The 70,655-nt window shown below is 45.6% G+C and overlaps 2 protein-coding genes and 1 pseudogene across 4 annotated transcripts; 1 reads left to right on the top strand and 2 right to left on the bottom strand.

Moving 5' to 3' along the window:
- Window positions 1–19,413: 19,413 nt before the first annotated feature.
- On the bottom strand, window positions 19,414–19,927 carry LOC111727485 (annotated as a pseudogene).
- A 3,223-nt stretch (window positions 19,928–23,150) lies between these two features.
- On the top strand, window positions 23,151–30,125 carry TMEM218 (transmembrane protein 218). 2 transcript variants are annotated; one of them, XR_002775038.1, is made up of 4 exons: window positions 23,151–23,868; window positions 24,696–24,798; window positions 28,311–28,662; window positions 28,726–30,125. XR_002775038.1 is itself a non-coding variant. In XM_003796884.3 (3 exons), exons 1-3 carry the CDS (start codon window positions 23,627–23,629, stop codon window positions 28,443–28,445), a joined length of 480 nt encoding a protein of 159 aa, XP_003796932.1. In that variant the 5' UTR covers window positions 23,151–23,626; the 3' UTR covers window positions 28,446–30,125. The 2 variants fall into 2 exon arrangements, 1 of the variants encoding a protein (XP_003796932.1); XM_003796884.3 differs by having other exon boundaries at window positions 28,311–30,125.
- Window positions 30,126–35,690: 5,565 nt separating this feature from the next.
- On the bottom strand, window positions 35,691–59,845 carry SLC37A2 (solute carrier family 37 member 2). Of its 2 annotated transcripts, none has more exons than XM_023517354.1 (18): window positions 59,522–59,812; window positions 45,906–45,987; window positions 45,352–45,445; window positions 45,140–45,218; window positions 44,541–44,676; window positions 44,037–44,113; window positions 43,167–43,333; window positions 42,546–42,583; window positions 42,121–42,273; window positions 41,715–41,805; window positions 40,742–40,804; window positions 40,336–40,421; window positions 39,858–39,906; window positions 39,623–39,696; window positions 39,291–39,369; window positions 39,067–39,164; window positions 38,787–38,851; window positions 35,691–36,813 (listed from the first exon to the last, which is right to left on the bottom strand). In XM_023517354.1, the coding sequence occupies exons 1-18, from the start codon at window positions 59,578–59,580 to the stop codon at window positions 36,798–36,800; spliced, it is 1,506 nt and encodes a 501-aa protein (XP_023373122.1). In that variant the 5' UTR covers window positions 59,581–59,812; the 3' UTR covers window positions 35,691–36,797. The 2 variants fall into 2 exon arrangements, with proteins under 2 accessions (XP_023373122.1, XP_023373123.1); XM_023517355.1 differs by lacking the exon at window positions 35,691–36,813 and adding an exon at window positions 38,516–38,582 and having other exon boundaries at window positions 59,522–59,845.
- Between the last annotated feature and the right edge of the window lie 10,810 nt (window positions 59,846–70,655).

Here is a 70,655-nt window from a genome sequence, read left to right as displayed (position 1 = left end):
AAAGCATGTGTAATCCATCCTCAGAAGCTGCTTGACTTTTGACCCAGCTCTGGCACATGAGGTCAGCCCTCCTGCCTGGGTAGCAGCTGGCTGAAGCAAAGATACTGGTGGCACCTGTGACTCAGTGAGCAGGGCACTGGCCCCACATACTGAGGGTCGTGGGTTCGAACCCGGCCCCAGCCAAACTGCAACCAAAAAATAGCTGGGTGTTGTGGTGGGCGCATGTAGTCCCAGCTACTCAGGAGACTGAGGCAGGAGAATAACCTAAGCCCAAGAGCTAGAGGTTGCTGTGAGCTGTGATGCCACATTACTCTACTGAGGGTGACAAGGTGAGACTCTGTCTCTAAAATAAATAAATAAAATGAAGCAAAGGTGCTAGAATGGGAAATAAAGAAGTAAACAGTTGTCTTAAAGGACACTAAGATGAGAAGGAGCTAGGACGGTGTCAAGGAACCAGGATTCCCTGCAGAGATCAGCATATTGGCTCTGATCTCATAATTCCTTCTCCTGCCTCTGGCAGCACTGCCTCTAAGGTCAAGGGGCTTTTGGAGGTCCCCAGGGCTTCCATCTGCCAGTCCCTCCTTTTTCTCCAGTTCTTTTCATAGCTCCCTTATCTGGCTTCTTCTTTCCCAGCTCTCCGGCAGCCTGTGCTATGCTCCATCCCACATGTCCTCAGCATCATTCAACCTGCATCCTGTGAGTCACCTGATTTCCTTGGACCCTCACTCCCAGAACATCTTTACTGATTACATTTTGACATATGAGAAGACAGGGACAAGAATGGAGAACATTTTCATATCTATTTTAACTATTAAATTATTTGGTTATATTTTTTGCTAATCTTGATTCTGGATATTTGCTTAAGTACTTCATTGGTAAAGCTTATTCTTCAAATCACTTTTTATTGTTCACCAACAATTCACAGATGGTAGTTCCCATCACTCTAGCTATAGCAAAATTGTCAGGGTTTTAAACACAGGAAACTTCAGGAGGGGTTTGAGGCCAGAGTGTGACGGGAGAAGTTACATATTTTCCAGGGCAAGTGGTCTCACTTACTGGTCTCACCTCTCTTATCCCCAGAAGAGCCTTGCTTTGTCTAACTGGAATTCACCATGCCATCAGGCTCCCCATTCCAGGAGGAATCCAGATGTTCACCAGAGCCCCCTCTTCAAAATAGTCTCTATCCCACTCTTCCCATGCTACAGTAAGGGAACCCGAGGAGGCAAGTAAAATTCATCTGTTCTTACAGATGACGTAAATAATGCCAAAAAAGGAAGGGGCTGTGTTAGAGTCAGGAACCTGAGAGAAAGGGCCAAGAACAGAGCCAGGCTGCTGTGATCCCCAAACCACCCTCTTCTGCTTGAATCACAGAGGGACTTCTGCTTCTAAGCCTCCATGTTGCCATTTTGGCCCCTGCCAAATGTCATTCCCTTTCTCCAATCTATGCCCTCCAGTATCTCTCTGATGAAGTTAGTGTTAGTTGAATAGCTTAGTTTCCATCTTTGATTCTAACTCCCTGCTATCAGACCGATCCAGGCCCCTCTCTTAACCAAGAGGTCTATTTTCATGCAGCATCTCATGTTGGCTGATTTCTGAGAAGGGTCTATTTGTTCTTGTTTGAAGTTGCCTTCATCCTGTCCGGATGATCAAAACTGATTTCTACCAGGAGGTAAAGAAGAATATTCCAGACAGGGCTCCTGTGGGGTGGAAGACAGAGTCCCCAAGGAGGCCACTGGACTCTTTTTTTAGATTATGTGTACTTTGAAACAAGTGATCTATTCAAACAGAGGCCCTTAGGCCAATTAGTGATGAGGGGTAGAGTGGCTGATGCAATTTGTTCCTTTTATGAGCTCTCCAAGGAAAAGAAAAATTAAGTAGGAGTCTGTGGGATCCATTGTTCCAGCCACCTGGAGAAGAGGTGCCATCTGCCAGGTCAGCCCCTCACCTGGCTGTCACGCTAGGTGTCTTGGAACACTTCTGACCCAAAGGAGGATCTGGAACAATGAATGCACATGGTAGATGCCCAATAAATACCTGTGAAATTAATTAAAGAGTTGTTTTAGTGCCCTACAACATCGCTGCTTTACTTAGAGAACCCTTGCTGTGGAGTAGATAGAGGCCGAAAGGAACAGAAAAGAAATGAAAATGAGTTTGGCAGGGACACAGAACAATGATGTGTCTGAACAAGGGAGAGAATTCGTGTCCTCTCTCAGCACCCCAGTTTCTCCATGTGTAATGACTCAGGAGCTAATGGTGGCAGAAAGAAGAGAATGAAAACTTAGTTCCAAGACCCCCAAATCTCCATGATCCAAGGAACACATAGGCCTATTTCTGACAAAGAAAAGAAAGAAGCAAAAATTCCTTCTCGGGAAACTCAAATTTTTGCAGAGCTGAAGAACTTGCTGTTTCATAGCTTGAGCTAAACTCTAGCTTGATTATCAAATATTAGAATTGGGAGAGACAAGCATTGAGGCAAGCAAAAGAATATGCTGCTGCTGATTTAAAGACAAGTGAATCGCTAAATATTTTTATTAGCAGCAAATTTGCTGCTTGCTGGAACTAATTTCACGCCCTGTAGATATGGTGCTTAAGTTGGAAATGGCGTTAAATTGCTGTCTCCTTGAGGCGGGTAAAGTTTCTTGTGACAACAGCCACTAGATGGCTAAGACAGGCAGGTTTTGGGCCAATGATAGGGTAGTCCAGAGGAAGTTCCGCCCTGAATTTCCCTTCTTTCTACTCAAGAAATATCCGTCCCAAATATCCAGAGCTTTCTGAAAGGGAGTTGCCTAAAAAGGAACATTTCTTTCTTGAATTTCCCAGTTCAATCCTTTCTCTAAACGCATATAACACTTTTAGTTAGCATATCCAATTTGTGCATCAATTATGTTACCAGACGAAGAGTGTCTGGCCCCCTTTCACTGTCAGCCAATACGCAGAGACACGGATCTTTCCACCAAACTTTGTTTTTCAGAAGGAGAGCAATTCGGGAGAAGGCTGAGAGCAGCCTCTCCAGGACTGTTTTGTTCCCCCATTTCCAAAACCACAGTTTTACGCATGAACATTCAAAGCAAAACCATGTTAACCCTTATCTTAAACAACAATAGTGACATAACCCGTGACTCATAATAAACAATAATCAGCATAACTCATGACCAAAAACAACATTCCACTTCAAAAGTTAATCTCCTAAATCAACTGCCCTAAACTACTTAAGATATACACTTTTAGGTTAAAAAGAATTTACAAAACAGCAGGAATGGGAGACACGAGGTGAAGCCCACATAGGATGTAAACTGGCCAGACGAGCTGCGTCATCTTAGCCCCAGCCTGCAGGACTCCATCTTATTCTCACTACCTGTGTTCTCAATTATTACATATCGTTCTTGTGTGTTAGCTCTATCTCTTCAACTGTGCTGTAGTTCTTGAAAGGAGACATGTTATTCTTTTTTTTTCTTTTTTTGAGACAGAGCCTCAAGCTGTCCCCCTGGGTAGAGTGCTGTGGCATCACAGCTCACAGCAACCTCCAACTCCTGGGCTCAAGCGAGTCTCCTGCCTCAGCCTCCCAAGTAGCTGGGACCACAGGTGCCCACCACAATGCCCGGCTATTTTTTGGTTGCAGCCATCATTGTTGTTTGGCAGGCCTGGGCTGGATTCAAACCCGCCACTTTAGGTGTATGTGGCTGGTGCCTTAGCTGCTTGAGCCACAAGCACCGAGCTGAGACATGTTATTCTATTGCCAGAATTGGAACCCTGGTGAGCAACCTTCACAACCTTCAGGTCAGGGAGTTAATATAGAAGAACTGAGGGAAAGACAGCAGCACAAAGGATGAAACCAGGTTAGATCAGAATGCAGAGGTCACAGAGGAGTTGAGCAACTGAAATCAGGTGAGAATTCCAGAGTCAAGTCCAGGACAGAGGGTCAGGGAGTTGCTGTAGCTCAGAATCCTATAAGCCTGAGTCAGAGGATACGTTAAATAGTAAAGGTAAGAGCAAACTGTGGATGAACAAATAAACCAACAGCACATGAATGCCCAGGAGAAAAAGAAAGGCAAGAGGCTGAAAGGTCAGAGCAAAAGTCCAGGAAAACACAGAAGCAGGGAAAACACACACACAAAGATTGGGGTATTCATTAAACGGATGCTTACTGGCCAGTTAATGCTAGGACCAAAATGGGTTCGTGAAGAATGAGTTTTGCTAAATTGAACTCACTGCCTTGTGCAATAGAGTTACACAGTTGATCTGGCTGATTATGTTATTTACTCTCTGGCTTAAAGACTTTTTTCTAGCTAACCCCTTTGCCTACAAGAAAAAGCCTGAATTCCTTAGCATTTGAGATACTTCAAATGTTCAGCTCTTCTTCCTGTATTATCTGTCATATTCTATGTTTCTGTCTATCTATGTCTATCTACCCCTCTAATGCAAATTGTAACTCTACATAGATTGATTTGGAGCTGATGTGAGTATGTCTGTCACCTCTGCTAAATGAGAGCTCCATCAGGCAAGGGGTAGTTTCTTGGTCATTTTTGTGTCCTTAGCATCTGGCACAGAACCTTTTGTTGACAGGAGGTCAACAATATATGTTTATTCATTTAAATAAGAGAAAATGCCAAATGTATCTTTATTTAAACAGAATATTTAAGAAATCTTGGCTCAGCGCCTGTGGCTCAAGTGGCTAAGGCACCAGCCACATACACCTAAGGTGGCGGGTTCGAATCCAGCCCGGGCCTGCCAAACAATGACGGCTGCAACCAAAAAATAGCCATGCATTGTGGTGGGCCCCTGTGGTCCCAGCTACTTGGAAGGTGGAGGCAGGAGACTTGCTTGAGCCTAGGAGTTGGAGGTTGCTGTGAGTTATGATGCCATAGTACTCTAGCCAGGGGGACAGCTTGAGGCTCTGTCTCAAAAAAGAAATCTCCAAGAATTTCAATAGAATGTTTAATAAATCTTCAACGTTATATTGTAAAATGGGTCATCAGGGGAAATTGAAGCTGTCTGAACACAAACCCAGACTGGAAGGAGGTCGCCACTAACTACAAAGTTCTATCCTATCCTATACGTTTTTATTAGTGAACTGGATGAAAACATACAAATGACTAATGTTTATAAAATTTAAAAGGAGACTTGCTAAGATCATAGGAAAGGAAAATCAAAACTTGTAAAATGGGTCTAATAGGCTGGGATATTGGGCTCAGGCTAACAAGGGATTAAAATTTAAACGTGTGAAGTTCTATAGTTAGATTTCAAAAATAAATTGTACATAATGAGTATGGCGGAGATTTGACTTGGCAACAATTAATGTGCAGAAGAGTTAGAAGCTTAGTTAATCAAAAATGTTAAAAGCAGGGAGCTGTGATCAGTAACAAATTAAGGACATTGGAATCCCTAATCGTCATCTGGCATAAGCTCAGAAGAAGCAGTCAGAACGCCACTGTACTCCATGCCTTTTAGAGGTTATTTGAAAGCATCATGAGGAATTCTAGCACCAGATTCTACAAGATGCCTCGATAAACCACAGTTCATCCAGATAACTGTAACCAGGATAGTAAAGGAATCTAGAAACAACAAAATAAACAAAGAAGGAGAAGAGTCCATGGAAACTTGGAAAATTTAACTAAGGGAAGGTTCAACAGGTATCTTTGTATTTTTTAAATGGCCTTTTATGTGTTGCCACAAATGGTAAAACTAGAAATAACAGTTGGAATGGTGAAGAGATAGTGTTTGGCCCCATGGGAAGAACTTTTTAAGATTTATATTCATCCAACACTGAGGTTGAGAGCTCCCCAACCCGAAAATACTCAAGCAGAAGCCAAATGACTAGATAAGATTTATGGAAGGCTTGGCGCCTGTGGCTCAAGTGGCCTAAGGTGGTGGGTTCGAATCCAGCCCGGGCCGCCAAACAACAGTGACAGCTGCAACCAAAAAATAGCCAGGTATTGTGGCGGGCACGTGTGGTCCCAGCTACTTGGAAGGCGGAGGCAGGAGACTCGCTTGAGCCCAGGAGTTGGAGGTTGCTGTGAGCTGTGATGCCACAGTACTCTACCCAGGCGGATAGCTTGAGGCTCTGTCTCAAAAAATAAAAAAGAGATTTATGGAAGAGGGTTTTTTTTTTTTTTTAATATATGAAGTATAAATACCTTCCTTTGTAAAATCTTTCAATGGCTCATCAGAATCTACTGGATATTGTCCAGATTCCTAATCATGTCACGCGTGCCCTTTGTGCTCCAGATCCAGACCACCTCCCTGCTGCCTGGTCTTTTGCCTTTGCCACACCCCTACCCCCACCTCCACCCCCACTTTCAGCCCCAACGCACCCGGCACCACACTCACTTGGAACCACTTGCCCCGCAGCTAGTTGGCCGAGCGCTTTCGTTTTACTAAATGCTGACAAGTCTGTTCCTCATGTCTAGAATCCCCTCATGCCTGCCCTCTGTGGCTAATCTGCAGTCACCTACAGAGGCTGTATTCAAGTGTCCCCTTGGAAGCCTTCTCTGACCCCTCTTGCTTCCTCCTAGATTTGCCTCTGAGGCCATCGCCTTTCTTGCCAGGTTGTTCTTGTTTATCTCATGTGGGGAATGTGAACAATGGGAAGAAAGGGACTGTGTCTTATCTCCCTGTCTCCCAGGTCTAGGACACTGCCTGCTGGACAGTAGAATGCTGGTTTTGAATTGCATCAGGCCTGTACTCCTTAGGCCAAACCACCATCAAAGAGTCAAGCAGATTCTGGGGGCTATCATGTGGGCATTCTTCAGAAACAAAAGGTTTGGGAATCTTGACCAACTCAATGCATGGCCGTCCCTCTCAACCAAGCACCACCTGATGGATTGCACACTGGGTTTACTTTTTCTTTAGGGAACTTGGCCCCATTCTTTTCATTTCCCAAGTTCCTTGCCCTTTGCGACTCCCTTCTTTTCTTCTCCCTGTCCCCTATTTACATGGGGACTGACTCCCCCTAACTGTCTCAACCTGGCTAAGCAATCAAAGTGATTCTATTTGTCATTATTTATTTATTAGATTAATAAATTAAATCACATATACTAAACTTTAGGACCTCTGAGTTTGTGTAGCAAACTCATGATTTAATTGTTTTTATTGAGAATAGTGCCTCAAAGGTTAGCAAAACAGGGTTCTGGGGCAGAAAGTTCCAGATCCAAAATCTTCAAGACTTCTCCTTCATATGGACCGTCACTCTCATCAAAAAAAAAAAAAAAGCGCTCAGCTCCTGTGGCTCAAGCAGCTAAGGCACCAGCCACATACACCAGAGCTGGTGGGTTCGAATCCAGCCCCATCCGCCAAACAACAATGACAGCTGCAACCAAAAAATAGCTGGGCGTTGTGGTAGGCGCCTATGGTCCCAGCTACTTGGGAGGCAGAGGCAGGAGAATCTCTTGAGACCAGCAGTTGGAGGTTGCTGTGAGCTATGACGCCACAGCACTCTACCCAGGATGACAGCTTGAGGCTCTGTCTCAAAAAAAAAAAAAAAGGAATATTTTGCAGTGAGACTGCAAAACTGAGCCGTCCCTAGGTATTTGTGTGCTTCTGAAAGAATTATATTATATTGGTAATCCTGACTCAGCTGTTAGATCTCCATTCTAAGTATTTGATCTTTCAATCCCAGAACACAGCATTGGTCAGGAAAAAAGCTTTCCAATTGGAGCAGGTGAGAGCTCAAAGATTTGTCCCATATTATAAAATTCCTCACTTCTGAGTCTGTCTGTCTCCGCTCACTCAGGGCTCAAGAACAGTGACTACACTACTGGTAGCTTCAGCTTGTCCTTATTCTGAAACACCCTGAGGCAACAGACAAAAGAGGTCATTGGTAGGACCCTAAATGGGAGCATTCTTGTCATCTTCTCACATTCTTCCAATCTTGTAAGAAAGTGAGGGGCTCAGCCTCGTCACAGGCTGTAGCAATGCCTCAAGACATCTGCTGACGCAGAAACCCCATGGTTCTCCCACAAAGTACAGTGAGTTTCCTAAGCCCCCTGCCAAATGTTCCTGTGCAGGCTCCAGCTGAGCTTGCCACATATGTATAGCCTCCTAGCTGTTGCCTGGCACTTTGCCTCTCAGGCTTTGGTCCTCTCCTCCTTCACAAGAGCTGAGGAAATCAGAACTCACCGAATCCTCCTCTGGCCAGCCAGTTGATATCAGGTCCCCAGAAAGGACGCCCAGATTGCAGACCCAGCAGCTGGCCAGGGCCAGCGGGGACAGAAAGATTCTTGCTGTTTGATGGCTTGACACCCTCCTTTTAACCTACAGGAGAACAAAGGAACATTAACCCCCAGCCTATCATCTTCCTTGGCACTCTCCAGGAGAAGACACCATCTTATAAATAACAAAGAAATCCTACGCACCCCACAGACGGATGAGGAGGAATGAAATGAACCTTCTCACTCTACAGACTGGGGAGGAACCACCAAAAGCTAGTTAGCGGCTTGGTGTTACTAGAATCAGGCCCCCTCTGACCACCATCTACACTAACCCATACTTGACATTCTCATTTTGCCTTTGGTTTTCGGTAAGTGAGATCAAGTCACTCTGCTCAAAATGCCCCCAACTTCCCATCTCACTCAGAAGAAAGCTTGGGCTCGCTCCCTCCATGGGGATCCTCCCCCCACCTTGCTATTCTTTTTTTTTTTTTTTCTTTTAATTTCAGGGTAATGTGAGGGTATAAACAACCTAATCACAATATTTGAATTTGTTAGGTAGAGTCTCTCTTGTAGCTATGTCCTACACCCAAAAGGTGTGTCATACACCCCACCTTGCTGTTCTTGGAATACATGGGCATTCTCCCGTCGGGGCTTCTTATGCTTGCTTGGCCCTTGAGTGTTCCCTAGACAGCTGCTCAGCTCACTTGCTTCCTTCAGGTTGCTGCTCTAATATCACCTCATTGAGAGGTCTTCCTTAACCACCTTGTATAAAGCAGGGCCCCTACCCTACATGCCCTTCATCACTTTTTATTCCTTCACGCCACTCTGCTTCCTCATAGCACTTAAAACCAACAGATATATAGTTATGTGTTGATTAACTGGCTTCTCCAACTAGAATTTAAGTTCTACGAGAGCAATGACTTATTGTTTATTCCTTATGAATAGAACAGTGCAAATAAGTATTTGTCAAATCAATGGACAAATGATGCATGAAGGGCCCTACTTTTAGGTATCGGTATCCGTACTACAATGTACATACTATTACTTCCCTTGCGCCTGGGCTAGAGACATGGTCTCCTGCCCTCCACGGATGCTGTGGGAAAATAGAGGGCTAGAAGCTGAGCCTATGATTCATATACAGCAGCTACTCCCCCACTTATCAGAACTCCAAGCTAATGCTGAACATAGAGTTCAACTAACTTCCTTCCTTCCCTCCTTCCTCACTGTTTCCCTGTGACATCATAGCTCACAGCAACCTCAAACTCCTGGGCTCAAGTGGTCCTCTTGCCTCATCCTCCCAAGAAGCTGGAACTACAGGCACCTGCCACAATGTCTAAATAGTTTTTCGCTTTTTAGTAGAGATGGGGTTTTGTTCTCCTCCTGAGCCAACGCAATCAATCTGCCTCAGCCTCCCAGAGTGCTAGGATTACAGGCATGAGCCACTGACCTGGCCTCTTTTCCTATTCTTTAGCTTAAGAGTTAGACCTTAGGACTCCTTTCCAATGTGACAGACCTTCCCAGCTACCCAAGAAGCCAAGTGAATCTAATCATCTGGGAGCTGAGTCCCCTAAAACATTTAATTTGGCACTTTATAACGTTAACGCAGATCAATCTGCTCCTTGTCTGGGCAACACAGCTCTTTTAGAGAATAGACAAAATGTCTAGTACCTGGTTATTTTCTCAGAAAAACATTCTGATGTGTAACAGCTGGCAAATAATTCCGAAATCCAAAGCATGTTACTTGTCTCATCCATCCCTGAGCCCCACTGAAGAGAGGATCCTCCCCCTTCTCCAACACCAGAGGGGAGCAAAGGCTTTTCAGAAAACACAAGGCAGCGCTAACACGGAAGGAGGCTGTCCAGGTCTGCTTTCCACTCCATTGTCTTATTCTGTCAGCTCCCACATCGCCCCACATCTAGGCTTAATAATTCACAGCGGAAAGGCATTTAATAAATAAGTGGCAAGATTGGAGCCATCAGCTCCACACAATGGATCATTTGCATCTTTCTGCGTGGCATCAGTGCCAGCTCTCCTGGCTTGCTCCAACTGAAACAATCCCATTTGCTATTTTCATAAAATTAGTTCCTCTGCAGTTTCTATTAATCAGAACATTCTTTGGAAAGAATTATACTGAGTTTTAATCACCATCTGAGTTCAACTGTTCTGTGAATCTGATGCATTCTTATCAACTCTCTGAGTGGTACACAAAGTAAGACGTGGGTGGGCTGACGGAAGGGGCAGGGAGTGCTCTCTTCAGATGGTCCTGGGAATCTAGATCTTTCGCCCCCAAACACATCTTTTACATCTATAATTCCAAATCTTTGGGGGTTCATAGATTCTTTTACAAAGAATTTCATGAGAGCTATGGTTACATCCTCAGAAAAGCCCACTTCTGCTCATACACACTACACCTTCCAATTTCAATACGTCTGTGGACACTCCCTCTGCTCTCCACAGCCCACCGATGGACTCCAGAGTAAAAACTTCCACTTTTATAATCATCCTTACCTCCCTATGAACTTTAGGCTGGAACAGAAACTCGGTCATCTCCCAGTTCTTTTGTTGAAGGCAACAAAGAAAGATTTCTTTTTGGGGGGTAGAGTGCTGTGGCCTCACAGCTCAAAGTAACCTCAAAGTCTTGGGCTCAAGGGATTCTTTTGCCTCAGCCTCCCAAGTAGCTGGGACTACAGGTGCCCACCACAAGGGGCACCTGGCTATTTTTTGTTGCAGTTGTTATTGTTGTTTAACGAGGGGCACCTAGCTATTTTTTGTTGCAGTTGTCATTGTTGTTTAGCTGGCCCGGGTCGGGTTCCAACTTGCCACCCTTATGTTATGTGGCCAGCACCCTACCCACTGAGCTACGGGCGCTGCCCAGAAAGAGATATTTTTAAAGAGAGAAAAAGAGCATAAGAATGAGAATGTTTTTCATGATGGCTATGCACTTTTAATAGTTTTTTTTACTTTCTTGTGGAGACAAAGTCTCACTATGTTGCCCAAGGTGGTCTCAAACTATCCTTCCACCTTGGTCTCCCAAAGCACTGGGATTATAGGTGTGAGCCACCCTACCTACTGATATACTTTTTGAGAAGTAAGAAAAATGGAAAATAGAAGGCAACTCAAATTAGCTGAAAAAGAATAATGAAAGTCCATGTATTCATAAATTGGTGCATATTGCAATGTATCTGTGTGAATGAGACACAAGATCAAAATATGGAAATTTTTTGATGACTTCTCCTTACCTCCAGACTATATAAAACCTATCCCACCCTAAGTAAAGTAAGCTCTCCCAGAGGAAAAGAGCATGGACAAAAAAAGGCTTGGACCAATGGATTCTAGAACTACCCCTGTCCATTGACTATGTGATTCTAAGCAAGAGGTAATTTATCCCTATTGGTGTGAGATTTTTAAATTGACACTGCATGATTTCCAGAGTCTGTTTCAATTCCAATAATACATTAGACACCATTCATTAAAGACCTCTAAAGTACTAAGAATAAAAAATTTTTCTTAAAAGACTCAATAGTAAATCTTTCAGGATGTGGGCCATATAGTCTCTGTGGTGACTATTCAACTCTGCTGTTATACAGTGAAAGGAGCCAGAGATGGTATATAAATTAATGAACATGCCTGTGTTCCAGTAAAACTTTACTTACAGACACTAATGTTTTAATTTCATATAATCTTCATATATCACAAAGCATTTTTTTCTTTTGCATTTTTCTAACTATTTAAAAATGCAAAAAACATTATTAGCTTATAAATGGTATAAGCTGAAGTTAGGACAAGGGGACACAGTTTGCTGACCTCTGCTTTATAATGTCCAATAATGTGACATGGAAAATAATGGTGGTAATGGGTAGTCTAGGAAGGCCAGTAATCAGAAAAATAATACCCCTTCCTAGTTAAGGGCTAAGGTGGGGGGGTACTTGGAAGGAGGGTCCTTTTTTTTTTTCTTTTAAGAGACAGAGTCTCACTTTATCATCCACAGTAGAGTACCGTGGCATCACAGCTCACAGCAACCTCCAACTCTTGGGCCTAGGCGATTCTCTTGCCTCAGCCTCCTGAGTAGCTGGGACTACAGGCACTCACCACAACATCGGGCTATTTTTGTTGTTGTTGTTGCAGTTCGGTTGGGGTCCGGTTTGAACCCACCCCCCTCGGTATATGGGTCTGGTGCCCTACTCACTGAGCCACAGGTGCCGCCCAGGAGGGTCCATTCTCAAGAGAGAGTAAATCTAATATTACTATATCCATTCAGGAAGATATAAAATTTTGGAGTGCTTCCTCATTTATGCCTAGTCTTAATTTATTATTTAACTGAAGCCAGTTTGATGATTAGTGTAAGGAGGCTAACTTTTCCAATCTCAAACTTTTGACCACTTTCCCCCCAAAATATTAAGGGCTCAGAGCCATTGGTCTATACATTATTTTCCATTATTTGTCTCCGCATTATTCTCCAGATACTCAGTGCTCATTCTCGTCTCAGCCTCTTTGTTCAAATTATTTTCTCTCCCTTTATTCCCTTCCATCTCTCTTTTCCTGTTCCTACCCATAGGCCAGGACCCAGCATTAGTTCTACCATGAAGATGTCCACATTAACTTCAGCCAAAACAAAATATCCAGTAAATAAAAGTAAAGAAGTGCTCTGATAACTACAAAATGCTTCCGCAAATATTATTATCTTTTGGAGTAATTAACTACAAGTTAGGTTTGCTTGTTGTTATAACTTGCTTGAAAATGTGACCAAACCATCACAAAACACAGGCTGGTAAAACAGGAGTCAGGTTGCATCTCTTGTCTATTCACAGTCCCTAACAGGGCACACCTACAGGTAACACTCAATTCCAGTGAAATTTATTTATCAGAACAATGGCTTTATAACCACATAGCTCCTCACTGGGCCAAGTAAGGCTAAGTTGCTAAATACATAAGAAATAGTAGATTAATTTACATGACTGCAAATGAAGCCTTGAAAGTAGAATAAATTTGAGATGTACAGTTAGTAAAATTCAACCATCTTCTTCTATTTGGTCCATAAATCATATATCATACATGATTCAGGAGCTGAATTCCCTAAATCAGGATTGACTAGCTTGCTTCATGTTTCCAAATTTTAAGGTTAAAGGTTCAAACACCGCAGCTCTCAAATTTGATATTGCTTTCTGCATGGAGCATGCAGCCTCTGTCCTATTCCTTTAGTTGTCCTGACTGATGGGTCTTTTGGACGGTCAGGCCACAGCCTGGGGTTAAAGTCACGGTAAGTTCCAGCTGGCAGTTGGGTAAGAGCGGTCAGCAAAAGCGTGGACCAGCCCCTGTCCAGCAGCCGGGAGAAGCAGCTACAGAGGACTGATACGACTGACTTTTGGCCTCTATTTCCCATAAGTAGAATTATCCTTGCCTGTCTGCTTTGTAAGGATAGCGGAAGAATAATGCTAAATAAAATAAGGGGAGATAAGGATAAATAAAAACTGACGGCGTTAAAACTGGTGCCTCAGATTCGGTTCCTTCCAGAAGGACCTTTAATGACTGAGCCTGAGCTGACGTGTCTCCTAAATCCTGCGCCCCACCTAGTGGGTCGGGGAGTCAGATGTTCATTAGACCCAGAAACTAGCATTAATATCTGGACTGAGATACAGCTCACCAGCCTGTGAGAAGAGGCTGCCAGACTGTGCAATCTCCATGGCGACAGCAAAGGAGACCTGAGAGAAGCCGCTCTCTTCCGCTCAACAACCCGCCCTCAGGCGAGACTGGCCAATGGTTCAGTGAGTTACCAAGAAGGATGGTGTGATTGACAGGGGAGTGGGCCCGGGGGCGAGGAGATGGGACCGGACAGGAACGACCAATCGGGGGCCGTTACGGAGGGAGACGTGCACGCCCACCATGTTCGGCGCGGCTCGGAGGGGCTACAGGCGTAAGCTAATGAGGGGGAAGGTGGGCGTTGAAAGAGTGGTGCTGATTAGCGAATCCAAAATCACCTGAATGAAAGCCCACTTGTGATTCGCCCTAAGTAGACCAAAGCCGCGGTAGGCTGGAACGGGCCGGACAGAGAGGTGTGAGGAGGGCCCAGAACGTGGGCGCAGGTGAGGGGGGCAGAGGTTAGGGGATCGGGCGGCTGTGGGTAGGGGAGAAAGGTGTGGGCTCGGATGGAGGTGGCTGGAAGAAGGCGGCGTGGGCGGATGGCCGTGCACGGACCTCACAGACCACCCTGACCGCCGACCTCGACTCAAGGCCCGGCGGCTAATAAATAACTACAAGGGCAGAGCGAGGAGGGCTGTTTTTCGTTTCCTGCTCTTGAGAAAGTAAAATGCCAGTGCCTGATTCAAATACCTTATGACCAAGACCTTAATCCCTTTCCAACTACTGGGAGGTAGCCAGTGAACATTCTGAAGATACAAGACGCAGGGGGAGTGTTTTCCTGTCGCCAGTTGGAGTCAGCTACAGGCTGGGCAGAGAAGCTAGGAACTTCCCGGTGTTCCCGGGCTGCGGCCCTGGGAGCCGCTGGGGGATGCCCTAGACCCAGCCGCGGCAGCTCCTGCAAATCACAGCACTGCCGGGGGAAGGCGTGTGAGGACGGGATCGGAATCATTGATCCCCCTCATCTATCAGAATGGACCCAGTTAGGTATCTTGGGAACTGAATTTACCCAGACGTGCATTTGACCGGATTACAAAGGTAGAGGCGTTATCCTACTATTTTAAAATTCAAGCGATAGTGAAGTGTTTATAATAGAAACATAAAAGTGAAAGTACCCCTCAATTATTTTGAAGGTTTGAAGCAGCTGTAAGGAAGTCGTCCAGAAGAGCAGTTCGCTCCTGTAACCCAGTTTTCTGTTGCTTTCAAGGGCTTGAGTCATTCTGAAGATATAGGTGAGATGTCTCCCACCACCAGTAGCGGTTAGGCCACATTTGTCTTAGTAAGTCATTTTATAATGGTCATTAGTATGTTCACTCATGATGGCCAGCCTGTGAGCTGGGGTGAGCACTGTCTTTTTAATCCTATAGGTTACACGTGCAGGCGTCAATCACTTCAATGTATTTCCCTTTATCAGTTTTTTCTCTGAGAGCTGGGAAGGGATGTGTAGAACCAACTGTACCCTTAACATCAAAAATGTTTTGGATGAACTTTCCAAAGGAAGACCTTACACTCAGCATTCAGCACAGAGGGAAAAGAATTGGCCCTGTAATTGCTCCTGTTGTCATCACCTAAATGGTGTTCAAGTTTAGATTATTTTTTTCCAACTGCAGTCTACCTGCTTTAAATAACACAGATATCAAGTAAAAAGACTTAAGTATGGAAATCAGGTTGGCTAAGCCATCAAATCTCAGAGAAGTTTTGCAAAAAGTATAAGCAGTAAAAAATCACTGCTGTTTTTATTTTTTATATGTAACTCAATAACTTAGCTATTCCAGTATGGGAAATGATCACTAGTTATTATTCTTACGTTGAACTAACAAAGGAAGATGACTGACTATTCACCAGCACTCTATACTATGCCCAAAGCTTTCTTTCCATAGTCAGTAAGAAAATTTATGGATAGTTTATATAAAGCAATGAACCCCATTCTTAAAAGAGCTTGGGGATATTTATCTCATTACTTTAAAGCCATTATCATATGTGGAACCCAATGTCTTATGAACTTTTAAGCTTCATCAGGGCTTTAAAATTGAAGGGCTATGTTTCTAGTAGTACCAGCTTCAACTACCAGTTGCTCTGTATTCTGGGTATTAGAGCTAACAGGTTAATTGTGTAATATCCAAACTGGAACATATTAGTTTTTTCTGACCGTCAGCTTGGTCAGCCAAGCTAGAAACCTGATTCATTTCTAGCATCTACCTTGACCCCTCTCGACTTCTACAGCTAAGACTGGAATTCAGACCCTCATCACTTATCTGAAGAATTAGGCTAGTCTCCTAATTGGTCACCCATCGCTGGTCTGTGATCCCAATTCATATGCATCCTGCCACCTGTTACCTTTTTTAAAAATTAAGAATTTTCACAAAAATTTAAAAAATAGAAAAAAATTACAGTGGTGAGTATAACAAAAACCTATGCTTCACCAACCAGATTAATAAATATTAACATTTCGCCAAATCTGCTTAAGTCTTTTTTAAAGAAATAAAACATTACAGATTCAGTTCAGATCCCTTTTGCTTCAGTTTCCAGCTCTATTTCCCTTCCTCCCTAGCGGCACTCTCCTGAAATTGACGTGCATCATTCACGCCCATGTGTTTATGTTCTCAATGTATATATGTCATAACAATAAGTATTATTATTTAGGTTTTTTTAATTTTAAAAATACAGGTTGTATACTATAGGTTTTATTTGGCACTTAGCTTTTGTCACTCAACATTGTTTTTGAGTATATTCACATCCGTACTTACAGATCAAGTTCATTGTCAGGGTTCATTATGAGTCTATAATAGCGAATCCATCCCCTTACTGATGGACTTTTAGGACTTTTTCTGATATTTTGCTCTCACGAACAAAGCTGCAGAGAACATCCTTGCACGCATCTCTTTATGCAAGACTTTTTTAGAACAGTGGTTCTCCAAGAAGGTAATACTGCCCTTTGGGAGTGTTTTGGAATTTGTGAGGGTTTATTTGGGTACTGCAGTGACTGGAGGCTCAGCTGGTGCTTACAGAGCAGGGCTGGGGCTGCCAGATATTCTGCAGTGCTTGGGACAGTCCTCACAATGAATTGTCCTGTATCCTGTACAACTGCTGAATGTCCCACAGGATATTTATTTATAATTCTCTGGGCCTAGAGCCTAACTTCATTTTTTTGTATAAACATGACTTATTTCTTTGGCATAGTTTAATATAGTAAAAATTTTCAGGAATGCCACTCCAATGTAAATTAAAGGAAAATTATACTTATTTGTGGTTTGGAACTTTAACAAGAGTGGTTCATCACTCTAGAAAATCACATAAGTGAAGGCAGCACAGCTCGTGGTATTTGAGCTGCCAGTACAACACACCTGCATAGTCTGCGTTTCAGCTTTTGCATTCACGGTGATTCTAAGTTTAGGTGCGAGCATCTGACTACTGTACTTCATTATGTATTCTAGTGTAGTCAGCCTGAACATTTGTATATTTAAACATATGCTATTTCATTATGAATTACTTTCCATTTAAAATCAGCTTCAGTATATGACATACAGATCTAGTGTTATTATTTTGCTCACAGGATAATCATTTGTCCCCAGTAGCCTCTACGAAATCCTTTACCCACTGAATCATAAAGTCAGCTGTGTCCGTGGGATGTTCTAACAAATGCACAGATCTGTTTCTGGGTTCTCAATTTTATACCACTGGGCCATGTGTCTTTGTGCCACTATCACACTGTTTTAATTACTTTGGTTTTTTTAATGTGTCTTGCGGCAGTTGGTAAGAAGAAAGGCAAGTTGCCATCCTCGTTCTCAAAATTGTTTTGGCTATTCTTGGGTTTTTGCTCTTCCATATGAATTCAGGATCAGTTTTCAAGTTCCACAAAAAAATTTTTTTTGGACTTTGGTTATAATTGCATTGAATTTATAGATGAAGGACAATGAAAGCTGTTTAATTGAATCATCCAGGAGGATGGGTTAGCTCTCTATTCAGGCCTGCTTTATTTCTCTCACCAGGTCTTTTTTTTTTTTAAGTCTTTGAATAAAGTTTTATAATTTTAGCTATAAAAATCTCACATATCTCTTGCTATATTTACTCATATACATATACACATCTTTTTGTTATGAAAGTTTCAAATATATTCAAAAGTAGAGAAAATAGGGTAGCAAACATTTGCACACTCCTTACCCAGCTTCAACAACTACCTTGGTCTTGTTTCAGGCTAGTCTCTTTCCCTTCTCTCCCAGATAATGTCAAGTTCCTAGACACCATTCTACTATTTGTCATGTGTTATGTGTGTGTATATATATGTATGGATATCATGAAGAATCTCTCACTATCATATTTTTTAAATTATTTTTCACCTAAATGGTAATTCCCTAATATCATCACATATCCAAATACTGTTTAGAGTTCCCCAGTTTTGTCCTAAAAGGTTTTAACAATTGCTTCATTCGAATCAGGACCCAAACAAGGTCCACATACTGTATTTAGTTGTTCTGTCTCTTAATATTTTCTCTTTCAAGTAAACTTGTTGGTGAAGTGTAACATAGATATGTACAGATCCTACATGTATAGCCTGATACAATATCACAAAATGAACAAAGCCAGGTAACCCACACCCAGATGAAAGAACAATTTTATCAGTACCCCAGAATCCCCTACATGTCCCCTCCAGTCACTGTGTACTACAAGGGAACCATACTCCTGACTTGTAGCCCCCCAAATTAGTTTGACCTGTTTGTGAAAATCACATATAAATGAAATCATACAGTATGAACTCTTTTGCCTCTAGGTTGGTTTTTTTTTTAGTATTTGTGAAATTCACCCTCATTGTTTACACTATTCTCTTGTATGAACGAATAGGTTATATATAGAATGCCATGCTTTATCCTATTGGTGGATATTTGGCTTATTTTGAGTTTTTAGCTATTTCACATAGGGCTACAGTTAACTTCTTGTAAATATTGAACTTGTGTGTGCATTTTTGTTGGGAATACACTTAGGAATACAAGAGCTAGATGTAGGGCACATGTGTATTTAGCTTTATTAGATACTGCTAATAATAGTCTCCAGAGTAGTTGTTAACAATTTATACTCTCACTGGTAGTATGAGGGTTCTAGTTATTCCACATCTTGGTCAGCACTTGGTACTGTCGGTCATTTTCATTGCAGCCGTTCTGGTGGGTATATAGAAATTGCAGTTTTCATTTGTAGTTTTCTGATGACTAATGAAGATGAGTACCTTTTAACATATTTACTGGCATTTAGACACTCTGTTTGTCAAGAGTTTATTCTTATTTTTCATCTGCTTGATGTATGAGTTTCTGAGAAAAGTATATTAAAATCTCCCACCAAATTTGTGGCTTTGTCTATTTGTTGACATGCTTCTGTCAGTTTGGCCTTATGTAGATTTTGGTTCATATTTGTTTCAAGTTTATTTTTTGCTAAATGATTCCTTTTGCAAACGTTCTTATTAGTATTTTTCAAAGGTGTACTTCTATTTTGTTTGGTACTAACACTGTTTGACCAGCTTGTATTTTATTTTGCTTCACTTATTGTTTCCGATTGTAGTTAAGAAAACCCCACTTAGCATAAAATTTTATATCTTAACCATTTTTTTTATGAAATCACTTTTTATCTTGGGTGTATGATGTTACTAAAATGCTGACCATATTTCCTGAGTCCTCTTGTTCACTTCCTAAGTTTGGAATAATTCATCCTAACTTATTCCATGGCCATCATCTTTTAAATCTTCATTTGCAGTACACAGACCCAGCGTTTGAAGAGCCTCTTTACATTACACAAATGATATGGTGCCTCTTTTGGAGGGTCCATCATCGCAAACATAGCTATGATGTTGGAGTTATCTGTAAACACAAGAAAAGCTCCACCTGTGATTTTGGCAATTCTTAGACGTTCCAATAGAGATATTAAATACTCTCTTGTTTTTTTCAGGCCAGAAAAAGAGAAGGACGCTGGTGAGATAGTTCAGCAGCTCTGGGATCTGATGCTTTTCCAAATCCTGCCGGGTTTGGCTCTCCATACAGTTCAGCAGTGGTGAATATATGCACATTGTTGTGAAACAGATCTTCAGAATTTTTTCATCTTGGAGAACTGAAACTCTGTACTCATCGAACATTCCCCACTCCTCCTTCCCAGTCTTGTTTTGTAATTGGTATGTCTTTTTCAATCTCTTCCTTTTTGGCTTCACTTTCATTATGATTTCTGCATAGCTTTTGTATACTAGTTTTTTAAAAAATAAGAGAGTATCTTTGAGTAGCCAAGTATAATCTGTTTGCATTTACTATGGTTGCTGTCCTCTCTGGATTTGTTTTTACAATCTTATTTTGTATCTTCTACTTTCCTTGCTTATTCTTTGGTCCACCCACCTCACCACCACCATCACCTCCTTGCCTTCTGTTTCATTCCTGCATTTGTTTCACTCTACTAGTTATTGATTCTATTTATGTTATTTGATGTTTACCTGTATATTTTTTGACATGCAAACTTAACACAACTTATAGATAATCATTATCATCTCCTCCAAAGCATTTCTTTAGTTTCTAAGAGACTACAGAACGCGTTAACTTTGAACTGTCCTTTCTTACCTTCCATATAACTGTTGAGTAATATTTGAGTTCTTCCTTATTCTTAACCCTTCAGAAATTGGTCATTATGACAGAAATCTTTACTGTCAATGTTTCCTAATATTTTTCTCACCATTCTTTACAATTCACACCATCTTTCTTGTTGAAATACATCTTTGAGTAGCTCTTTCACCGAGGATCTGTGAGAGGTGATATCCATTTTACTTTTTGTATGTCTGGAAACATCTTTATTTTGTACTCTTTTTTTTTTTTTATTTTTAAGAGTTGGGGTCTTGGTTTGTCACCCAGGTTGGAGTGCAGTGGAGCTATCATAGCTCACTGCAACCTTTGACTCATGGGTTCAAGTGATGCTCCTGCCTTAGCCTCTTGAGTAGCTGGGCCATGCCACCATGCCCAGCCAACTTAACAATTTTTTTTTTTTTTTTAGTGGAGATGGGTTTTGCTATGTTGCCCAGGCTGGTCTTGAGCTTCTTACCCTAAGTGATCCTTCCACTTTGGCCTCCAAAAGTGCTTAGTTACAGGCATGAACCCTTGTGCCTGATCTATGCTCAATCTTGAGAGACTCTAGTATGCTAATTTGGGGCAGCATCCCTGTAGAGAGGTTTCGGTTTTGTCTCTGCTGGGATTGTGTGGGCTTCTCACCATTTTGTCTGGTGTTCATATTCACCTTTCTATTTGGGATCCCCACACCACACTGGTTGTATGACTTGAATCCCACAGTCTCATGAGATGTAGAGTTGAGGCACTTGGCCAACTTTCTTTTAACTTAGCAGCAAATTTTTTAGATACTATTTCAAAACAGGTCAGCACTTTGAGGGCCCCACTTTATGCATTGTTCTCAGTTCCAGGAGTAGAGCACTCTGAAGGGCTCTAAGTGGGGCCAGTGCCGCTAAGACCTTTGGGCTCAGCTCTGCATATGGACCAGAAGTTACGGTCATCTTTCTAAAACTTGATCTGATCCCATTACTTCCTGACTTGATTTTTTGTGAACTATTTAGCACCACTTTATTTATTCATCCAATAGATGCTTATTGTGCACAATCTTTGTGCTAAGAGCTGTAGTTACTGTGGTGAGAAGGATCGTCTTTGCTTTCACTAAGTTTACTATTCTAGTTGGGGAAACAGAGAATGAACTTACAAATAAATAAATAAAATGTTAACTATAATTTGTGAAAAGTGCCCTGAAGAAAATAGAAATGGTGGGGAATAAGTGTTTGGGAGTTACTTTCTCTTTTTTTTTGAGACAGAGTCTCACATTGTCGCCCTTGGTAGAGTGCTGTGGCGTCATAGCTCACAGCAACCTCAAACTTTTGGGCTCAAGCTATCCTCTTGCCTCAGGCTCGCAAGTAGCTGGGACTATAGGCACCCGCTACAACATCCAGCAATTTTTTTTTTCTTTAGAGATGGGGTCTTGCTCTTGCTCAGGCTGGTCTTGAACTCCTGTGCTCAAGACAATTGACCTGCCTCAGCCTCCCAGAGTGCTAGGATTATAGGCATGAGCCACTGTGTCTGGCCTGGGGGTTACCTTTGATAGGGCAGTCAGGGAAGACCTCTCTGAGGAGGTGATGTTTAAGCCAAAATCTCATCCAGGGATGGGGAGAGCCAACCCTGCAAATAGTGGCAGGCTTGTTGGGGTTGGAGGCTAGTTTCAGGGAGTGGAAACAGCAAGTACAAAGACCCAGAGACAGGTAAACACTTGACATGTTAGAGGTACTGAGGCGATGCCCAGGTGGCTCTAATGAGGGAAGCTGCACCCCAGTCAGGCTGGAGAGGCGGTGGGTACCAGGTCTCATCTGCTGCCTCCCCTCTTGCCCTGTCGTCTTGCCGCACTGATTCTTCCCTGATGTGCCTGTGCAGAGCACCTCCTTGGAAAGCCCTTCTCACTATTGCAGCTCCCGTTGTGCTTTGCTTTTCTTACTAATCAGAATGGCACATGGATAGTTGTTTACATGACAGTGTTCGACAGACCTTAAGCTCTGTCAGGAAATTTGTCTTATTTGTCTCCATCATCCCCAGCTTGTAGCACAATGCTTTTTTCTTTTTACATGGCAGGCACATCATAAATGTTGATTGGATAAAGGTAATTTTTTTTAGCAGCTCACGCTTAGAGCCTCCTTTCCAAAAACTTCAGGACAAAACTTCTCATAGACAATATTTTCATGGTATTTAAACCATCAGAGTGAAGAAAATCAGCATCCTCAGGAGGAATTTGTTTGCTTAAGACATCTCTGATCCAAAAAAGGAGAATTGGGAGGTACTATAGTTTGGTATTTACTGGGTGGTGGTTGAATGCCCTCCCCCTGCTAAAAAAGATACGTATACATCCTAACCCCTGGGGTCTGTGAACTCTACCTTATTTGGCAGAAGAGTCTTTGCAGATGTAATTGAGGATCTCAAGATCATTCTAGATTATCTGGGTGGATCCTGAATCCAATGATAGGTACCCTTATAAGAGACAGCAGGAGAAGACAGAGACACAGAGGAGAATGCCAGGGGAAGATGGAGGCGGAGATTGGAATTATATGTCACAGGCCAGGAAGGCTTGAGCCCCCAGAAGCTGGAGAACAAGGAAGGATCCTCTTAGAGGGGGTGTGGCCCTGCAGACAGCTTGACTTTGGACTTCTGGCCTGGAGCACTGAGAGCAAATGTTTCTGTTGTGAGCCACTCATTTGGAAATTAATAGGTACCCCCACACAGTTGCACTTCACCTCCCATTCTATAACGTGAATATAGAATCACTTTCCTCAGAAGCTTATTGCTGTGGTTAAATGAGATACGTTTGCAAAGTACTTAGCACATAGTAAATGTTAAAGAATAATGATGTCTGTTTTTTTACTTTAAGGACTGGGAGTTTTCTTTCTTCTGAGTAAAAACTCAGTAGAGTGGGAACTTTCTGTCTTGCGATTGATTGCCTGGTGAGTCAAAGATCATACCATGGATTTAACCTGAGAGCTGCTACTTTGGCCCCAGAGCTCCCAGGCCCCGGTGCCTTCCAGCAGTCCTTAAACCTTGGTATGGAGAAAGAGCTCAGCTTTCTACTGTGGGCTGGGGAAAGAAGTCAAATTAGAACTCAGGTAACAAATTTGAAATGACACACTTAGAGGAGAAAGTAACCTCTTAGTCCCTGTCAAAAAGAAAGGCCTTGGGTTCTAAATTTCTAGTCCCATTAAGGGACTCTGGGAATGGACAGTTCTGGTAATTGATGACCTGTACTTAGTAATCCTCCTAACACACCGATCATCAAAAAATTCTCTGTAATGAATGCAGGCTTTCTGTATTTGTCTGGATGCCTTCATAAACCAGGCAGCGTGCGCAGGAAGGCAGTGCCGGGAGCACCAAGTACACTTGACCGTGAGGCTCACAGGGCGGCAGAAGTGCTGCTGCCCCCCCAGGATGGCTGGCACCGTGCTCGGAGTGGGAGCAGGCGTATTCATCTTAGCCCTGCTCTGGGTGTCAGTGCTGCTGCTGTGTGTGCTGTTATCCAGAGCCTCCAGGATGGCTAGGTAAGGCCTTCTTTCCAGCAGGGAGTCCTAGGTATAAGCAATTAGAGGTGGAATCGCTGATGTTCATTAAACATTTAGAATTCAGGAGATCATTTTTGTAATTACTGGCAGTTTGAATGAGTTGCATTTTAACCTCTTATCATAAGCATGAGCTGTGTTATTTATGCTCTGAAGCAGAGGTGGGAGGAGAGGGAAGTGATATTTTTCAGTTCTCACTGTGAAGGAGATGGGAGGACATAAGAGCTGACAAAAAAATCTGCTTTCACGCTCTATTGAATTTCTTGGGGTTGTACGTGTGTGTTTCTTAATTGTTTAGATTTATGGTAGATGCTGGGTCTAGTCCCTGAGGCTTTAGACCTGGTCCAGGGAAACTGAAGAAGCATTTGGCTTTCTGTATCAGGCATTGACTTCAGAACAGGGTTAGGCCATAAACTGACCCCAAACTCTATAGAGTGACACTCTGGTGAGATAATGTCAGTCTGAAGCAAAGAGTTGCAGAATTTCCTAAAGTATTCTGGTCTAAAAACAAGAAGTTGACATCTAGGGAGGAGCTGCTTTGGTTTCTCTTGATTATGACTTTGTGCAGAAGTAAAAATAAAAACTACAAATTCCCATTGAATTAGCAGGAATCAATAGAAATGCACGCACCTGACACCTGCCTAGGAAGAACAGCTGTGGGATGAAGGGGCTGTGGACAGGTCGTCTCTGGACATTGTTAAGGGACTGAGACATAGAACACTGGTCTCAAGGAAGAGCTGGGCCAGGCCTGACTGATTAGAGAAGAAACCGCAAACAGGGCTTCTAATACCCTGTCTTTTCGACCCCAGGTTCTCTGTCATTTTTATAATCCTTGGTGCTGTGATCATCACGTCAGTTCTGTTGCTTTTCCCCCGGGCTACTGAATTCCCAGCCCCAGACATGGAAGTTAAGGTAAAGCTGTTGGTTTCATTTTACCTCCTGAGCTGTAACTGTTGTTTCTCTTGGTCTATACCATTGTCTTGCCCTTGTTCTCTGCCATCAGGTCACCTAAGATGTGTTAAAAGTATTGTAAGTTCGAACAACTGAGGGGAAAGCCCAGAGGGAGTTCTAAGTTCCTTGCCCTTCACTCAGGAAAAAATCTTACCCTGAACTCCACCTGCACCCTGACAAGGCACTTGTTTGCCTGATTCAGTCTCATCTCTAATTCGTATCAAGTGGGATGACAATGTGTTGAAAAGCTGCCCCATCAGGGGGATGGAGACAGGGAAAATGAGATAGGAATAGGAGTAGGCCTGCTCCCGGGATGGGAGGGTTCCTGTTCCTGGTCGTCTGGCTCAGAACCTCAGACCCTGCAGTGACTTCTGGCTGCTGAGCAACATGTTTTGCCAGCTCTGTGTGGTGGACTTTTTCAACTTGTGATGTAGAGAGAATAATTTTCATAGAGAAGAATGGTGAAGAAAGAGGGCATGTCTGTGGAAAGCCAAGGTTGGTAGATCTGAATTCAATCCTGACAGTCTTCTGAGAGCTCCTTTGGTGCTGGGACCATCCCTGCCAGCACCCCCTTCTTTAAGTAGATTTTTATCTTCTATCTCCTAGTCCTTCCTTGGAACCCCACTCACTCTGGTTCATTCCTGATTTGGGGCTCTGGCTGTACTCAGCCTGGCTCATCTCAGACCTCTAGGGTCTTGACAGGGGTACTGACCTCTTCTGTCCTGTTACTCCGCACAGCTTCCCCCCCCCACACACTCTTAATTTAATTTTTTAAGTAGTAGTGATAATAGCTAACATCTTTTAAGGGATTGCTGTGTGCCAGGTCCTGTGCTAAGCACGGTATTTACATTATCTCATTTAAACCTCAGGACAACCCTGTGTAGTCTAAAGTAGGTATCATTTTATGGGTAAGAGCACCAAGGCTATAAGAGGTTCAGGCAAGTTGCCTAAGGCTACACATATATACCAAGAAGCATAGCAGGGATTCTAGCTGAGGTCTGTCTTCGAAATTCATTGTTGGCACTTAACAGAATATCGAGAGAGCTCATGGATTACTTTTTTTTCCTTTTTTTTTAAGAGACAAAGTCTCACTTTGTGGCCCTTGGTAGAGTGCTGTGGCATCACAGCTTACAGCAACCTCCAGCTCTTGGGCTTAGGTGATTCTCTTGCCTCCACCTCCCAAGTAGCTGGGACTATAGGCACCCGCCAAAATGCCCAGCTATGTTTTTGTTACAGTTTGGCCAGGGCCAGGTTCAAACCCACCACCCTCGGTATATGGGACTGGCGCCCTATTCACTGAGCCACAGGCGCCACCCGAGTTACCATTTTGACACTAAGCAACAACAATATACAATATTATGTAACTTGAAGGAAAATAGTTTTGAGAACTCCAAGGGAAATAATACTCACCATACAAATTTACGGAATCACTTAAACGCCAGGGTTTTCTTTTTTAAATCAGGATTTGGAAAGCACTTTGAAGGTGTAAATACCACGTGTCTTATCCCGAGGTAAATTCTTGCCTTTTAAGAGGGAGGTACTGAAAGTATTGCTGTATTTCTGGATGCTGTATATGTGAATACTGGAAGAAGGGCACAGAGCAAACACAGTTTTTAAATCAGTCCCTCAATTCTCTGTCATATGAGTTTTAGACCCTGGAGAGAAGAATGGGGCTTGAGCAAAACATGTCCGTCAGCATGGCTGGCAGAACTGGAGTTCTCGCTTTCAGGTTTTGAGAGCTGCCTCTGCAGCAGCCTGGCTCAGTGCTGTATCAATAATACATGGCCTGGGCCTTCTGCACCCAAGGCCTGCTAATTGGCTAATTAAAGTGTGAAACGTGTCGAACGAACAAACATGTAGCCCGCGAGAGACATGTTCAGTACAGGATCCAAGGTCAAAGTTATGTTAAAGCTATTTCATCAAACTGACCTTTGTTGTAAGTTGACTGTTGGGGTAATCTCTGGAGCCACTGGGGTGTCAGCAGCCTTTTTATGCTTGGTGCCTTTGGATCTCAGTGATCATACCATTTCTTGGACTCGATAGATGCTTTGTGTATCACTACTGTATTAGTTTTCTATTGCTGCTGTAACAAATTAGTACAGACATAGTAGCTCACAAAACATAGATTATGTTAAAGTTCTTAGATGTCTAATGTAAGTCTCCCTGGGCTAAAAATCAAAGGGATGTGTGGAGCTGCCTTCCCCTCTGAAGGCAGAAGGGAAGAATACATGTCCTTACTTTTTTCCAGCTTCTAGAGGCTGCTTGTATTCCTTGGCTCATGGCCCTCTTCTTCCATCTTCAGAGCCAGCAATGTAACATCTCACTGACTCTGCTTTCATCCTTTTTTCTGAGCCAAAAAAATGGAGGCTTAAAGAAATTGACTCTCTTTTTCTGACCCTCTCTTCTGCCTCCCATTCAACTTTTACATTGGACCTACCTGGATTAGATAATTGGGCTAATTTCTATTTTAAGGTCAGCTGATTAACAACCATTATTCCGTCTGCAACCTTAATTCCCCTTTGTCAAATAATCTAATATATTCACAATTACTGGGCAAGATATGGACATCTTTGGGTCATTATTCTGTCTTCCACAACTGCCTTTCAGGTATTTTGGATTCTCTCACAGGTACTGAGTTTTAAAGCTTCTGTGAAATCAGTGAGTCAGTCACTGGATTCATAGTGCTACTCCATTAGGACTATAGATTAAGTAACTTTTTCCTGTCCACATTTAAGTACCACCATTCGGATCCAGGACAGAGGTGTTCTGGAAATGGACAGTAGACAAGTGGGTAGAACCCACATCAGTTGTTTTTTTATCAATAAAGACCAAAAGCTTTAGGGCCTCAAGTGTCAGGCAGCCAACTGGAATATTTGGGGCACATTACCTTTCCCCTTGGTGTTTTAGTATCTCGGGTACGTGGCTATTTTCCATAAGCTTTGGAATGTTAGGATTCAAAATTCTTCTGATGAAAGCTTTAAAGAGCTACCTTTTCATTTTAAAAATGAACCTTCCTAAATTGGCACTGGGTTGATGATTTGGGAGTTGGGTCTGAGGTACATGAGGGCTTATTATACTATTGTATTTTTATTTATGTTTAAAATTCTACATAATAAGTGTCTTAACAACAACAAAAATGAGCCTTTCTAGGACCACACAAAAGTTTCTCATTAATTCTTTCAGATAACAGATTTCAGAACATAAAAAATTCATCCAAGGACTTCAAGGATTTACGAACCTCCTAAATCGAGCCATTTGTTTCCTGTACCTCAGTCATCCTTTCCTTACCTGTATCTACTGCTCAGAGTTGAGAAAAAGTCTTTCTTATCCATATACAGAAGAGACTCAAAGCAGGATATTGCCAGAAGTTACAAATATGAATAGACTCTTGGCCTGTTCATTACAGATTTCAGGTTGACAGAGCCAGGGTGCTGAAGTAGTAGTAATTTCATTTTGATGTCTTCTTTCTCCAGATTGTGGATACCTTTTTCATTGGCCGCTATGTCCTGCTGGCTTTCCTCAGTGCTTTCTTCCTTGGAGGCCTCTTCTTGGTTCTCACTCAACATGTCCTGGAGCCCGTCTATGCCAAGCCACTGAGGTCCTACTGAGCGCGGTTGGGGGGAACCCTGCTCTCCTCTCCTTGGTTGTGATGGTGGTTGATGAGCACAAAGGCACTATTCAGAGTCTTGTTTTGACAGCCCTCATGCCTTAAGATCAGAGGAATATCCACTTATCACTAAGATAAATCTCTTGTGTCCTGGCTTCCAGAAACAGGGTTGCAAAATTGTCTCTGTGGGGACAGATTCTCACCAGCTTATGAGGGATGTTGCTACTTGTACCTAAGGATTTCTATCCCTTGAAAGGGAAATAGTAACCTGCTTAGAGTAGATTTTCAATCAAGTCATTAATAAGTGGATTTTGGGAAAAGGAGCAACTTTGGCTTCTGCTCTCTAATAAAAGAACCTGCTCTATTTTGATAATATGTAAAATTCTTAGTTATCAGATGGGAATCATTTGGAAAGGAAAGATTCAAGTTCAAAAATTGATTTTAATGTGGTAATTGGGAAGACTTAGATATTGGTTACTGACCACTCTACGCATATAATTCCCCAGAACTCTATAAAGGCAGTGGTGGGTGTCACTTTGCTCTAATATAATAATAAATAACAGCCAAAGGGCCAACTTTCACTTCCAACTCTTGGCCACAGCTTTCTGCATGTACTGTATTTATAGTTCAGATTTACTTGGCTGTTACAGAACAGGTTGCCTTGCTGTGTATCTCTGGTTGTCTGCCATGATGTGGTGGTCTCTGTGTGCTGTATTTAATTACCATGAGAGTTAATTTGGGGTTGTCCTCACTTTTCCTCTTTGAAATTCTTCCTCCAAAACTAGCGAGGAAGGTATATTCTCGGCATTAGATACAACTTTATATCTGTCTAATCTCCCAAACCAAGTGAAATTTGTCATTAAATGGAGGAGTTTAGTCTGGTTTTATTTTGGAAGTCTGATCCCAATCTCCTAGAGCTATTTGAAAAAGGGTCTTCTGGCTTAAAACTAAGAACCAAGGAAACAGGTTGGAACAAGAACCTTGAGTACATGCCATATGCTAATAGCACGCTAATTCCTTTGAAGTTTATTTAATTTTTACAGCAATCTATAATCATCCCCATTTTAAAGTAAACAAAAATTGAGACTTAAAGAGATTATCAGACTTGCTCAAGCTTCACATAACAGCCCAAACCCAGGTGTGGCAGACTCCAGGGCCTGTCTGAGACAGGAAAGAAAACACTAAAGTTGGTAGACTTCTGATTGAGAGCCTGAGGAAGATTAAAGCCACTGTTCCTTTGCTGCTGCTCCTGGATCCTGTTGTCAGGGTAGAGAAGGCACCCAGTCCTGCCACGCCAGGAGCCACTAAGCTCTAAATTACAAAAGGAGAGAACATGTGACCAGCGAGTCACGGGCTAGCCAGAGCCAGTATAGTTACCCCACACTTGAACTGTCTCCTTTATCTTACTCAGTTTGGGAAAGCTTTGCAGATAAGGCTTTATAGGGAAAGCCTTTATATGCTTCAAAGGAAACAGTTTCTTAATCTGGCCTAAGGCACACAGGTCAAAAAAGAAGAAACATCTCCAAGCAGGTTGAAGGAGAGAAAGGAGAATGCGGAAATGTTAGGGGAAATGGAGTAAGCTGGGGGTTTCACGCTATTGGTTATCTGGCACAGAAGCTCCCAGGTGCCTGTGAGTCTCTGGTCAGAGATGTTTAGCCTGCCCAAGTGAAGGTCTGACTCCTAGTAAACAAGGCTGCCAATTGTCATCTTCTTCTAAGAGACTTGCTGGAAAAAGCAACCTTGAGAAAACTATTACAGGTTCCTGACCATGACTCCATCCTTTTTCCCTACAAAAGATGTACCCAACTATTAGATCAATGGATAATAGCTGTGAGGTTTGGAGGACTAATCAGATGGAGAAAAATGTGTTATGGTTAGAGATATTTCTCAAATATCACTGCTACCTACTAGTTTTCTTTGCCAGATATACATGGTAGGCTTGTGTGTTAAGGGCTGGCGTTAAGCAGAAAATATGCTTTGTGCCTACCTTCTGTAGATCCTGAGTCTATAATTACCAGCTGTGGTAAAACGAATGATAGATTACTTTCTGTCTGCATACTCAAAACAGTCATGTCTAATCCCTTGAAAAAAAGAAACCCATGGGATCAGGATAAGAAGTGGAAGGCAGGTGGCACCCATAGCTCAGTGGGTAGGGTGACAGCCACATACACCAAGGCTGGCGGGTTTGAACCCAGCCCAGGCCAGCTAAACAATGACAACTGCAACAACAACAACAAAAGAAAAAATTGCTGGGCATTGTGGCTGACACCTGTAGTCCCAGCTACTTGGGAGGCTGAGACAAGAGAATCACTTGAGCCCAAGAGTTTGAGGTTGCTGTGAGCTGTGATGTCACAGCACGTTACATAGGGCACCAAAGTGAGACTCTGTCTCAAAAAAAAAAAAAAAGAAGAAGAAGAAGTGGAAGTCTGAAAGGGCATGTAGTGAATTTGACTGGGAGTTCGGCATGAGGCACTCCTATAGTCTGTTTCTGATGTGGCACCCCTTATGCTCATGGCCTTCCTAGAGACAGGGCTCAGAGGTGATGCCTTCAAGATAAGCAGAAATCATCTTAGAGGTCTAGCCAGTCTTTGACCAGTGGCCTTAGAGCAGGTTCCCTCCCCACCTTACTGTTTCCAACCAGTGATCCCTGCTGTTTAGAAGGTGGAGAGGGAGAGTAAATCCAGCCTTCTCTGTACACAAACGGGTATCTCAAAAAGCTAAACCAGCAGGACACCACCCTACCTCCACCATAGACATCACATTGGGTAATTGTTTGATAAGTTCCATAAGTTTTTCAATTATAAGAATGGAAGTAACGCTGACACACTCTGTTGGTGCACAGTAGCATAGATTTAATGTAAAACTGTATCCAAACTATCATGCCAAAGTTCAGATGCTAAGGAATATATAGCCATCGATTCCTGCGGCTGACACACATGCTATTCTTTCCCCATTTATTGTGTGCTATTGGGCATAAAACCATGATCCTGTGGAATAAGCCGATCAAAGATGTCTTGGTCATCTCCCTGGCTCCATCCCTGAAGGAAGGCAATCCAAATTATTTTTAAATATTTTTATCTAATGTAATCCGTTTCCGTTCCTTAACACAAACTTTTCTAGCAACTCTAGTTCATTATTATTGCAGTTAAAGTGTTTCTGTTGGCTTGGTGCCTGTGGCTCAAGTGGCTAAGGCGCCAGCCACATACAACTAATGTGGTGGGTTCGAATCCAGCCCAGTCCTGCCAAAACAACAATGACAGCTGCAACCAAAAAATAGCTGGGCACTGTGGCAGGCGCCTGTGGTCCCAGCTACTTGGGAGGCTGAGGCAGGAGACTTGCTTGAACCCAGGGGTTGGAGGTTGCTGTGAGCTGTGATGCCACAGCACTCTACCCAGGGGGATAGCTTAAGGCTCTGTCTCAAAAAAAAAAAAAAAGTGTTTCTGTTTTATTTGGGGTTTTGTTCAATGAGTAGAGAAACCTGTTACCATTATTTTACAGAAGAGAAATAGGCAGGGGAGAAGGGATTTGAAATGTTTTACAGCTAGTTTGTAGTGGGGCTCAAACTTGATGTCAGGATCCCTGGCAGCTCTTCCCAGATAGTTTAAAGTTCACTTTTGGCTTTCAAACAACTCTTTATTTTTTACAATGGTGAATACTACTTCTTGGCTATCTGTGCTGACTATTTCCCAAAAGGTAAAAGTTTCATTAAAAAGTTCTAATTAACATTTAAAGTATAAATAACAAACATTTTGTCATAATTCCTTGGCTTAAGTATTTGGCTGTTGTTACACAGAAAGAAATTTCCAGATGTAGGAATCAGAATAGTTTAGAAACAAATCTGGAAAACTGTTGATTATCCTCAAAGGAGCATAAAGCTTCAGGATTGGAAGACATTTTCATGGAGTTCCACCTTTAATCTCTGTTTCCATCCCAATACTTGGAAATTAATCTGCCACATGCTGAAATCACAATTGTATTGCACCCAGAAAACATGTGCTAGGTATTTTTATGAGTGCACTGTATTATGTCATCCTTACATCAGATCCTTACATCAACCCTATTACTAGGTAAATATCCCCATTTCACAGACAGGGAACAGGCAGAGACTGCTGAGGTCATTTGCTCTAGGATAAACAGGATCTGAAATCAGGCGGTTCCCATGCCTGAGCTCTTAATTACTGTATATGATACATGTACTATATTGCTCCATAAGATGAGAGCGATAAAAGGAGGGGCCCAGTTCAGGCAATGAAATCCACCTGATAGAAATACCAAGGAAAAGTTCCTGAATCTGGTGGAAAAACCAGAATCTTCGGAATTGTGTAGGAGTCTGGGACAAAGCAATCAAAGGGACCTCAGAGGTGACTTCACTGACAAACCCTGTGGTTTGGGCGGGTGTCCATTCAGTTAGACTTGGGCTTTCCCTTGCTCAGAGATACCCAAGGACATGGCCACTAGCAGTGGACTTTTCAAGGATGGACACAGCAATCTCTCTCACAAGTGCTGTCCTCCTGGAATTTTGATACTTGGGTTAGTTTTCAGAGGTGCCAATGGAAGACTCAAAGCCATGAGCCAATGATGTTTTTGGTTTGGGGAGGAGTTTTTTATTTGTTTTTTGTTTTTCTGTTCTGCTTTTTACTTGATTTCCATTTCTGATCATTGGTGATTGCTGTTTACTCAAGGAGAAAAACTGTTTCTGAGTCCCTGCACCCCACCTTCTTCACACAGTTCCCTTGGACCTAAGAAATGACAAGTGGGATCAAATCAGGGCCCAGTGCCACAGACAGAGTGAGAAAGTACAAGTTTATGATTTTTATCACGTCGTGCTGGGATTAGCTGAGGTCCCGCCCTCAGAGAACTCTTGGAGTAATTACACAGGTAGCATTTATGCTGTGCCATGTGCCGGCCCCACCACTTGTCTTAAGCTTTGAGGATTTCTTCTGTTTTCCTGGGGGTTTTGGTCTTTAAACTGATCATTTTACACTGGGAATATTACTAGGAACTATTAGTTCCCTATTACTGCTGTAACAAATTACTGCAAACTTATTGTTTTAGAACAATACAGATTTATCTGACATTTCTGGAGGCCAGAAAGCATCCACTTCCCCTGCTGCTTTATCAAACTATCTATCCAAGTCCTCTGAATTCTCTGTAAGGAAGAAGGATCCTTCTCATTGCTGTGATGGGGCTACAGTAAAGGCTGCGGAGACCAGGGGAGAATCCATTTCCTTGCCTTTTGTAGTGTCTAGAGGCCACCTGCAGTCCCTGGTCAGTGGTCTCTTCCTCTATCTTCAAAGCCAGCAGAGTAGCAACTTCCAATCTCTTAACACTCCTGCCTCCCTCTATGATTTATAAAGAATCTTATGGTTACATTGGGCCCGCCCTGATAATCTTCCCACCTCAAGATCCTTAATCACATTTCAAATCCTTATTTGTAAGATTAGGTAAGGTAACATATTCACTGGTTCTGGGAATTAGAAAGTGGACATCTTGGGGTGGGGGCACATTCTGCCCTACCTCCCACCTTTCATCTCTCAGATTGCCTTCCTCTCCTCCTTCTCCCCTCCTCCCTACCCTCATTCCTTTATGTAGGGTCTGTGCCTGTATCCACTTTTCAGGGTTCCCAGCAGCCCCTTTCCCACCCCTACCCTGACACCCATGCTGTTTTAAGAGTTCCTCCTCCAGCCTCAGTCTTGGTAGTAACCTCATGGTGCTAAGATCTATCCAGAGCTGCTTTTCCTTTCTTTTCATTGCTTCTTGCCTCCTCCTCTTCCCCTAACTCCCCTCAATCAGCCCAGCCTCCCAATGGATCTCTAAAGGAGATATGCAAAGAGTTATTGCTTTTTAATTACAAGTGCTATTGTAACAACTATAAGGAAGAACATTTTCAGCTTAATTGAGACCAAATGTGAAGTTAAATTAAATGAATAACTAATTAACGTAATGCTCCTGCATTAGCCCCATGTGAGTGCTGAGGCCCAGAGAAGAGGCAGGTACCAGGCCTCTGGCAAACCAGCAGTGCCCAGAGCTTCCTTCCCCGGAGGGTCAAGGTTCTGGGACCTGAGAGATGGATGCCAAAGAGCAGACTTCAGGGCTCGGGCTCCCCTAAATTGTTGGTATTTACCCAAACCCTCACCTATAGCCTGAGTCCTTATTTCCAAAGCTGGCCTGTGAGCTCCCTTTACACTGTCTGGAGCCACACTTACCCGCTGGCAGGAATCATGCCTTGTGTGCCTTTTTCGGTCCCTAATGACTCACATAGTAGGGGCTTGATAACTACTCATGTTAACTTCCTCCCTCATCCATGTCCCCTTGTTACTTTATCAAACTGAGTATCCAAGTGCTCTGAATTCTCTGTAAGGAAGAAGGACCCTTCTCATTGCTGCCAGAATCCCCCTCCTGCCAACCTTATACTTTCATGGTGGCTGGATCCATGGATGGTGCAGCCCTCAACCTGAGCCATGTCTTTTCAGATTCCTATTGTAGCCCCTAACTAGACAAGTTCCTCTAGGGCAGGGAGTGTGTTTAATATGTATTTGTCTCTGTTCACACCAAACCTATGAGGCAGGTAATGTTACCATTTTCTAGGTGAGGAAGCAGGCTCACAGCTAGTAAGTGGAGACGCTGTGAGAGAGCCTTCCCTCTGACCCTGACCTGTCTGCAGCAGAAAGTAAGCTGCAAGTCTTTTTCCAAGAACCTGGCTCCTAACTCTCTTTCCGAAAGCAGGACAGGGCCACCCGGGGTCTATCATGGTGTTGTGTCACCATCTAGTGGCTCAGGTAAGCAGCAAAGCTCCTCCTTAGGATGGTCCCTCCTACGTGAAGATGGCAGACAGATCTTTTTGGTCTTGAGAGCAGCTTTGGTGAATGCTGAACATAAGGGCATAGATGCACAGCTCCTGCCCCTCTGGGCTGAGGCCTTGGAGTCCCTGACTGACTCCTGCTTTCAGAGCTGAAGTGCCTGTCCAAGCTCTCCCTGTTTGTATACGGTCCGTCTCAGTGCCTGGGCTGGTGTATCCAGCAAACACAAGCCTGTGCAGGGCGCGGGAAGTGCAGCGCTTGGATCCTGCACTCTACGCTCTGGTTTGCCCCATGTGTCATCACTGTCAGGAGCTGCTCCTCTGGTGTGTCTCTTATTACCAGCCCCTCTACACTGACCCTATGGTCCTGGGACAGCACTCAGCAATCCACATGGGCCCTGCTCACTCTGGGTGAGCCAGGCCCTACCAAGAACAAGCACAGGCAGGTTGGGAAAAGGCAATCGGCAATCTGTATTGGTGCCAATGGGCGGCTGTAGGGTCAGACGGAGATGCCAACAGTCAGCAAGGTTTGGGGGGAAAGGAGGCATGTGTCGGGAACACTGGGGAGAAGGGGGCTTCACATGGCACCGAACAACTCTCAGTCAGCAGCTGCCAGAACAAACCAGGCAGTGCCCTCATTTTCTCCTACTCTTGTCTCCTGGCACCCTGGCACCAGGGCACATATGCTTTTCTGTCCATTGTCCACTTCATTCCTAGAGTAGAGCTGGTGTGCTACAGGCATTTCATTCTCAAAACACTGAATACACACACTGGCATTTTTACTCATGCCCAGTCCATCTTTCTACTGTCCCCACAGCACTTAGCCCCGACGTCTTCTTCCACTGAGGACACCAGGGACAGGGACTGGGACTGGAGTGAGGCAAGGGCAGCACTCCACTCTCAGGGCCAGCGTGTGCCCAAGAATGAGTGCCCGTTGCGCTCTGTGCCAAGGCAGGTCCCTTGTCTCAGCCTAGTCCTGGCCCAGAAAGGACAGCCGTGGTGCTCGGCGCAGAGCGGGTAATGGAGTTACGCACAGGATCAAGTGGAGGGGAGAAGAGGGTCCAACTTAGGGAAATACACAGAGAAGAAGAAGACTACTTCTTGGACAAAGGGACAAAGGCAGGCTGAGCACCTTTGAAATGGTGCCCACCTATAGGTAAAGGCTGATTACAGAGATTAAAATTTACCATGAGAAGGAGAGATGCACATTTTCCAGGCCTTGGCCCTGTTAGAGCTTTTGTCTTTGAATCTCAATAAGCAAGCAAGAGTCTGAGCTTAACTTAGCTTCCCTTATTGATATAGAGACACCACTCAGCTCTGGTCCCCTGCATTCTGCTTGCAGCTTCCAGAACTCAGGCTCTTGAGTCTTCCATTTCCTCCTGCTTAGCAGTCCCCTTCCCATGGACAATCTCCTGTACCCTCAGCAGCCCTCTGGTTGGGCTGGGCTGGCTTTGCCTCCCCCATCTGTGGAAGTTTCCATTGTCTTATTTTGCCTAAGGGGAGCATGTTGGGGACCCAGCCAGGACCCTCCATGTTTCTCTTCCAGTGGGAGCCTCATATTTCTTTATACCTGCATGAAGAGGAGAGAGGTGATGGAAGAGAAAGTGAGACACAACTTAATAAGCTCCTGCCAGGTGGGAGAGGAAAGGCAGGCTCTTGGAGTCCCTTAATCATTGCCTTTCATCACTGCTTTCTATAATTAGGGCCCCCTTTTACCTCTTGGGTGAGGCATAACAAGCAAGAATGAGATTTACAACCTTAAACCAGTTATGCAGCATTTGACAGCTTGACAAAACAACATGGCAGACCTTACCCCATTTCCTCTTGGCCTGAGATCAACCCTGCTGGGTATTTAGGAACAAGCACACCCATTCATACATAGAGGTGTGAAGGTTCAGAGAACTTGAGGAAGGACCCTCAAGAGCAGGCGTCCTCAAACTACGGCCTGTAGGCCACATGCAGCCCACCTAAGACATTTATCCGGCCCGCCGGGTGTTTTTGCTGACGCTGCCAGTCCTGCTTAGCAGCTGACTCGTCCCGGGGTCCGCAGTCCAGCCCTCCAGTGGTCTGAGGGACAGTGAACTGGCCCCCTGTTTAAAAAGTTTGAGGACCCCTGGTCCAGAGATTCCGGATTCATAGCTCAGTGCTCTTGCTGCTCTAATAAAGCACCGACACCTGCCACCACACACACATAGGCCTTCTACAGAGGACCAGCTTGGGGCAGTGGTGATACACAGAAAAGCAAACTACTCCCACAGGCCTGGGTCAGTGTCAGGCTGTGTTGGGAGGAGCTGAGGCCTTGGGCATATTCCCTGAATTCCATACTCTCCTGTGATTGAGAGGTTGCTGAGACAGAAGCTATGATAATATATCTAAAGCTGGACAAAATTGCAGACAGAAAAATTGCTCATTAAATATCCCTTTTTTAACCATCTGCTGCTTGCCTTCCCCTTCCTGCTTCCCTTCAAGCCTGGCCCCAAGGGGCTCAGGTGCAGGGAGCTCTGCCTCTGTCCTTTCCCCTGCCCCCTCCTCCAGGGCAGGGCAGGATGGGTACTATTCAGAATGCTTCCAGCTTCCAGCAGGTCTTCCTGCTCTCCAGTTTTCTCCCTGAATGAAGTCTCCCTTAAGGGTAAGTCCTTCGTCAGGTAAGAGCTGGTCACCATGACCCCAGGGGGTCCTCCTCACATTTGCCATCTAGCCCAGGTGCATTAGCTCCTCATTAGCCAGAGGTTCCTGTTCAGAAGGGCCAAGGGAGGGGTCACCAGACCACCAGCACCAGCAGGTGGTCTTGGCTCAGCCTCAGCCAGCCCCTGCCTCAGCCACTAACCCATCCCTGCCACCTCCACACCCACCACCACCAGACAACAGGCAGAGAGCACACCAGGCCAGCCACCAACACCTGATTTGAATTTTCTTTGAGAGGCTTTGATTGGTAGCTGCTTGTTTCTGTATAACCCAGGCAGAAGGGCCAGACGGCCTTGGTTTCTGAACACAGGAGGCACGTGCAACTTAGTCTTAGTTGAGAGGGAGAACAATTTCTCCATCTCTGCCTCCTGTCCTAGGGGTATATCCTCCGAGGAAGAGGCTGCCAGCCTCCAGGGCATCTCAGACCCCATGGGAAGCCCTTCCTGAGCCCCATGCTTTGCTTGGGTTGAGAATCTTTAGAACAAGCTCCCAAGAAAAAAGAGAAAGTTAGAAAATTATCACATTGGAGGAGAGAGCATTTGTATGCAGCCTGCACTCTAAGAGCACTTTAGTCACAGACTTGAAGCAAATACTCACAAAAGTCATGGGACTTGAGGAAAATACTATCGCGGTTGGGTTAGGACCAGATTAGAGCTATGGAGACACATGGGGACAACAGAGACAGGTTAGTAGGAATGGGGCGTGGTGGGGGTTGACTGGCACATCCAGGGGCTGGTTCAGCACTCCCCAGCTCTGGGCTGGACGTGCTCTGACTGCTCAGTTTAAGGAAACTGAATACAGATTCCCCTAAGATGAGAGGATGGCAGAGGGGCAGCTTCAGCTCCCTGGAGGACTTACCCTCTGTTCCTGGTCAGGGATGCCTTCCAGGCCAGGACCTCTTTGTACACCAACCGGCAGAGGAACTGTGGGAAGCCCAGGGCCCAGAGGGGAGAGAGGGCACATTAGCACTGAGCATATGGTTCCCAGTGTTAAGGGTCACCCATGGGAGGTAGAGTAGCCTCAGCAAGGGCAGCTGTTATCAGTGTCCCGGAACCCCCAATGGCCAGTGCTTTGGACCTCCCATCTGGGGGGATAGAGCATCCCCCAGTACCCTTCTTTGTGCCCCCAGAACTCTTACCAGGCAGGCCAGGATGTCGGCAGAGATAAGCATGTAGAAGACGTTGTTCCAGCCCGTGGGAGAGATGAGCCCAGCCAGCAGAGGCCCCAGAGCAGCACCTGTGTGGGGCCCAAGGTTGTGAGGAAGGGGGTCCCATACCCCCCACCTGCTCACCAGGGGGCAGTGTAGCAGGGTGGGGGGAGGCTGCCCACAACAAGGCTCAGCTGCTGGGGCTAGTCACACACCTATGGAACCGGTACCGTCGATGATGGCTGTGACAGTGGACAGGGCCTTGGCATTGCCTTGCAGACTCTTGTGAGTACCCTGGGAAGAGACAGCAGAGGGGAGCTCCAGCTGCATGGCAGCACCCCACAAGTGAACAAGGCAGAAGAAGAGCTGACTTGGGGAAGGTGGTGTCTGGGGTGCGGGCTAGAGAGGAAAGAGGGGCCCATGGTAGGTTCTGAGGAACTTTGAGGGTCTTGCCTATGCAGAGTAGGAAAGAGGGAATGGACCCAGAGACAGTGGCCTTGACCAGCCCTCAGAGTGCTCCCTGGTACCTGGGAGGTGCCCAGCTTACCAGGTCAGCGGAAACAGCAGTGGTGATGAGTGCATAAGGGCCATTGACCAGGGCCCCACAGATGATCAGCATCACTGGGACAGCAGCAGAGACAAGCCATCAGAGAGGAGGGGCCGCCAAGTCCCAGCCCCGTGGCAGGAGCACCCCAGGCCCCTGGCCTTCCCAGCCCCCTCCACCGATGGCCCCTCATGGGGCCCCAGGGCAGTGGCCAGAAGGACTTGTGACCTCTTCTCACCTATGGAGCTGGTGATCCCATTCTGGCCAATGTAGTTGTACAGGAACATCTGAGAGAGGAGAGGGAGATGCACAGTCACAGCCAGGCTCAGCTCTGCTAGACTGGAGCCCCGAAATTTGACTCAGCCGTCCCCTGCCCTGGAGCCCCAGAGGTCACCTTAGTCCTTTCTCCTCACACAGCCAGAACATGGCCATCTGCTATTTCCCTTTTCCCCTTCTCCTCTCACATTTACCCTTAACCTCCTCTCCTTTTCTTGGTCAAGAGGTTTAGCCACTGCTCTCCCTCTTCTCCACCAAGGGCAGCTAGTCACTGTCCCTTTCCAAATCCTCAATCTGCATCTCTTCCCAAGGTGACTGCTCCTCTGTTGACCTGGCTTCTCCTCCCATAACAATGTGCAGAAAGGTACACATGGGCACACAGGCAGAGGCCCGCACAGGCCCTGCTCATACACGCACTTTGCCCGTGAGGTTATACGCACCATGGGGGCAGCCAAGATCAGCATGATGCAGCATGTGGTGGCCCTGCCGTTGGTGTGGTCAGATATGAGCCCTGCCACGATGCCGCCTGGAACACACACCCACTCATACATTGCCACCCACACAAGGCCCTGCCATCCCCTCACCTGTGCCCAGCTCTACATCATCAGGCCACCCTGCCCTGGCGTGGGCCTGGCATCAAGAACCTGGTTGCTGCAGGAGGACAAACTCAAGGGCCATCCTCCTGCTCCAGCTGGCCAGGAGCAGAAATGAGAATAAACCCAGAAGGCAGTATTTTTTCTAGTGCCACCTGCCCAGGTTGCACCACAATAGGCCTGTCCTTTCTTTCTGCCCCACACAAGAGAAAACAGGAAGGCAGCCTACTGGCAAAGCAGGGCAGGGCCTCACCTATGATGCCACCAACGTCAAAGAGTGTAGATAGGTCTCCAGCCTCCTTGGCACTAAAGTGAGCTGTGGAACACAAACAGATGAGGTCAGACCCTGCCTGCAGGATCCCTGCCAAGCACTGACCAGGCTTAGAACCTACTCTCCTGAGGGAGGAGCCAAAATTCACGGAGCAGTGACCAGCTAGGCTCCCAGAGCCAGTGTGCTGCAGTTTGGGACTGACACCCTTTTGGCCCCCTGCAGGGTGATCTTGACCCCTCAGAACAGCCTCCCCTGCAAGCCCAGGGACCTGGCCCCTGAGAACCCTGCCTTACCACTACCTTTCCCCTGGAGCACCATGGCCCTCCCTGAGCCCTCAGCCCAGCCCTTTCCTAGTTCCAGCCCTGCCCAGCCTCAGGCTGGACTAGAAGCTGCTCACATCTACCTGTGCTCATGAACAGAGCCAGGAAGGAAACTTGCAGGGAAATGGGGGCTTTGAGTCACAGGCCCTGGCTCCAGGGTTAGAAAAAGGAATGTCCAGAAGCTCCAATTGTAGCCCAACTGAAACCTCAAGATTGCTTCCTACTCTGAAGTCAGCATCAAGGCCACAGAGCAGAGTCAAGTGTCCAGGAAACTGCCCTAGTACTCCTCCACTGTTGCAGAGGGAGGCCCCAGGTAGAGCTACAGCTCAAGCCCTGGTGGTGACTAATTCCTAGAGTATGCCATTGGTGGCATTGTCCCCCCTCTGGCTGGGGGGAGTTGGGTGAAAGGTTCTGGCCTTGCTTAGAGGTTCCTAGAGGCTGAGGAGGGTGGGGCAGGCTGCCTAGTCCTCAATTCAGGTCCAAGATAGGGTTGGGGTCTAGGGTTCTGTGTACAGGGTAATCCTACCTATATACTGGCATCACCTATGTCACCATGACAAGACAAGCCTCCTTTCCTACAAGAGACGGACTTGGCCTCCTCAAGACCCCTTCCCCACACCTTCTCTTGCACTCACCCACATTGAAGATGTACAGAGGTAGCCAGTAGAGGAAGGTGTAACTGACCAGCTTGGCAAAAAGCAGACACAAAGAGAACTCGATCACACCCTGGGGAGTGGGACAGAGGACATGATGGAAAGGGAGCCATAGATCCTTGGTTCAGCAGTGGTCCCAAGGGCTGGCTCTTTACACCACCCAGAACTTTCCCTCATCTGCCACACCAAGCAGCCCCAATAGATACCCAAGCATGTGGCTGATGCTCAATGTTGTTTTGAGACAAATCTTTCTGAGTAAGCCACCCACCTTAACACATCTATAAAGAAATTCTGGAAACTGTAGATCACCCAAGCATTCCATCTCCTGATAATCCAACAGGAAAGTCTAGAGAGCCCTTTTTGTCCATCCTTTCCACACACTTCTCACCGGGATCCGGAGTGCCCCAAGGAAGCTGATGGCAGAAGGCTCCTCACAGGGCTCCTTGGAACATCTGGTTGCAGTGTTAAGGCCACTCTCCCTATTAGAGTAGAGGCCATTCCCAGGGTCTTCAAGGTTATCCTGGTCCTCGTCTGGCCCACCCTGAGCAGAGGAGAGGAGCCTTTGCTGGGCATGTCCGTGCACCCCCTCCCACTGGCTGCAGGGATAGCCCAGGGACAGACCTGGGGCTCCCAGGCTGGAAGAGGCACACGTCTCTCTCCCAGGCCCTCCTGACCTGCCAGGCCCATCGGGTTGTGCAGGACCAACCTAAGGCCTGACCTTGGGCCTATGAAGTCACTGTGTGGCCAGGGCTGCAGCCTGCATGGGTCCCACCTTCTGGGGGAAGAGGGCAGGGGGAGGCTGCTGCCACTTACATGGTGCTGGGGAGGGCTGCAGTCCACATCTTCAGGGTCTGGAAAAAGAAACCTTCTAAGAAGCTTCCCAACAGGAGCTCCCACTGGAGCTGACCCATCCTGGGAGCCAGACCCACCTCCTGTCCCTAAGGTGGCCAGTGTAGATCACTGTAGGAGGGAGCAGGAATGGGGCTCAGGAGACCAGGTGTCTGAGCCTGGCTGTCCTAACAACCTGTGGTGTCACCATTGCCTCTGGAACTTCAGTGCTCTTATTTTTATTTTACTTTCAGGAGTGGCTATAATGCCTGGGCTAGCTAATAAGGCTGTCTGTGCTGAATATAAGACATGGTTACAATAAGAATGTCCTAGAATTTCACCTTCCACTTTCACACCTCTCAGTTTCAACTGCTGCTTGCCCAGCACCCATGTGGGGCCAGGCATTTAAACTCTGGTGTCTCACTTAAACCTGCAAAAATCATCCAGTGATGATTGTACTATTATTGTTATTTTACAAACAAGAAAACCCAAGTTCTGAGAGGTTGTTTGTCCAAAGTCACACAGTGGTCCCCCTTCTGTGGCTAGCAAGCTTTCAGCAAACCCAGCTCCTTCTCCCAGAAATGAAGCACTTAGAGGTCCACTCACATTCGATGAGGAAGAGGAAGGTGATAACACCAACGGCAGCAGTGATGACGCCAGGCACAATGAACGACAGGCCCCACTGGTCATTCACCCAGATGCCGGCGATCAGGGAGCCCAGGATGTTGCCCACAGACGTGTGGGAATTCCACACGCCCATGATGAGGCCTCGTCTGGAGGGGACAGTTGGAGGGGGGAGTAGGAAAAGTGAAAAGAGAGGCACACTGCAGCAGCTGCACGAGGGGGTCCCCCTCCTAGCTCCCTGGGCAAGTACTGACAAAGCTGTGGCCACCATGAGGGTATAGGCCCCATGGTTTCACTCCAAAGTAGTATCCTTAGTAAGGGGTGATTTCTGACCCTCCTAGGGGACATCTGGTAATGGCTAGAGATGGTCACGACTCAGGGTGTCCTCCCAGCATGCAGTTGGCAGATGTCGGTATTCTGCTGAACACCCTGCAATGCCTAAGACAGCCCCCAAGCCAGGGTCTGACAGCCCTGGGGGGCAACAATGCCAAGGGTAAGGAATCCAGCTCTAAAACAATTTTTTGTGGCACACAAGCCAGTTCGAGGAGAACAGTTTTATAGGCTTCTTTTTGTCTTCATTCAAAATGGAAATTCATCTATTATGAGAAAAAAGCATAGCTAAAGTTGCCTGTTTTATGGGTTAAAGTCTTGTCCACGGGAAAGTCAGCCCTGCTCTGTAGCTACTGAAATGCTGCCTTGTGTCTCAGTGTGTGAACATCAGGGACAAGGAGGCTGGGCTCTCCTCTTCCCTTCCCCCCTGCCCCCCCACCCCAATTATGTTAGAGGCCACAGGTGACAGCCGTGGGATCCTAGCCCTCCTGATCCTTCCTGCTCCTCCATGGGCACACTCACTTTCCCTTCCCGAACCAGTTGCCAACGCAAGCCACCACGGAGGGCCAGCCTGTGGTCTGGACGAGTCCATTGCAGATCTGTGGAGAGCAGAGTAGTGAGAACAGGCCTGGGCCATGCCGCCAGCTCCACACTCCCACTGCTCTGGGTACACAAGCTTCAATAGCAAAGCTGAGGGCCTACCCCACCCCATACTGCAAACACTGCTGTCCCTCACACACCCTGACATCACCGGCTGGCTTCTCCTGTACTTCAAGACTGTTTAGGCAGAGGCCAAGCCCTAAGTGCATGGGAAGTGACCTTAGCCCAGTACTCAAGGCAGTGTCACTGAGCAAATGAAGGCACATGGGATTGGGACCCCGTGTAGTGTGCTAGAGGAGGGCTAGACAGGGGACAGGAGTCCAGTCTTAAACTGCTATGGCCTGGGGGCACTGGGGAGGACTAGCGGTCTCCAGGGTCCTTTCTGAGATGAGAATAGAGGCCTGAGTGGGAGACAGAGACCCATACCTGGATGAGCACAAAGTACCAGAGCATGTGGATGTTCCAGAAATATCCCAAACCAAAGAGGGAGGTGAAGAGGCCGCTGAGCAGCATTCCTGCCGAGAGGTAATAGCGGAGGGGGAGCCGCTCCCCAAACATCCCACTGTGGAGGAGAGTAGGGTTTGTGGTCAGGCCCCTCCCTGTGGGCTCCTCAATGCTCCACCACCCCATTCTCCCCAGCACGCTGTGAGCTCTGTCTGCGATGTGTCAGGGTGACCTCAGTGCCCCCCAGCTTGCTCTGGACCTGCTTCCCCCCTGGCAGTGCTGCTCATCTTCCTTCCCCGTGACTGGCTCGCCTGGATTCACTTGCCTTTCGGAGCAGTCTCGTGCCTCACTTTCATGGCTTCACCTACTACCCATACGCTAACCAAGCGCTCAACCACAGAGCTCCAGACCCCATCTGTCTCCCAGAGTTTCAGGATCATATCCAGATGCCCCTGGACACCTTTACTCAAGATCCCCAAAGCAGAGGAAAGGTTGGTGGGATTGCCCCAGGTGTGTCAAGGGGAGGCAGCAGCTCTGAGCTGTCCTACCTGCTCGGTCACAGGCTGGGCCTCTCTCATTACCTGATGAACATGCCAATGGCGTACGCCACCAGGAAGGCATTGTCCACGGCCCCCAATAACTCCTTGTAGTTGTCCTTGTCTGAAAGCAGATGGGAAAGACAGAAAGCTGGCTGCCTATCTGCCCTTGCAGGAGGCCTGCTCTGGCTCTGGATAACCCTTCCTTGAGGAGGAAGGGATGGGGAGTTGGGAAGAGAGACCTGCCCTGTTCTTACCAAATGGGGCCCAGCTGCACCACGTGGTGTCATTGAGACTGTGGCTGTCATTGATGGGTTTGATCAGCTCCGTGCAGTTCTGGTGCAGCCGGCTCTGGAGCAGCAATGGGATGACAGGTCAGAGGTCATGTCATTGTTTCAGAGCCCACTCTCCCCAGAGGGGAACAGGCAACCTCCTGCCCCAACCACACCCGTGCCACTGCCTACCACCGGATCCCACGCTGCCCTCTGCTAGCACCTCCTTCCGTAGGAGCTGACTATGGGAAAATTGGCCATACTAGGCCCACGAGGATCCTTGCTCTCCTATTCCAACTGCACCCACCAACTATGGTTGACTTGTGAATAAACTTGAAAGGAGCACCTGGGGAAAAAAGCTACTGAAAGTGGGAGCCCTACTAAAAAAAAAAAAAAAAAAGTGGGAGCCCTCCAGGGTGAAGAACAGACTGGGTGGCCGTGGTAAGGGAATAGGAAGGATGCTCTGGACTGAGGTCTGGACCCCTCTGTGGAAGGGCCCTGCATCTGCTGTACTCTTCTGTCCGCTGGCCCAGCCTCACCTTGACCACACTGATGGGCTTCCTGGACATGTGGTAACAGGTATAGATGAGGAAGGTCAGCAGCAGAACGAAGCCTCGGAACCTGCAGGAGGAGACGGTGTCAGTGTTAGCAGGAAGTTGGCTCTGGTCACAGCTACCTGGGCTGTCTGGCAGCCCCACAGCTTCAGCACCACCAACCTTTTCCTGCAGGCTCCCCTTCCACACACAAGTTCCTCAGGGCAGAGGTTAAAGGGAGGCTAGGAATAGATGCTGGGGTGTTCAGGGAGGCCGCTGACAGACCCTGCTCAGCACCAGTGGAAACCAAACCCCTCCTCCTGCCCACCGCCTGCCAGCGCCTCTGCTTTTCTCTGGCCTTTGGGTGTGTGTGTGGGGGAGAGGTGAGGGCAGGGATTTGAGTGGTTTTAAAATGTCAGAAATAATGGGGTGGGAGAAGGGTTTGTCTTTAAGTGAGATCCACACTCATTTTAAGCTTAGAACACAGCAGACCTAGGCCTGCTTCAGTCCAAACTGTGGGAAGGAGGCAGCAGTGGGGCAGCTGGTGACAGAGCCCAAGCCTCCCTCCCAGTCCCAGTCCATCCGTTCCACTGGACAGAAAGCTCATTCTTTCCATCTGTGGCTCACATGCCACATGCACCTTCTTCCACCCCTCCAGCTCATCCCATGCACTGGTCTGGGATGGAAAGAACACTCCAGAAGCACCACTGACAGTTTCCACTGTGCCCACTCCAGAGGCTAGGGAAGGACCCTCTGAGCCCTCCTGAGTCACTGTCTGCTTCCCCAGAAGGACAATCAGCTGAGACTAGTCAGCAGAAAGCACATGGAAAACAGACCTCAGAATGAATCCTCCGCCCAGGAGGAAGGATGAGGTATTAGGAAAGACCCAGAACCTTGGCTCATTAAAGATCTCGTGGAGAAGAGTGGGAGGAACCTTCCATCCCTTGGCCCCATGAACTTGAAGCAGAATACTGAGTGCTCACTCTGCCCTCCTGAAGAATCTGCCTCTAAACCCCTGATTCACTTCCATCAAACAGGCCAGGATGCAATGCAGGCTACCACTTGTGAAACCCAGGGGTATTTCAATGAAGACTGAATTTAAACTGGGCTACTAGGCCCCTTCCCATGCCTCTCCTGGACTGACCTTCCCACTTGGGGCCCCCAGTTCTCTTTCTTGAGAGAATGAAATTGCACTTGCCCTCTCCATTACTTTGCCTAAACAATTTTCTGTGCCTTTCCATCCCATCAAGAATGAAGTTCCAGGGCGGTGCCTGTGGCTCAAAGGAATGTCGCCGGCCCCATATGCCGGAGATGGCGGGTTCAAACCCAGCCCTGGCCAAGAAAAAAAAAGAATGAAGTTCCAACTGTGTAGTCTGGATTCCAGGCAGCTTTTCTGGCTACCAGTTTCCAAAGGTGTGTAGATCACAGAGATCCTCCAAGGCCATGAGCGTACAGGGAAGTTGGGTACAGGTGCCTGCCACGGTGACTGACACCAGCAAGCTGGTGGCAGCAGTGTTTTCTGGGTTCCACCAATTGCCATATGACTCATGACTTCTTCAGGGACTTCTAAACCCTAAGGAAAATGCTCCGAGATAATCTAGAGAGGGTGCCCAGCTGGCCTCTTCAACGAAGAAAACTGTAGCCTACAGACAGCACCCACCGGGGCTCCTGCCAGGCACACTGCCTGGTCTAGGGGGGAGCAGGCACTGTGAGTGATACTTCTCACTAAGTTCCCATGTAGAAAGTTCCTAAGACTTTTCTGCCTCTAGTTTCCTCATCGGTTGCACAGGGATGATAGCACCAACCCCATCTATCTCACTAAAGGAGTGAACACAATATTACTCTCACTGGAGTCCCGGCTCAGCTGAGCCTGCCTTGCCTGACCACATGGATGTGCCAGGGCCCTTGCTGGGATGTTTGTTCATTGATCTTAGTGACAAATCAGATCCTTTCTGGGTCTGAAAGATCCCCATGAACTTGAGGCCCCACAGGAGCACCTGGCTATGACTATTCTCTCATGACAGGCCTGACAGTAAGGCCCTTGCCAGCTCTGGAGCCCTAGTGCTGATTGGGAACCAGGGTGCACCTCAGAACATATGCTGAGCCTTTCCAAGGCTGGGCAGAGGCAATGGGAGCTCAAAGGGACAGCGTGGCTGCCAGCACCCTTTCTCTTTCCACGCCCCCCCCCATGCTGCTTCAATCCAGGACCTCAGCTCCCCTCCCCTGTCTGTCTCCTGCCTGTGGTCCAAGTATTCTTCTTACCTGCTCCATGTCCCTTTTGTCTGGAGTCCTGGCCCTCCCAACCCTTGGAGGAGGAGTTGGGCCAGAGGGCAGACAAAGTCATACCTGTTTCTAACATCCTGGTTCTCTTTGGCAGAAACAAGACTGCTCTCCTGTCCACTCTGTGCCCATCCTATGCCAGGCATCATGCTAGGGACCCAGCAATAGGAAGAGAAACGATAGAGGGGGTGAGACCTAAGTGCACGGGTCAGGGGAAAGAGACAGAACTGGTGTCACGATGCTATGGACAGACTGCAAGTGGCCCTGCGTAATGTGGGAGCACAGAAGAGGGACACCCAGCCCAGTGGGATGACAGAAGCATCAGGATTCCAGGAGGTGGGGCTTCAGCTGCCTCTTCAAAAACAAGTAGGAGGTGGCCAGGTCAGGCTGGGGCAGGGAGGATAAGTCAGAAAGAGGAAGCAGTGTGTGCAAAAGCACTGAGGCATGAAATAACACTACCTGTTTGGGGAACTCTGTGTCGTCCAGGATATCTGAAGGTGGACAGAGCCAAGCATGGAAGGGGGTGTGCCTATGCAGGAGGCAGGGCCAGGCCACACAGAGCCCTGGGTGCTAAGCCATGGAGTGTAGGCTTTCTTTTGAGGGTGATGGGAAGCCAGTGAGGGGGCTGGGGTTTCCTAGGCCAGGGTACTTTGGACACCATCCAGGCCAAGCCAGATAAAATCCCAGGGCTCTCCCCTGTGGATTTTGGCAGAAGGCCCATCAGGCCCCCTCACTGAAGAGCAGGGCTAATTCCCTGTGCCTTTTCCATCCTGCCAGCTATACCCTAGAACATGGCAGCATCCCCAGGGACCCTACGTGGTGTATTGCAAGGAGCTGATGTCTAGAAGAGAAAAGAGCAGGGACTTAGGATTCAGGCAGAAACTGGTCTCATTCCTTAAATCTGTTTGCTTATCTGAAAAGTTGAGTTTATCCCCTTTCTGCAGACAGGAAGCTGATGTATATAATAGTTCTTCAATCATTCCTGACATTCCAATGGGCACTTAAAAATGACAGCAGTATGTTTCTGATTTTCAGATGAGGATGAACTGAAGGGGCTGAGTCAGCTCTGTTAGGGTGGGGTCAAAGGCTGGGACCAAACCCCTCTGGTTGGTGGGGGTTCCAGGTAGATTCACCTGGAAGGTAGAGATTTGGATGCCTGCATGGACTCCTCTTCCCCAGATCCCCTGAGGCTGCTGGAGCCCGCCCCTTTCCTGGGGTGGGTTTGAGTGCCTCTAGGTAGGGGGCTGCTGGGGCCTTCCCACCTGGTCCTTAGGAGAGACAGGGGGATCCCTATAACATCCTGAGATTCCAGACCTGCCATCCTCCAGGGTCTGGCCTGATTTCTTGCCAAGCTCTGATACCCAAGATTGCAGGCCAGTCATGACTCCTGGGGGCAGGGGGTTCTCAGCTGTGCTGTGTGATGCTTGGTGCTGGGACTTCCTGCCTGGACTCCAGGGACGTGGAAGGATACACTCTGGGTCCTGCCCTAGCTGGGCGCAGAGGGATTGGAGCTAGGCCTCCTCCTCCTTTCCATCCTCTCTGTCAGCTGTTCTGAGAAAAAGGCCAAGGGTACACTGACCAAAGGGGCCTGGGGACATGGGTCCAAGTAAGGGCCAGTTAGGCTGAGGCCAGGCTGCCAGGTCACACTAACCCACCCAAGTCAGCTAACATGTTCTTGTCACATGTAGAACCCGTAGGTTTCACTTCCTCACAAATCAAGAGGTCTCAGAAGGGGATCAGGGGACAAAATGTGCAAACTTTGGCCTTGCCTGGCTAGCGCCAGGGTGGCTATGAAGGGAAGGATGGGAGCTCAGGGCAGGGCTGGGCTGAGCCAGCAGGCCAAGGACCAAAGGCCCCCAGACCATTCCAGGTGGAGCTGGCTGCCCCATGACCCTCTAAGTCTTTGTTAGCAAAAATGGCATTTCTTAGAGTTCCCCTCCCCGCCGGAGCCAACCCCTTACTGGTTACTGAATAACCAAGTCAGTTAGAAGTGGTCTTGCTATCTCTTAAAGGTTAGCTGACTAACTTATGCTTTCGAAGGAGCTTGATAATAACATTATCGATCTCTTGTTAAGACTTTGCACTAGAAATGCTTCTGGAGTAAGAACAAGGAACAGTACTTCCCAAAGCAGCAACTATCTAAAAACAAACCCCAAAGGACCTACCACTACCACCACCACGACAAAACATCCAAGAATAAATGGCACAGCAGAAGGACACTACTGACCTTAGGAGACAGTAGAAACAAGCTCCCTAGTCATCCCCGCTTTCCCCCATGGCCACCTAGTCATTCAGGTTGGCTGTGGCTGCAGGTGACCTTGGCACTTGCCCTGAGGGAATGAACTCGGTGGCCTGTTCTTTGATTTACCTGTTCTGAGACTCAGCAGATCTGAGAAGGACAGAGGGCTGGGCACAGTAAGATCCATGCTAGGCTGATGGTAACAGTCCCTGCCCCCTGCCAAGTCCTCCATTGTCAATGGGAGAAATCATGGCCAGGGGGAAAGTCTGGCCAGGAACAGATCCGCAGCAGAAGAGCCTGAACCAGGTGGTCAGCGCTCATGATGGGACAAGGACAGGCCCCGTCTAGGAGGGCTCTGAGGAAGGCAGGCACAGAGCTCTCTCAGGGTGAGAGCCAGCCCAAGGAGCCCTCTCTTGTTGGCCTTCCTGTAGCTGGGATTCCAAGTGTGGCCCCAAGGTTCTTCCCAGAGAAGAGAGCCATTGGCTGATAGCTAGAAGGAACTCAGGACTTTCCAGACAGCTTGGTGGCTAAGATGATGATCTTTTTTAGCAAAGAGGAAAATATGGTATAGATTGTTTTGCTTTGAGAAGCAAGCTGAGTAGGGGAACCCTGGATGTTGAGACAAAATAAATGAAAAGACATGGTTTTCAGCTCAGAATGAAGTTTTGTTTAGGCAACTGGAGTAATGAGGAAGAGTGCGAGAGAGTTCGCAGGTTTACAAGAGGCGGCGGACAGGTATTAAGTGGGCCACTCTTCCGAAGAAAGGTTGTGTAAATAGCACAGATGGAAGTGTGTTGATGGCAGAGCTGTAGTCCTGGCCAGGGGGTAAGATGACGGCCTTCCTCTCAGCACTCCTCACCCTTACCCACTCCTTCTCTGCAGCAGGAAGGATCCAGGTGAGGATCCTGGATGAACCAGAGGCCAAAAGGAGAGCAAGGACACTGCCACCCCTCCATGTACACACACGCCAACTTAGCAGTCCAATAAGGGGGAGCCCTGGGCTTCAGGGATTCTGCCACTGGGTCTTTTCTCAATTCTGTTGTTACTTTGTCAACTGTGACCTCAGCACTCAGGTGGTGCAGCTGAACTGGAAGAAAGAAGGCCTTGACCCACTGCCACACAGATGATTTCAAAATGCTTGCTACCAACCTAGGCCTCCTGGGCCTGAGTCACAGCCCCACCCAAAGCTAGTGAGGCACAGGCGAGGGAAAGAGGAAACAGCAGGGAGGAAGAGGAAGCACAGAGCTGGGGGAGAAGCTGGCAGTCACTGGGGTCGACCCCTCCACAGGGTCACATGAAGAATGGGCCTGGTGCAGCCTCCCTCCAGCACCCCGATCTTCCTTTCAGAGCAGCCTCTTCCCCTCACAGCTCACTTTAAGCAGCTCATCCTCTGCCCTTAGCAGGCAGCTCTTCGCAGTCATCAGGAAAATAGGACAAGAGACAACTGTGGAGGCAGCATCCTGGCCCCTCATCTGACTAAGGCCACCGGGAATAGGGAAAGGATGTTAGACCCAAAGAGGCTGAGTCTCAGTTTCGCTTCTGCCTCTGACTGTGACCACAAGCAAGTTGTTTAACTTCAATAAGACAATAAACTTGGCCTCTTTGCCTTTTCTTTGTCGTGACCATGGCAGCCCTTCACTGTCTATGGCAGGTGTCCTCAAACTGCGGCCCACCTAGGACATTTATCCAGCCCACCGGGTGTTTTTGCTGCCACTGCTTGTCCTGCTTAGCAGCCAACTCGTCCCACAGCCTGCAGTCCAGCCCTCCAATGGTCTGAGGAACAGTGAACTAGCCCCCTGTTTAAAAAGTTTGAGGACCCCTGGTCTATGGTGAACGCATCTTGCTCTGTGAGCCTATGTGTAGCTCTTACTCTGTAAACCAAACTTTCTTTTTCTCAGTAAAACTTCCTTTACTTGAAATAAAAAAGACAATGAGCTCCTGCTGCACAGATTGTTATAAGAATTAAATGAGATATGATGGACGCGAAAGGCTCTGGCACTCAGCAGGTTTTCTCCAGATGAGCATCTGAAGGTTGTTCTCCTGCGTCTCCCTAAAGGTGGGCGGCAGGGCAGAACCATCTGTCCTCGCCACAGCTCAGCCATGGCCTTTTCCAGCTCACAGGGCCAGATCAGGTGTGGGGAAAACAGCGTTGTGGGAGTTCAGGACTCCTGCTCTTCCTGCCCGCCCAATCCACCCATTCCTGCTCATCCAGCTGCCGTGTTGCTGCCTCTCTCCTCCCACAGGCTGCTCTTCTCCACATCCTGAGCTGTCTCCCTCACCAGGCTCTGGGAGATGGGCCCAGACACAGAGGCACCAGCCAGTCATCTCCCATGCTGCCAGCTGCCCCCAGACACACCCACACTGACGCTGGCACAGAAGGGAGGACCCTGCCAGCCTGGACCCGGGAACGTGCAGTGCCTGTGGTTCTGAAACGCCACAGAAAAGTCATCCACACACCCTGACAGAGAGGAGGAGGAAGAGTAACAGCTCCTCAGTCTCCGACTCTTTTCCTTTCTGAGACACAGTCTTACTCTGTCCCCTGGGTAGACGGCCATGGTGTCATCCTAGTTCACAACAACCTCCAACTCCTGAGTTCAAGGGATCCTCCTGCCTCAGCCTCCAAGTAGCTGGACTACAGGCATCCATCACAATGGCTGGCTAATTTTTCTATTTTTAGTAGAGACAGGGTCTCCCTCTGGCTCAGGAGCTCTGGAACTCCCCCGCCCCTACCTCAGCCTCCCAGCGTGCTGGGATGACAGGCCCAAGCCTCAGTCTCTGACTCTTGTTTGGCCATGGCTGCCTCTGCATTACTTCAGTTTATAGAAGAGTCCAAGGCCTGGGCCAACCTACCTTCAGCTTCCTACCCTGTCTTCTTCACTTCTGCTTACATGCCCTCCTTGAGGCCGTGTGAAAAAAGTTAAATGTGACAGACTTTTATTTCTAATTTTTCATTTCTAATTTTCAGACTTTAAGTCTTTATCTCTGTTTCCCTCCACTCTAGTTCTACTTTGTTTAGCACAGGAAAGGGCTGGGTTAACATCTCTCTGTAATAATATCATCACTAATAGGAGCCACCGTGTACTGCATGCTTCCTGTATGCCAAGTAATTGCCACATGTACTCTCTGATATTTTTTTTTTTTTTTTTTTTTTTGAGACAGAGCCTCAAGCTGTCCCCCTGGGTAGAGTGCCGTGGCATTACAGCTCACAGCAACCTCCAACTCCTGGGCTCAAGCGAGTCTCTTGCCTCTGCCTCCCAAGTAGCTGGGACCACAGGCGCCCGCCACAACGCCTGGCTATTTTTTGGTTGCAGCCATCATTGTTGTTTGGCGGGTCCGGGCTGGGGATTCGAACCCGCCACCTTAGGTGTACGTGGCTGGCGCCTTAGCCGGTTGAGCTATAGGCGCCGAGCCCTACTCTCTGATATTTTAAGTGTCAGACCTGCTCAGCAAAGCAGCCCTCTTCAAAATCACCTCTGCTGACCTCCTTCCCTGGGGGGTCCTCTGCATGGCCCAGTACATGTGAAACATCACTCTTTGGCACTCAATGCACAGTGAAGGCCTCCCAAATTGCTGAATTGTGTTGTGTGTACACACTCCCTCTCTAGCTGGGTCCTTAGTTCCAGAAGGCAGCACCCCATCTTCATTGTGTTTCAGGCCTCACAGTTCAGCATACAGTTATGTTTAGTGTTTGATAGGAATCCAAGCCTATATTCATCAGGCAAGAAAGAAAAGGATGCCTATTGAGTACCCACCATCAGCCACGAGGAGTCACGGGTGTTTACATATATTATCATCACACTCAAGAACCTACCTGACTTTGACTGATTAGGAAACTGGGGCTTGGTAAAGTTAACTATTCAAGGCCCACAGTGGTGAAACGACTTTAAATGAAATCTGTCTTAATTGCAGGGATGCTGGAAAACCTGGTTGGTAAACTCACACACTTTGAAAAGCGTCCAGGGATTGTGGCTGGAGAAAACCATGTTACGTGTACTCCTGAACTTTTCTAAAACACTGGTGTATGACAGACCCAGTGTTCTGAAATATCCCCATTTTCTCTGAAATATCAGTTACTTTGGTTAAAAGATATAATTAATATACACAAAGGAGACTTTTCAAGGAACAAGCGGCAGAGAGGTCTGACTTTTGAGCACATAGTGATAAATGTGTTTTTGTTTATTAAGCAGACAAAGTTTCATCCTAAATGAAGTGGCTGGTGAAATGAAAAAGAGGACAGTGAAAGACAAAACCTACTCAACAAATTTGTAAAAGATTTGTGGAAAGGGAATTGGATTTGCTTGGATCACAGTATATGCACATAATGAGTGTGAAAATAAGCCATTAAGTGTTAACATTTTCCCAAAGCTGGCTCAGTTTAGGTGAGTTATTTCATAGTATTTTTAAAAAGGAGAGCACCTAGAAAATGATGAAGATTTCTTCTTTAAAAAAGAGATATTAGGAATAATTTTGGTGTATTTGATATGTTATTACTACATGAGACAACTGTCAAATCAGAAGAGATAGCCTTCTCCAGTTTAAATTTATATAGGTAAATGTCATTATTTATATAATATAAGTATTCCAGAAATGCCATGCTGTCCGAGAAGTTGCACAGATTTCCCAGGGCCTTCTCTGGCAGTGACATGTTTTGTTTTTCAGCACCCTGCTAGTGATTCGCCTGGTGACAACAGTATAGTGTTAGCAATCATTATTTCAGTTGTGATTTAAAATGTTACAGGGCTGCAACTTCTGAAATTTCAATCTACCATCTTTCAAGGCCATTGGTTTTCAAGGATTAATTCCAGACTTACTGAATCTCTTTAGTTGATAGTCTTGGTAGACTGTATTATGTCAACTGTGTCTCAGGGTTTTTATGTGCTGTATCTCCCCCCTGAGGGAGAGCTCCCCACTGTGAGCCCCGCAAGGTGGCTCACACCTGTAATCCTAGCACTCTGGGAGGCCAAAGTGGGTAGATTGCTTGAGTTCAGGAGTTTGAGACCAGCCTGAGCAAGAGTGAGACCTGGTCTCTACTAAAAATAGAAAAATTAGCCAGGCATTGTGATGGATGCCTGTAGTTCTAGCTACTCAGGAGGCTTGGGCAGGAGGATTGCTGGAGCTTAGGAGTTCCAGACCAGCCTGACTGAGCAACAGCAAGACTCTGTCTCTACTAAATAGAAAAAACTAGCCAGGCATGATGGTGCATGCCTCTAGTCCCACTGGAGAGGCTAAGGCAAGATCACTTGGGCCCAAGAGTTTGAGGTTGATGTGAGTTATGATGACACCATGGCACTCTACCCAGGGCAACAGAGTGAGACTCTGTCTCAAAAAACAAATAAATAAACAAAAACCCAAAATAAACTTTTTTCCTTCTGTAAAAATTATGTTCATCCATTTTTATAAATTCACATGTTTGCTATCTTCTTTGAAATTAGCCTTATTATGTTTTTAGACATTGTCCAAAATTATTTTTAGAATGGTTTCTTTTTGATTTGTATACCACAGGGGCAACCAAATTTCCTTATCAACTGCATTATTCTTATTATGAATTCGCATCAAATTGTTCACTTTTGGAAATTATCAGTAGTAAGTTAATCAGCACTTTTTAAGTATCTGTCACCATAGATAGTTTTAATTTTACTCTGTTGCTTCCTGCAATCAATTATAGAATAAAATTTTATTTTATGTATTTTTTGAGATGGGGGTCTCATTATGCTGCCCAGTGCAGTGGCTATTATTCACAGGGGTGATCACAGCATAACACACTATAGTTCTGAACTCCCAGGCTCAAGCAATCCTCCTGCCTCGGACTCCCAAGTAGGTGGAACTATTGGTGCTCCACTGGACCTGACACGCCAGAGTTTTAATCTTTAACAACCAAGAACTGTCTCAGAAAAACCCCGTACTGCTTTGTTCTATAGCTGATTACAGTCACTCTTGGGTACATACTGCTCATGGTACCACTTAGACACTTTGAACACTTGCTGGTAGTTTGAGTCAGGAGTTCCAGAACTCTTTAGTCAAGAAGCAGATGGGTTTTTGAGATTGTTAACCCTTGAGATTCAGAGGAACAGAACTAATCCCATAAGACCAAACGAACTGATAAAGAATGACTACCCTTTAAAATGTTGTTGATGTTGTTACAGTGCAGTATTTTTGGATATATATAAGGAAGAACTTTCCCTTTCTTCTTAGGCTATATATATTAAGACATAACAATTTGTAGACTCTGCTTTTGTAAACTGAAATGCAATGTTTATAAATACTTAATTCTCCCTATATGACTTCTCAGAATTCAGAAACTCTTACCCAGTGTCTTGCTTTACATGGCAATATGATTATTCGCATAGGTTCAATAAGAATTTGTCCTCTTGGCTCGGCGCCTGTGGCTCAAGAGGCTAAGGCGCCAGCCACATACACCTAAGGTGGCGAGTTCGAATCCCCAGCCCGGGCCTGCCAAACAACAATGATGGCTGCAACCAAAAAATGGCCGGGCGTTGTGGCGGGCGCCTGTAGTCCCAGCTACTTGGGAGGCTGAGGTAGGAGACTCGCTTGAGCCCAGGAGTTGGAGGTTGCTGTGAGCGTGATGCCATGGCACTCTACCCAGGGGGATAGCTTGAGGCTCCGTCTAAAAAAAAAAAAAAAAAGAATTTGTCCTCTTTTTTACTATGACATAATTACAAAAATTAAGTTATATAACTGAGGCCTTTCCTGGAATGTTGTTTTTGATCAGAATGCCCATTTAATCAGATGTATCCAGCCCCTTTTAAGGAACTTTAAGGAATTCATTGTATGGAGCTAATACTAATAGAACCCTCCCAAGAAGACTGGCTAGTGGGTTCTCAGTTTTATAGGCAAAAAGGAAGGTAACTCCCTGGCCAGGCCAGAAAACATAGGATATTTGAGACCTTGAGAAGAAAGGAATTTGCCCAAAATTTATAGGTATATCAGGTTAAACCTGAGGGAGACAGTTTCTCGGCTTGGGCTTCCTAATCTCAGGACAATAAATAGTTAAAGGCTTTTAAAAATCTAAGATTCAGGCAGCGCCTGTGGCTCAAGGAGTAGGGCACCAGCCCCATATGCTGGAGGTTCTAAGCCAGTCCCAGCCAAAAACTGCAAAAAAAAAAAAAAAAACACCCCAAACAAACAAACAAACAAAAAGCTAAGATTCCTTAAGAAAATTTCCAGCAAAACAAACTTAATAAGGCCTATAAGGTAAACTAACATCTTGGTGTACCTATGTAAATAATCATATATCTAATGAGACTAGATTTATTTTGTGATCAAGAATAATCTTCCTAGGAGACTATTTATTAAAAAAGATTTGTACTGCAAAATTTGGATTTAGTCAAAAGGCTGCACTAAAGGACCCAGAGAGCCACATGTGACCCCAAAGCTGTAGACAGGTTATCATATTCTAGCCTTTTATTCACCTTGATCTACTTTATAATTCTTCAAGGTGGTAGGTAACTTATGAGTCATGGAAAATATGTCTATGAAGATAGTTTCAGTAGTCTTCTCTCCTAACCTGTGGAAAAACCAGTTTGACCTCAATATTCCTAATCTATATATAAATGAGTATGTTCTTTAGATCCTCTTTTTATTTTATTCTTTCTTCATAATCCTATTTATTTTCTTTCTGCCCTTACCAATACTATTTATTCTTAAAATCAGTACATGGGCTTCACCAAACCACTCAAAGTGACCATGGCACAAAATGTTAGGAAACCCTGTGGTGCAAAATGTGCAGCAGTCCTGGGCAGAGTCTTAAACTGTGGTGAAATACATACACCATATGTTTAGCACTGAGTCATTTTAAAGAATACAGTTTGGTGGTAATGAAGACATTCACACTATGGTGCAGCCATTTCCACCATCCAACTCCAGAATTGTTTTCATCTCCCCCTCCTCCCAACCCCCCCTTTTCCTCCTCTGGATTCTCTTTTGAATTGATTACAACATCTGATTCCTTCATGATGAGTAAAATAAAATCTTTAACACATATTAATTTTTATACCCTTAATGAGAGTCATGATTTTAATCTTTTTCTGAAAAAATATTTTTTAACAATCCCCAAATCAAAAAAGACCAGGTAAGTAATTGATATGAGTAAAGAAGGCTGTGAGAACTGTCACCTGCTGAAAAGTGCCTAGAGCAGGACTGAGAGGGTTGGGGACAAAAGACTTTCTGTTTCAACCAGGACAAGTTGGTGATCTAAAAGGGGTGATCTAAAGGGGACTTTTCATTCTTATTAATTTACTTTGGAAATTTAGGTCCGAGATTGCTACATCATCTATTTTCAAGAGAAGATAGGCATCTATTTTTGTTAAAATTTATAATTTGTAAATGATGGCAGCTAATACAGTATTTTAAAAGTGAGCAAACAAACAAACAAAAAAACCCTGCTCCAACATTTGACTGCCTCTGACGGAGTCAGCTGAAATATCTCCACCCACCATCCGCTGTGGCGGGGAGGAGAACTGGGGAAGCCAGCTGCCCACAGTTGGGGGAGATGTGGAGCAGCTGCAGCTCGGCTTCGGGGAGGCATGCCCTTTCCAGGGGTGTCTCTCCGGGCTGGAACTCCCAAGGCAAGCTCCCAGGACCACGGACTTCTGACTTTGGTGTTACCCAAAGAGTAAAAGAGACCAAAAAGGACATTCATGTCCCCTGATGGCCACCTTTTATCCTGCCCCCTCCACCCCCCTCTTCTGTTCCCCAGCCTGCAAGTCCAGGTCCCCCAGGTACTCAATGCCAGGAAAGTGAGGTGCTTTTAAGGTACTCCAGGGTGTGTGTGTGTGTGTGTGTGTGTGTGTGTGTGTAGTGGGGAGATTGGCAAACAGGAAATGATGGGGACCCTTCCAGGCAGCCTACTCTTCAGCAGTGTCACAGAGCCAGCGTCACAAAGTTCGGGGGTACCGCAGAGTTAGGCAGGGAGTATCTGTAAATCTTCCAGGCTGGCGCCGCTGAAGGAACCCGGGACTAGATGCTGACAAACCCTCGAGGCGACGCTGGGGCCAACCTAGTCTGTCTCCCGAGGCTACCCCGGCGGTCCTGGCCAGCCGGGAGCTGCTCGGCTGGCGCGCCTCCCTCCCCCAGCCCAGCTCACCAGCTGTCCCGGGAGAAGGTGCGGAGGAACCAGACACCCGGTGCCAGGGAAGACCGCATCCTGCCCGACCGGTACCCGAAGCTGAGTCGACGGAGGAGGGCACAGAGCCGGGCGCGTGTTCCCGACCGGCTGTCAGCGGGTTTTAAATGCCCCGCCGGCCGGCCCGCCCTGGCCCCGCGGGCCCCAGGACGGCAGCCTCCGCCCAGTTCCACCTGACCGCCCTCAGGGTCCGGCCCAGCGCAAACTGGCTGGCCATCCCCAGCCCCGTTCGCTAGCACCTGAGTTTTTGCGCTTTGCCTCCCCAGCCAGCTCAGTTTCTGGGGCTCCTCTTTCTGCCCTGCGCTTTCTGCCTCACTGCCCTTGGAGGAAATGAAAGTAGCTATCCCAGACATTGTCCGCTTTGCGTGACGTTCGCGGCCGCCCGCAGCCGTCCCCACAGTGCTTCCTATCCTGGGAAACAGTGGGCCCTGACACAGAACTGGGACACTGGGGCTAGAGCCCCAGTGGTCCTCCACATCACACTGATCTGAGCGCGTTCGCCTTTGGGTTTTTCAGGGAGGGACCATATTTAGCCCCAAACACACCTTCCAACCTCAAGCTAAGGCTTCCCGCTGCTCAGGGATGAGCCAGCCAGGACCCCACCATTCCCCCTTCTCCGGCACTGGCCTCCCTTCTACTTTCTGGAGACAAGCAGCCAGGTGGCAGCGAAGGGCCAGGAGGAGTTACTACATAGGGACTTCCCCGCCTCTAGCTAGTCCAAGATTTCAGGCCATATTTTCACATACAAGGAGATACTGTGAGATCCTTGCGTATAAACCCAAGGGTGAACTATTGAGGGATGGAAAAGGAAGTATTCAGGGCATTTGTCCTCACAGGCTTTTTCAAGCCCTCAGGTCCTTATGTCCTTTTGAAAAAAATAGGGAGAACATTTGTTTCCTTGTCTAAAAGGCCCTAAACAGCCTTAAGGATATGCCCTCATGGTAGTATGGCTATTGTGGTGTGCCACCAAGTAGCTGGGAGCTACCCAAGTGTTCAGCCCTGACGCCACCCTGCCCCTAACTCCTAGGAGTGCCTAGTCTCTAAGAGCAAGATCAGGGTCAGGGAAGTGGTGTGACAACTCCACCACAAGTATTAGGACCCAGAATAATCAGCTTGGCTGCTACTAGCCCTGGAGTCAAGCAAAAAAGAGGGTAAGCAGAGTTGTTAAACTCTCTGGTAATCCCAGGCAGTCAGGGGCATAGGTCTAGTGGCAGGCATGAAGAGAGCAACCAGCCAAGGACAAGAGGGAGGAACAAATCAGTAGATTAAGTAGAGTGCAGAGAGGTAAACGCCAGAGGAAGAGTATTGCTGACAGCAGCTCCCTTAATCAAATCCCTAATCACACCACACCGTGCCCGTGTGCATTCATTTAATTCTCACAAGTCTCCTAGGTGGCTATTATACATCTGGGTTGGGCGACTTCCTATCTTTGCTTGCACCATCCCAGGAGACACCTGTTGTTCCGGAATGTATGAAGGACCAGCTCTGCAGTTGACAGTGCCAGGTACCCCCTTTTAAGAGGTAGAAAATAAACTAGAGGGATGAGCTGATACAGGAAGAGAACTACTTACTTCTAAGGAACTAAAGGGCAGTTTATAAACTTGGAACAAAAATGGACCAAGGCAGCTGAAGTTCCATGATGCTCCATAGGAGGACTAGGTGGACACCATCAGAGGAATGGAAGAGACCATCTCCAGAGCTTCCAGGTGCTAGGCAGACTTCAGGAGGGTGGGGCACCTGTCTTTCCATTTCAGACAGAAGTCAAGGACTGTCACTACTGCTCATTTTCCTTCTTCACTCTGGAGAAGCTGTGTTCCTGCCTCTCAGGGGGCCATGCTTGCCTGGTGCTAGAACTTCCAGAAAGACAATGAGGATATGCCCTCATGGCAGTATGGCTGTTATAGTGTACCACTGAGTAGCTGGGAGCAAGGCCAGTCCCAAAACAGTCTTTGCCTTGTCCCCACTACTCCTAGGGTGCATTCCAGCCATGCACCCCTGTTCAGGGGCCAGGATGGCAGCAGAAACACTCCTACCAATGCTGGAACTCTTCCTCACTTGCTCCTGCAGGTGAGCTGGGTCACCTCTTTGCTCCCTGTTGCTTGAGAGAGTGACAAAGAGGGATATTATGGCTCAGTAGTCCTTCCACTTGGCCACACGGCCTTACTGCTCTCGACTCACCTTCTCACAGTGTCTTACTGTCTGCACCTGTCCACACAGGACCCCCTCAAACCCTGCAGGAAATGCCCTCTGTTTGAAGGAAACAGGAGGGCAAGGAGGAGCTACTGAACCAATATCTGAAGGAAAAGATCCTCACTTCTTATATTAATAGCCTTACAATTTGTCAAAAATGCTCTTCTTAGTGAGATTTCAGTATCTGGAGTATTTAAAATAATAATAGCTTATTTTATTTTTGTGACACTTTACTCTAGCCATGTATACATCCTTGTCAACCACAAATTATTCAATGTGTGTTATCACAATGCTTACAGTAACTCATTGAGATAAATTGTGTATATGTACATACACAGATATACACACAAAAATACATAATATTAAGGATTTTGCTGGTCATACATGTTCTGTTAAACTTGTTGATCCTTTTTAATGACTCTGATCCTTTGACCCCTTATTTTTTTCTTGTTTATTATGGCTGTTGGATTCTTTCAGCTATAGTCAATATCTAATCTCAATATTATATAAGCTCATGCAGCATAATTGTTGCACTCACCAAAACTACTTAATATGGTCAGGCAGCAAGCAAATTCTTTTTTTTTTTTTTTTTTTTGAGACAGTGCCTCAAGCTGTCCCCCTGGGCAGAGTGCCATGGCATTACAGCTCACAGCAACCTCCAACTCCTGGGCTCAAGCGAGTCTCCTGCCTCTGCCTCCCAAGCAGCTGGGACCACAGGCGCCCGCCACAACGCCTGGCTATTTTTTGGTTGCAGCCGTCATTGTTGTTTTGGCGGGTCCGGGCTGGGGATTCGAACCCGCCACCTTAGGTGTACGTGGCTGGCGCCTTAGCCGGTTGAGCTATAGGCGCCGAGCCAGCAAGCAAATTCTTACAGCAACTCTGCAAGACAGACAAAGGAACTGAGATTCGGAGAGGTGGTAACCATCTGAGCCAGAATTGGCTTTGACTCCAAGCCTGTATTCTTTTCACTACACTACTCTGCTTCTCAATTGAAAGGTCAATTAGGAAATTGAATCTTTTAAAAGACTGAATAATTTAGATAATCATAATTTCTCCTAATATCCCAACTTCTACCCCTTCATTCAAGGCCAAAAAATTATGTTGTTCCCTGTTTAGTAAGACAGAAGTAGGAGGAGAGAAATGTGTTCAAAGAGTGACACTTGAGCATGTAGTAAATTGGGGGGTTCTGGTGGCTCTAGGCTTGTTCATATGGCATTTGTCCTTACAGGCTTTTTCAAGCCCTCAGATCCTTCTGTCCTTTTGAAAAAAATAGGGAGAACATTTGTTTCCTTGTCTAAAAGGCCCTAAATAGCCTTAAGGATATGCCCTCATGGTAGTATGGCTATTGTGGTGTGCCACCAAGTAGCTGGGAGCTACCCAAGTGTTCCTTCCAGCCAACACAGTCAAAAGATAGATAAGCAAGGTGATCATATATCCTGAACAGTTTTATTCAATAATAGCCAACAATGTGGGATGCTTAGCAAAGAACGTCCCTGCTCTGATGTAACTAGTCAAAAGTAGGGGCTTCAGTCTAGTAAAGATGAGATTGAATGAGCTTTGGGGACCATATCACCCAATACGAAAGCCCTACTCTCAAATGGCCATACTATTTAGGATGCCAATGGTGGCAGCAGGTATTTATAAAAACAATCTGGAAGCTAGAAGTCCTTAGGAAGGAGGGAGCGGGATGCAAAAGTGACTAAATTATCATTATACTTGTCCAAAGTCACTTCATTTAGAGGAAAAATGAAAAGGAATATAAAGTAATGATAAAAGTGAGCCTTGTCACACAGCTATGGACAATTTTTGGTTGCTGTAGTAGCTGAAAGTAACTAGTCATCTATTCATTTAATAAACATTTGTTGAGTGCCAAGTGTGTGCCAGGCACAGTGCTATGTGCTAAAGATACACTGACAAATAAAGCAGGCACAGTCCTTAATGTCAAAGAATTTACAGTGAATGGAACAGAAATGGGTAGAAGACCGCTGGTAGAAGAGATCAACTCAAAGAAATAAGTTGTCAAGGTTATGTTCGCACTGCTATGGCAGCACCAAGAAGGGATCAAATAATTTTAAGGCTAAGAAGACTTCACTGTTAAGTAATATAAGAACCAGGTTTGAAGGAAAGCCAAGTGCATGGCTGTGGAGAAGGGAAAGGTGGGACCAGCAGACTGCATGTAGCCTCGCCATGTGCAGAACAAGGACCATGAACAAGCAAGTGTGGGGATGAGATGGTACCTGAGCAAGTCTGCAACTGGTGAGTACATGTGCACAGTGGGTAGCTGCAGAAGATATGACTATTTTTACTTGTGGTGAAATAGTGAAGATTCTTTTTTGTTTTTTTTGAGACAGAGCCTCAAGCTATCCTCCTGGGTAGAGTGCTGTGGCTTCACAGCTCACAGCAACCTCCAACTCCTGGACTCAAGCGAGTCTCCTGCCTCAGCCTCCTAAGTAGCTGGGACCACAGGCACCCGCCACAACGCCTGGCTATTTTTTTTTTGGTTGCAGCTGTCATTGTTGTTTGGCGGGTCCAGGCTGGATTTGAACCTGCCACCTTAGGTGTATGTGGCTGGCGCCTTAGCCGCTTGAGCCACAGGCGCCTAGCCAATAGTGAAGATTCTTAATTAAGGGGCTGGAATTTTATCCTTTTGACAATTGGTTGCTTATATAGGGTTTTAAGAAGGTGGAGACATGATAAAATTTCGTGTTTTTAGAGGGAAAATGGCCATTTAAAAGCACATTGTCAGATTTCCAGTTATAGAAGAAGATGGGATAGATACATTTCTTCCTATTCTTGCTAAGTACTGATAAAACCCCTGGCCACTATGCATAAAGCCAATGTAAACCCCAGAAAGTGGAGAGAAAGCAGATTAACTAGAGAACTTGAAGTCTGAGGAAAGAACACAGGAATAAGTTATATGGGTTTGGTTTTCATTTTATATATCCTGGACTGGGTGCTGCAGAAGTCAGCAATCCAGAAACATCAATGACATAGATAGAAGACAAAAAAAGAAAGAAAGAAAAGGAAAGGAAAGGAAAGGAAAGGAAAAAAACTAAGGCTCAAGGAAACATTGGCTCTATGTAGTCAAAAGACCAAGAAAGGGGCAGCCCAGCAATAGTCACCCTACCCCAACCAGGCACAGAACACTGCAGCCCTGCCCCAGCCTCATCAGCAAAGTGGGGAACCTAGGCTACTACCTACACCTGGCCATAAGGAGGGGTGCCCCCTCCCCCCCACCAATGTATCTGTGAGGTCACATAGGGAGCAGTAAGGAGGGATCTTCTCCCTCCCACACAGGGCGGAGGCCCAGTGGAGAGTTGGAACTGCCACTCATCTAAGCAGCCATTCCCCTGCCCCCCAGGTTGCTAATGGAGGCCAAGTGGGAAACTTGAACTTTTACCCCCCAACACCTGGCAAAATGTATAAAAAACATGATCCAAATATATGCTGTCACTTCCCTAAAAAACTAACATACACTAGCCATACACTGAGATGCACTAGTAGGTGTTTATCTCAAATAAGTGAAAGTTTCCATCCATATAAAAACCTGAACCTGAGTGTCCACAGAAGCCTTATCGGTAATATAAAAAAAATGGAAATAACCAAAATATCCCTCAATAGGCAAGCAGTTAAACAAGCTGTGGTACATTCACACCATGGAACACTACTCAACGATAAAAAGAAGTGAACTATTGATTCACCCCAAACAATGTAGATGGATCTCAATGGCATTATGCCAAGTGAAAAAAATCAATCTCAAAAGGCCACATACTATATGATTTCATGTATATAATCTCCTCAAAGTGACAAAATTATAGAGATAGGAAAGAGATTAGAGATGGGTAGGAATCAGGCGGGGTATGGGTGTAACTTTATAGGGTTAACATGAGGAAGACCTTTGTGGTGATGGAATAGTTCTGTATCTTGAGTGTGATTGTGTTTACATGAATCAACACTTATGATAAAATGGCACACACTTACATAATGTACCGATATCAACCTGCTGGTTTTGGTTTTGTACCACAGTTATGTCAAACACAGTCACTGGGGAAAGTGGGTAAAAGGTACCCAACACCTCTCTGAACTATTTTTGTAACTCCTTGTCAATCCATACTTAGTCTATAAAAAGTTTTATACAGGGTGGGGCCTGTGGCTCAAAGGGGTAGGGTGCTGGCCCCATATACCAGAGGTGGTGGGTTCAAACCCAGCCCCTGGCCAAAAAAAAAAAATTTTTTTTATACAAATCTGGGGGGGAAAGATCTTTGTCAACCTTAACTTTCCTTCCAGTACTTCTCAGTTTGCTAATTCTAGAAATGGGATGGCAGACATTTACCCTTTAAGTGAAATTGTTTCCTTTTGAGAATATGCTGTGAAACAGCCTGATCAGCTGCCCACATGGACTCAAGTTAATATCTAACCCTCATCAGTATGGCTTTCAGCACTGTGCCTTAGATCCCAAGTTATTATAACTCTGTTTTTATAGAACAGCTTCCTCTGTACCTCTGGATAAGTAAGAGATAATATACTTCCCCATTCCTCAGACAAGGAAATTTAACTTGCAGAGGAAAACAGGCATGCCTATTGGAAAGATGAGATATCTGCTCTCCCCAGGGGCCACTCCATTTGTAGAAGCAGATTCCTTCTTAGCACATGGGAGCCCCTGTTGTTGCAACCAATTAAGCCTAAGATATTGCTCAAGGAAATTGTAAGAATGCCTTCCTGTCTTACACTGCCTCTGTCTCGTGTCTACAATGGGGAATACATTCTTATTGTAACACTGTGAAGCAAGAGGAGTGAAACAGGGAGAACAGGTTAAACAAATGAAAATTGGAAATTGGGTTTAGAAATCAAAAGCATGTGACTTCAAGAACTATGATGCTTTTCACAGGCAAGGAATGGAAGGCCTTTAAGGAAGAATTTGACTAGAAAGATTAAAGGTCTGAATAAATAACAGCTCTACGATAAAGACCAGAGATATTCCTGCAGCTCCTGGGTACCTATGGCACCAAAGATAGCCCCCACAACTGGAAAGCCTCTCACTCTTTGATTTCCTTTGTCCCAGCAAGATCTTCATCCCAGAATTTCTTCCCAAAACTCTTTGGAACGGGCCTGAGATCCCTAACTCCTAGTACACTGTTGACAATCTGGTGAAATACTGAAAGATTCAGGAGTCAAGACCAAGATCAAAATTCCTAGGAGAAAGAGTCTGGATCTTAGACCTATCTTTCTTACCAACTCTTATTTTAAGGCTCAAATGTTCCCTTCTTCAGAATTAAGTATCATTAAAATGTTCCTATGTGCCAAAGTGTGCTCTATAATTTCTGTTTTCTGAACACTATTGCTAAATCCTTTCCCCCTCCTTCTTAGTAAGGAACTGGAATAGAAACTTCCCAGTTTATTTTTATTTATCTTTGTTTTTTATTTTTTTGAGACAGAGTCTCACTCTGTCACCCTGATTAGAGTGTTGTGTAGTCACAGCTCACAGCAACCTCAAACTCCAGAGTTCAAGCAATCCTCTTGCCTCAGTCTCCTGAGTAGCTGGGACTACAGGTGCCTACCACCATGCCTGGCTAGGTTTTCCATTTTTAGTAGAGACAGGGTCTTGCTCTTGCTCAGGCTGGTCTTGAACTCCTAAGCTCAAGCAGTCCACCCACCTTGGCCTCCCAGAGTGTGAGGAGACTTTGCTGAGCTGTGAAACTTTAAAGTTTATAACAACAGATCCTCAGCTAGAGAGATATGGATATCCCCAGACATCTCTAGAAAAACCAGAAAACACACCAGTTTCTTTCAAGTTTCTGTCTTATCAAGTCCTTGTCTGTTGCACAGAGTAAGATTTAAGGTACACATATTTCAAAATTTTAAAATCCAAAGAGGGTGAAAACAGATGTACTATAAATGAATACACAGTCCAATTAATTAACAATTACTGTATTTTAAAAGTCCAATCTGAGATTCTTTTTAGTTTTGAGACAGAGTCTCACTCTGTCACCCTTGATAGAGGGCTATGGCATCATAGCTCATAGCAACCACAAACTTTTGGGCTTAAGCGATTCTCTTGCCTCAGCCTCCCAAGTAGCTGAGACTACAGGTGCCCATCACAACACCAGGCTATTTCAATATGAGATTCTTTACCAAAACTTTCAGCAAAGCAAACCAAAGCAAACCAAAAATCTATATGGTAGATTAACACTCTTTCTGCACCTGTAAAAACAATGGGCTCCAATCTAATGAGATCGGTCTGTGTCTTATTTTGTGGTCAAGTATAGTCTTTCTTTGAGGCTTTTTTTTTTTTGAGACAGAGTCTTACTCTGTCACCCTGGGTGGAGTGCCATGGCATCATCATATCACACTGCAACTTCAATCTCTTGGGCTCAGGTGATCCTCTTGCCTCAACCTCCAGAGTAGCTGGGACTACACATATGAGCCACCATGCCTGGCCTCGTTGAGGTTATTTTTAATCAAAACAGGAGAGACTATAGAAAAAATTTTATGTTTCAGTGGAAAATTATCCATTATCTAGATGACAACTGTCTGATGTTCTAAGATTTTGGCCTACAGTTCTCCTAGAATTCTTTTAAAATTCCACAAATTGTAGATCAATGTGAAAAAGATCAGCTTTGCCTCCATTTGTAACCAAAATTTGTACATTATTTTTCTTTTCCTTGGAACCAGTGATAACATCTACTTATTTCCCTCATGAATTAAATAAAATCTTTAATATATGTTCATTTTCATATCTGCATTAGTCATGATTTTATCTTTTCTGAAAATTATCTTTTAACATATATAAATAATTATCATATAAGGCAGAAATAAAGGCGTAATAAAGTTGTTAAGTGCTATACTACAATTGGGCAGGAGTAATTACTTCTCAATGGAAAAAAATTAAAAGGTGTTTTAATTTACTTTACATTTACTAAAAGAACAAAATAGTTGTTCTTTTTGTCATTTCTATCCTAAGGATTGCCATGTTTCCATGTTCTTTCATCCTTGATTTCTCAACTTTTATATGCCTGGGAATTCACCGGATACCCTTGATAAAACCAGGTCACTGTGTTATCTATCTGATTACTCTGGGTAGGAGCTACATTAGGGAGCTTCGTATAGATCTAGTCTCTGGAATGAACCCAATTGCTATTTAATCAGTCTTTCTTATACAAAGGCTATAAAACACTGTAGGCTCTAGGTTCTAGTTACTGCTTGATAATAAAGGTATCAAAAATCCAAGAACTAAAGGATACTACTTTCTCATCCAAACATCCTGTTATTTGGGAGAGAGGAGAAGACAGTTATGCCAGTAACAAAGTCTTTTCAGGCTTAAGTTATTTGAAATAAATTACTTAAGAAAATTCAAACATACACAAAAACAGAGTGAATAACATGGCGAAACCCCACAAACCTTACCCAGATTCACTATTATGCTTTCACTACACTTACTTCATCTCCTTTAGGCTCGTTTGATTGAATTACAGTAGAACCTCTGTAACTTCACTGTAACAAGAAAGTGGAACAAACTGGTCAATATAAGAAACTAGGCCTACTATATACGTGGTGCATGTCCAGTCTATGAAAATCAGGTCAACTTAATGAGGTGGTCAATGTGGGGGGTGTGGTCAACCATGGAGGCTCTGCTGTATTTTAAAGTAAATCGCAAATATTTTATTTCATCCCTATACACTTCAGTAACCACTCTGTATAGATATTTTCTTAGACATAACCATAATCCTATCATCATCCTTCCCAAATAAATCACTTAGACTGTGTTCAAATTCCTCTGATTACTTCACAGTTACCTTTTTCAGACCGTTCCTTAACATCAGGATGCAAATAAGGCCCATTTATAATCTTTCCTGGTTGTTATCTCTACAAATCTCTCTTAATCTAGAGCCAGATCTCCATTTTTTAAATCAAAGCCATTAACTTGCTGAAGAAATTGGTACAGTTTTCCTACAGAATGACCTATATTTAGATTTCTGTTTCTTGTGGCATAATTTAACTTGTTTACTTCTCACTATTTCCTATAAATAGAATCATCACAGCTTTTCTCTTTACATATTGTTACCATCTAAACCAGACAATGATTTCAATGACTATTTCTCAATCCCTTCAAGGATGGTACATAACTAGTACCATTGGAGATGAATAGGAGAGTTTAATAGATTCCTTTACAACATTATGGCTTAATTTTCTCCCAGAACCCAGATAAGAAAGGCTGGAAGGCTTGTTTATATTCAGTTTCAATCTTCTTTCTTTTGGCAAAAATACCTTATAGCTTTGCATGCTTCATATTGGGTCATATCAGTAGGCACACAATGTCCACTTCTCTCTTCTAATGATGCTAAGATGGATTTGTGGGTTCAGATGATGGCCATGTCTAATAAGTCCATCCATTAATTACTGTGGTAGGTGTTTAAGTATGAAGAAAACCTATCTATGGCAAGAATTGAGTGGTAACTTCTACTAGGAGTAATCTCATCTTGGGGCCTGGAAAGATGACTCATGTGGCACACCACCAAATTGTCTTAATCAAAAGCAATCAATCTGCCAATTTCTCATTGCCAGATTCCTCATGTAGTAGTAATATGGAGAGCAAGACCAGAGATGGACCATTCATTTTCACCATAATGGAGCTATAAAAATCTAAACCAATGGCTCGGCACCTGTGGCTCAAGCGGCTAAGGTGCCAGCCACATATATCTGAGCTAGAGGGTTCGAATCCAGCCCAGGCCTGCCAAACAATGATGGCTGCAACCAAAAAAAAAATAGCCAGGTGTTGTGGCGGGTGCCTGTATTCCCAGCTACTTGGGAGGCTGAGGCAAGAGAAGTGCTTAAGCCCAGGAGTTGGAGGTTGCTGTGAGCTGTAATGCCATGGCACTATACCTACAGCAACAGCTTGAGGCTCTGT

Source organism: Otolemur garnettii, unplaced genomic scaffold, assembly GCF_000181295.1.
Source record: "Otolemur garnettii isolate 467f Iridium unplaced genomic scaffold, OtoGar3 scaffold00108, whole genome shotgun sequence".
NCBI lineage: Eukaryota > Metazoa > Chordata > Mammalia > Primates > Galagidae > Otolemur > Otolemur garnettii.
This window is presented reverse-complemented; position numbering and strand designations above follow the sequence as displayed.

Bases quoted from the DNA above. Each gene is read 5' to 3' on its own strand.
- TMEM218 (XM_003796884.3), top strand. From the start codon at position 23,627: ATGCAGGCTTTCTGTATTTGTCTGGATGCCTTCATAAACCAGGCAGCG. The intron at 23,869-24,695 runs GTAAGGCCTTCT...TTTCGACCCCAG, and splicing joins AGAGCCTCCAGGATGGCTAG to GTTCTCTGTCATTTTTATAA. The intron at 24,799-28,310 runs GTAAAGCTGTTG...TTCTTTCTCCAG, and splicing joins CCCCAGACATGGAAGTTAAG to ATTGTGGATACCTTTTTCAT.
- SLC37A2 (XM_023517355.1), bottom strand. From the start codon at position 59,580: ATGCGGTCTTCCCTGGCACCGGGTGTCTGGTTCCTCCGCACCTTCTCC. The intron at 40,805-41,714 runs GTGAGTGCAAGA...TGTGTTCCACAG, and splicing joins TCTGTACATCTTCAATGTGG to CTCACTTTAGTGCCAAGGAG. The intron at 39,697-39,857 runs GTGAGAAGAGGT...CTGCTGTCCCAG, and splicing joins TGGGATCACCAGCTCCATAG to TGATGCTGATCATCTGTGGG.